This window comes from Staurois parvus, unplaced genomic scaffold (genome assembly GCF_062004578.1).
Source record: "Staurois parvus isolate SC_StPar_1 unplaced genomic scaffold, SC_StPar_1.0 ptg000350l, whole genome shotgun sequence".
In the NCBI taxonomy this organism is placed as follows: Eukaryota; Metazoa; Chordata; class Amphibia; order Anura; family Ranidae; genus Staurois; species Staurois parvus.
Window position 1 is genome coordinate 4,840,775 of NW_028318146.1, and position 72,089 is coordinate 4,912,863.

Consider the following 72,089-nt stretch of genomic DNA (forward strand, 5'->3'; position numbering starts at 1 on the left):
CCATCGCCACACTCTGCCATGTGCCACATTCAGGTCTCTTCACACTGCTGGTGTGTTGAATTTTTTGACATAGGGTGCTGGCAGATTACGGGCCTCCTATAGCTGCTGCCAGGCCCCTAATCTGCCATGGGCCCCTATGTACCGCCTCCTCATGCTGCTGCTAGGTCCAGAGTCTCTCATGGGTCCCTGTACGGCCTCCCATTGCTGCTGTCTCCATCGCCACACTCTGCCATGTGCCACTTTCAGGTCTCCTCACACTGCTGTTGTGTTGAATTTTTTGACATAGGGTGCTGCAAGATAACGGGCCTCCTATAGCTGCTGCCAGGCCCCTAATCTGCCATAGGCCCCTATATACCGCCTCCTCATGCTGCTGCTAGGTCCAGAGTCTCTCATGGGTCCCTGTACGGCCTCCCATTGCTGCTGTCTCCATCGCCACACTCTGCCATGTGCCACATTCAGGTCTCTTCACACTGCTGGTGTGTTGAATTTTTTGACATAGGGTGCTGCCAGATTACGGGCCTCCTATAGCTGCTGCCAGGCCCCTAATCTGCCATGGGCCCCTATATACCGCCTCCTCATGCTGCTGCTAGGTCCAGAGTCTCTCATGGGTCCCTGTACGGCCTCCCATTGCTGCTGTCTCCATCGCCACACTCTGCCATGTGCCACTTTCAGGTCTCCTCACACTGCTGTTGTGTTGAATTTTTTGACATAGGGTGCTGCAAGATAACGGGCCTCCTATAGCTGCTGCCAGGCCCTCAATCTGCCATAGGCCCCTATATACCGCCTCCTCATGCTGCTGCTAGGTCCAGAGTCTCTCATGGGTCCCTGTACGGCCTCCCATTGCTGCTGTCTCCATCGCCACACTCTGCCATGTGCCACATTCAGGTCTCTTCACACTGCTGGTGTGTTGAATTTTTTGACATAGGGTGCTGGCAGATTACGGGCCTCCTATAGCTGCTGCCAGGCCCCTAATCTGCCATGGGCCCCTATATACCGCCTCCTCATGCTGCTGCTAGGTCCAGAGTCTCTCATGGGTCCCTGTACGGCCTCCCATTGCTGCTGTCTCCATCGCCACACTCTGCCATGTGCCACTTTCAGGTCTCCTCACACTGCTGGTGTGTTGAATTTTTTGACATAGGGTGCTGGCAGATTACGGGCCTCCCATTGCTGCTGCCAGGCCCGTAATCTGCCATGGGCCCCTGTACCGCCTCTTCATGCTGCTGCCAGGTCCAGAGTGTCTCATGGGTCCCTGTACGGCCTCCCATTGCTTCCACTCTGCCATGTGCCACTTTGAAATCTCCTCACACTCCTGCGGTTGTCCATTTTGTCATAGGTTGCTGGCAGATTACAGGCCTTCCATTGGTGCCGCCAGGCCCCATATCGGCCATGGGCCCCCGTACCGCCTGGTCACGCTGCTGCTGGTCCCACAGTGTGACCTGGGTCCCTGTACGGCCTCCCATTGCTGCTGCCAGGAGGCAGCAGGGTCGCAGCTGTGTCAGTGGAGGCAAACGGCCACGGAGTAGAGCAGCAGCTCCACTGCAGCCTACCACCACAGCCAGTAGTGGTGCCGATGTGCACGGAGGAAGTAGCAGTCAGCCAGTGAGGAGTAGCGGGTGCAAAGTTTCCTACTCGGCGGTGTGGCAAGTTTTCGTCAAGCCGCCCGAGGAAGTAAACGTAGCCTAATGTCGACTATGTGGCCAGAAAGTCAAGCGTGGTCAGGGGGCCCATGTTGGGACTACAGCGTTGCGTCAGCATATGCAGCGTCGCCATTCGGTGGCCTGGGAAAAACGTGATAAAGATACGGCGGTTCTGCCTGCCCCAGCCCAGGGTTCCATTTTGTCATAGGGTGCTGGCAGATTAGCGGCCTTCCATAGGTGCCGCCAGTCCCCATATCGGCCATGGGCCCCCGTACCTCCTGGTCACGCTGCTGCTGGTCCCACAGTGTGACCTGGGTCCCTGTACGGCCTCCCATTGCTTCCACTCTGCCATGTGCCACTTTGAGGTCTCCTTACACTCCTGCGGTTTTCCATTTTGTCATAGGTTGCTGGCAGATTAGCGGCCTTCCATAGGTGCCGCCAGGCCCCATGTCGGCCATGGGCCCCCGTACCTCCTGGTCACGCTGCTGCTGAGCCCACAGTGTGACCTGGGTCCCTGTACGGCCTCCCATTGCTTCCACTCTGCCATGTGCTACTTTGAGGTCTCCTTACACTCCTGCGGTTTTCCATTTTGTCATAGGTTGCTGGCAGATTAGCGGCCTTCCATAGGTTCCGCCAGGCCCCATATCGGCCATGGGCCCCCGTACTTCCTGGTCACGCTGCTGCTGGGCCCACAGTGTGACCTGGGTCCCTGTACGGCCTCCCATTGCTTCCACTCTGCCATGTGCCACTTTGAGGTCTCCTCACACTGCTGGTGTGTTCAATTTTTTGACATAGGGTGCTGGCAGATTACGGGCCTCCCATTGCTGCTGCCAGGCACGTAATCTGCCATGGGCCCCCGTACCGACTCCTCATGCTGTGACGTTGCAACAAGGTGTAATTCAACCCTACATATGTTAGACCGCCTTTACGAACAGCTAAAGGCCATCACAGATTTCCTGATGTTAAAAGCGGATAAAGGTACTCCCTGTGTAACTTAGATGTCAGCCATTGTCAGCTCATGCGTGACACCTGCGCTTGCTCAGGCCCTTTGAGGAGGCCACGCTATTCGTGAGTCGGCAGGACTATGGGATGAACGAGGTCAAATCGGCCATGGGCCCCCGTACCGCCTGTTCACGCTGATGCTGGTCCCACAGTGTGACCTGGGTCCCTGTACCGCCTCCCATTGCTCCCACTCTGCCATGTGCCACTTTGAGGTCTCCTCACACTCCTGCGGTGTTCCATTTTGTCATAGGTTGCTGGCAGATTACAGGCCTTCCATAGGTGCCACCAGGCCCCAAATCGGCCATGGGCCCCCGTACCGCCTGGTCACGCTGCTGCTGGGCCCACAGTGTGACCTGGGTCCCTGTACCGCCTCCCATTGCTCCCACTCTGCCATGTGCCACTTTCAGGTCTCCTCACACTCCTGCTGGTTTCCATTTTGTCATAGGTTGCTGTATGGCCTCCCATTGCTGCTTGCTCCACCGCCACACTGTGGCTCCAAACACTGGTTTTGGCCCCGTGACTGCCCAAATGAGTGAAGTGTGCGGTGATTCTAAGATCGACGGCACTCATCTGCATGTCATACTGACTGACAGTATTATTTCTCTTCCCCAGCAGACTCCAAGGGCATTTAAATTAAAGGTACAGTGTTCTGCACTAATATTAAGTCTCTCTGAAGCCTAGAAACACCTTTTTTTAAGTTAAATTCACAGCGAATTTATTCGACTCGAATCGAATATTGTCCACGAATTCGCCGAATCAGTCGAATCGAATTTTTCATTTCTTCGCTCATCTCTAATTATTTCATAATAAAGCACTTTCATTGGAAGAAAAAAGATGAAAAGTCAAAGGATCTTTTAAAAACCAACAAATAAGATTCACTGAGACCCTTAACAGGGGACCACCAGCCCCTCGCACAGTCCAAAGCCCCTCATAGGGGTGTATGTAAGGCCATCAGGCAGGGGTTCAGGGCAGTTGTACACTCTACCTGCCCCTGAAATTCACCGAAAAACCCAAGAGAAACACGCAGAGGGGACATCGAATATTTGTCAATTATAATGCAAGGAACTGTAAGGAAACATGTTGTTATGTCACCCAAATATATATCTAGTGGGGTCATTGCTATATACACAACGGGGGTGATTTACTAAAGGTGAATAGACTGTGCACTCTGCAAGTGCAGTTGTTCCAGATCTTTGTAAATGAGGGGAAGATCTGCTGACTGCCACTATCCAATCAAAGTCCCCAAAATGGATGCAACAAGGCTTCAAAAGCAAAAAGTCATGAAAAAAGGGGTTAAAAGACCACTTCAGTTTTGGAAGCATATACACATTGTGGGGTCACTGGATAGAGGAGGAAGATTAAGAGCCCCTGTCAGGTTTTAATGCTTCATGTGTCACTGTAAGTGAGATTCAGCCTCTCAATGTTTACCCTTGACTGCTGTCCCCGGGTTAGAAAGTGATGAGAAAATCCAAAATTTGGAGCTGCTAGTAGAGGGGAATCTTCAAATGGGGGACAGTTCATACCTGAAGGTCACTGCCCGCTCCTTCACCTGACAGCTGGTCTGCAGGAGACATGTATCAGGTGTATGAGCTGCTCTTACTAGGGCCAATTTAGACAGGAGTCAATTCACCTACCAGCATGTCTTTGGAGTGTGGGAGGAAACCGGAGTACCCGGAGAAAACCCATCCAGATTCCCCACTTCTCATCCTGCTCAAACTGTCACAGTCAAATCTGCAGCCCCTGGAGCCCGCAGTACCTCGGGGGCCCCTCAGGAGGTGTTACAGGATTTTGTGAGAATTTTTGTGTGAGCGTCAGCAGGAGTTGTGGGGAGGGGTAAGGTGGTGTGTGGTATCGTTTTTACCTCCCCAAAGACAGCAGTACCAGCTCCTGGAAGGTGCTCTCCTCCTCCTTCCCCCTCGCTCAGCCCGATGATAGCTCGGTGTCCATCCCCGCCTGGTTGTCAGTACTGACACTTCTCCGCCTAGCAAGGCTGGCCTCACCCCATCCTTCCTCCGCTACTCTCTGGCTCAGGACTTCAAAATGGAGGCAGAGCTCGGAGCTTCTGCTTTGCTCTGGATTCCTCTTTGCTCATGATAGTGACAGGGAGACATCACGGGCCCCCCTGAAGCATGAGCGGGGTCATAATTGTGACCCCTGAGAGCCCTGATGGAACACCCATGGGTCCCATCAGCATTTTGAACAATGACTGTGAAAGCAAGGTATATAAATACACAAACTGCTGCCTAACTACTAAAATAGAGCCAAATACAGAATACTGGGATCATTATTATTCAGGATTTAGCAGAATGGTGAAATTGTATTGAGGGGAAACAACATGAAGGCCTCGTGTACAAAGGACATTTTTAAAATACTCCTCCTCCTGGCAGCAGCATTTTGGCAGGAAAAAAACCTCATGCTTGTCAAAGAGGCTAACGCTTTTCAACGCGTTTTGGCACGTTTACAAACGTCAAGCGCTGGGGTGTTAATTCATTTCATTGGCCAGCATAATAATTTATCCTGGCCTTTGAAATAAATGAATGCTCAAGCGCTACACGTGCCTAGCGTTAACAAGCATTTAGATGCATTTACACTCACCAAGCGTTTTTATTGCTAAAAAGCTGCTGCTCCTGGATGCGCTGGTGCTGGGTTTTTTTCCTGCGGGTAAATGTTACTGCTACTAAAAACTTCTAAAAGTCTATGTAAGCATGGAGACATGGGGTAACATGGAGGGCCGTCTGGAAGCAGTACAAAATAAACACCCTAAAAGGGGCTGCAAAAATGCCCTGTGTGCATGAGGCCTAAAGAACAAGCACTACCAAGCAGGAAGCACAGCCTGCATACATAATGAACCAATATGGCGTCCCCTACTTTTATCAGATCAGCGGTCTTTGGCACAAAGATCTCAGTGCAATGAGATATTACATTAGGATAGCTACAAATTCTGCTTCTAACGTGTGTGAAAAATCTCAACATCATATAAATAAGTACTATCACAGTATACAGAAAATAGGCCACAAGTGACTTGATGGTAAATAAATAATTGTCTAGTCAATTATTGTAAAATAATAAAATAATTGTAGTCAATTATAATGCACGGAACTGTAGGGAAATATACTGATTGTCGTTCCCCCCCTAAAACAAAATACATGTGTGTGAAAAATCTCAAAACTGACCCTGGGCAGCAAGGGGTTACATTCTGACAAAGGTGTGTGGCCGAAATATGACATTTGTCAGTTACAGCCAAAACAAGGTCATGTGACCACAGTGAGGAAACTCTAGTAGTAGCTCTATATATACATGGAGAGGTCACTGAATAGAAGAGGGAAGGGTTAGAGCCTCTGTCAGAGTTTAATGCTTTCTGTGTCACCGGTAATGAGATTCAGCCTTTTAATTTGTCCCTGATGACTGCTGCCCCCGGGTTAGAAAGTGATAGAAAAATCCAAAATTTGGAGCTGCCAATAGAGGGAACTTTCAGTGGGGGACAGTTCATACCTGGAGGTCACTGCCCACTCCTTCAGATGACAGTTGGTCTGCAGGAGACATGTATCAGGTGTGCAGGATTGGCTGCCCAGCATCCAGGAGTGAACACAACAGACTGACAGTTGGGTCCCATCACCATTTTGAATTAGCACTCTAAAGGCAACATATATATATATATTTACTGAACAGAACCAAAAACAGAATACTGGGATCATTATTATGACATTAAAGCACAAACACCACTAAGAAGACAGCACAGCCTGCATACACAATGAACCAATATCACGTCCCCACTTTTAGGGAAATATATTATATATATATATATATATATATATATATATCACCCCATAAAAAAATTATATCTATATCCATGTATACACTAATTTCTAAAAACGCTGATATTAACAAGTGTGTGAAAAATGTCAAAATTGTACCTGGGCAGCAAGGGGTTAAATTTTGAAAAAGGGGCGTGGCCAAAAGGTCATGTGACCACCCTGGCGGAAACTCTAGTAGAAGCTCTAGCAGCAGCTGGGGCTCATTCGCTGGGAGTGTTGTGAGTGGAGAGGAAGCGAATTCTGTTGCTCTAAGAGACGATTCTCATTATTTCATAATGAAGCGTTTTCATTGCAAGAGAACATTTAGAAAGTCAAAGGATCTTCTGAATACCAACAAAGAAGATTCAGTTATGCGATCAAAAGTGGAACCCTTAACAGGGGACCGCCAGGCCCTTGACCAGCACAAAGCCCCCCGTAGGGGTGCATGTAAGGCAGTTAGGCGGGGGTTCAGGGCAATTCTACACACCATCTGCCCTTGTTTTAAATCGAAAGTCAGAGAGGACGACGCTGAAAGTAAGTAGTATATTTGTTAACTATAATGCAAGGCACTGAAGGGAGATTTTGTTTGTCACCCAAACATAGATTTATTGGGGTCACTGCTATATACACATGGAGAGGTCACTGAATAGAAGAGTGAAGGGTTAGAGCCCCTGTCAGAGTTTAATGCTTTGTCACTGGTAATGAGATTCGGCCTTTTCATTTGTCCCTGATGACTGCTGTCCCCGGGTTAGAAAGTGTTAGAAAAATCCAAAATTTGGAGCTGCCAATAGAGGGAACTTCCAATGGGGGACAGTTCATACCTGGAGGTCACTGCCCACTCCTTCAGATGACAGTTGGTCTGCAGGAGACATGTATCAGGTGTGCAGGATTGGCTGCCCAGCATCCAGGAGTGAACACAACAGACTGACAGTTGGGTCCCATCACCATTTTGAATTAGGACTCTAAAGGCAACATATATATATATATCTACTGAAACTGAACCAAAAACAGAATACTGGGATCATTATTATAACATTAAAGCACAAACACAACTAAGAAGACAGCACAGCCTGCATACATAATGAACCAATATCACGTCCCCACTTTTACGGAAATATATTGTCACCCAAAAAAAAAAAATTATATCTATATCCATGTATACACTAATTTCTAAAAATGCTGATATTAACAAGTGTGTGAAAAATGTCAAAATTGTACCTGGGCAGCAAGGGGTTAAATTTTGAAAAAGGGGGCGTGGCCAAAAGGTCATGTGACCACCCTGGCGGAAACTCTAGTAGAAGCTCTAGCAGCAGCTGAGGCTCATTCGCTGGGAGTGTTGTGAGTGGAGAGGAAGCGAATTCTGTTGCTCTAAGAGACGATTCTCATTATTTCATAATGAAGCGTTTTCATTGCAAGACAACATTTAAAAAGTCAAAGGATCTTCTGAATACCAACAAAGAAGATTCAGTTATGCGATCAAAAGTGGAACCCTTAACAGGGGACCGCCAGGCCCTTGACCAGCACAAAGCCCCCCGTAGGGGTGCATGTAAAGCAGTTAGGCGGGGGTTCAGGGCAATTCTACACACCATCTGCCCTTGTTTTAAATCGAAAGCCAGAGAGGACGACGCTGAAAGTAAGTAGTATATTTGTTAACTATAATGCAAGGCACTGAAGGGAGATATATTGTTTGTCATCCAAACATAGATTTATTGGGGTCACTGCTATATACACATGGAGAGGTCACTGAATAGAAGAGGGAAGGGTTAGAGCCCCTATCAGAGTTTAATGCTTTGTCATCGGTAATGAGATTTGGCCTTTTAATTTGTCCCTGATGACTGCTGCCCCCGGGTTAGAAAGCGATAGAAAAATCCAAAATTTGGAGCTGCCAATAGAGGGAACTTCCAATGGGGGACAGTTCATACCTGGAGGTCACTGCCCACTCCTTCAGATGACAGTTGGTCTCCAGGAGACATGTATCAGGTGTGCAGGATTGGCTGCCCAGCATCCAGGAGTGTACACAACAGACTGACAGTTGGATCCCATCACCATTTTGAATTAGGACTCTAAAGCCAACATATATATATATATATCTACTGAAACTGAACCAAAAACAGAATACTGGGATCATTATTATGTAGGATTTAGCAGAATGGTGAAATGGCATTGACAGGAAGCAACACTGAAGCACAAGCACTACTAAGCAGACAGCACAGCCTGCATACATATCAAATTAATATGGCGCCCCCCCCCCCCTTCTAGCAGATCAGTGGTCTTTGGCACTAAGCTCTCAGCGTTGTGAGAGATCACATTGTGATGTCTATCTCTTGGTGGCCTCAAAGTTTAAGTCTGGATATTTAGGGGGTGAATAGCTGTTACGGATGTCATGGGGGCTTCATAAGACTAGCATACACGTGTTCTGGCAGAAAAAGCCATGTGCTGAGAATGGACTCCCAGGGTGACAACAACAATATCGTCCATATGTATAGAACGTATATTTTTCAAACGTTCAACACAAATTATTTTCATGACACAGATGACACTCACATACATATGTTAAAGAAAATACATTTAAATGTCCAAAGATTTGTATAACAAAAAGAAAATAACATTTTTTTCCCTCTCCAGGAGAAAACAATACACTATCTCTGAGCGTCAACACCACCCTGGAGGGTGAGAACAATCTACTGGTTCCATTCACCAGAGATGCAACATCATCTATGACTGTGGAGGACCAACAAAGTGCAGTCACCCCATCTACCATTGAGGGTGAGAACACTGCACTGGTTTCATCCACCAGTGTCAGAGATGCAACAACATCATCTGTGACTGTGGAGGACCAACAAAGTGCAGTCACCCCATCTACCATTGAGGGTGAGAACACTGCACTGGTTTCATCCACCAGTAACAGAGATGCAACAACATCATCTATGACTGTGGAGGACCAACAAAGTGCAGTCATCCCATCTACCATTGGGGGTGAGAACACTGCACTGGTTTCATCCACCAGTGACAGAGATGCAACAACATCATCTATGACTGTGGAGGACCAACAAAGTGCAGTCACCCCATCTACCAATGAGGGTGAGAACACTGCACTGGTTTCATCCACCAGTGTCAGAGATGCAACAACATCATCTATGACTGTGGAGGACCAACAAAGTGCAGTCACCCCATCTACCATTGAGGGTGAGAACACTGCACTGGTTTCATCCACCAGTGTAAGAGATGCAACAACATCATCTATGACTGTGGAGGACCAACAAAGTGCAGTCACCCCATCTACCATTGAGGGTGAGAACACTGCACTGGTTTCATCCAGCAGTGACAGAGATGCAACAACATCATCTATGACTGTGGAGGACCAACAAAGTGCAGTCACCCCATCTACCATTGAGGGTGAGAACACTGCACTGGTTTCATCCACCAGTGTAAGAGATGCAACAACATCATCTATGACTGTGGAGGACCAACAAAGTGCAGTCACCCCATCTACCATTGAGGGTGAGAACACTGCACTGGTTTTATCCACCAGTGACAGAGATGCAACAACATCATCCGCGACTGTGGAGGACCAAAAAAGTGCAGTCACCCCATCTACCATTGAGGGTGAGAACACTGCACTGGTTTCATCCACCAGTGACAGAGAAGCATCAACATCATCCGCGACTGTGGAGGAACAAGAAAGTGCAGTCACCCCATCTACCATTGAGGGTGAGAACACTGCACTGGTTTCATCCACCAGTGTCAGAGAGGAATCAACATCATTTGCGACTGCGGAGGAACAAGAAAGTGCAGTCACCTCATCTACCATTGATGGTGAAAGTACTGCACCTGTTCTATCCACCAATGAAACAGAGGCAACAGCACTATCTATGACTGTAGAGGCCCAACAAAGTGCAGTCACCCAATCTACCATTGAGGGTGAGAACACTGCACTGGTTTCATCCACTAATGAAACAGAGGCAACAGCACCATCTATGACTGTAGAGGCCCAACAAAGTGCAGTCACCCAATCTACCATTGAGGGTGAGAACACTGCACTGGTTTCATCCACCAGTGACAGAGATGCAACAGCACTACGTACGAAGGTGGAGGAACAAAGTGCAGTCACCCAATCTAACACTGAGGGTGAGAATACTGCACTGGTTTCATCCACCAGTGACAGAGATGCAACACCACCTAAGACTGTGGAGGAACAACAAAGTGCAGTCATCACCTCCAACACTGAGGGTGAGAATACTGCACTGGTTCAATCCACCAGTGACAGGGAGGCAACAACACCATCTATGACTGAGGAGGACCAGCAAAGTGAAGACAGCCTATCCAGCACTGAGGCTGCAAAAACTGAACTGGTCCCATCCAGCAGTGTCAGCAACAGCCAGTCACACAAACTATCTGTGGAAAGCTTTGCCTTCCATAAGGTTATTGGACAGGGGAGCTATGGAAAAGTGGCGTTGGCCACCCATACCACCACTGGCCAAAAGGTGGCAGTGAAGATCATCAGAAAAAAGAAACTTCTGCTTTCTAATCCCTGCGCTGCTTTTAATGAAAGAAACATTCTAGAAGAATGCAGAGAGAACCCGTATCTTACCCATTTGTATGGGACATTCCAGATAGAGGTAAGTATTTTCATCTACTAATTTCTTCTTCTCTTCCCAGTACTGTGCTCCACTACTGATACAGACCCCCTACAATAGTTATGCAAATAGTGACTTTTTTTTGGGAGTCAAAACTTACACAAGGATAAGCATCCCTTTGCCCCATGAGATGACAGTGTTTGGACCTGTCAGCTAGTCCTCTAGGCACTAAGTGCTAAATTTAAAGAGGCAAAAGGAAACTTCACTTGATTCCCACACCATGCTTTTCTGGGGGCTCTGGCTGTAGATCAGAGGAATGCAGTAAAGGTAAGAGAGGAACTCTAGCGTGCTTCTTACAAGGCTGGAGATTAGTGAAGTAAACTGTACAGAGTAGAGGCTTTCCTTCAAGAAACCATGTACTGAGAGGCTGTCATTACTGACTTTAGACATTGATAGCTGCCTGGCTGTCTCTGACCTCAAAACCTTGAGTCACTCAGCAAGGACAAGTTTGCAGCTAGCAAGACAGAAGTCAGGACTCCTGATCTACATGCATCTTCTAGGATGGTGAACCAAAGTATGGAAGTCACTGGATCACCCTTACAGCAAGACAAAATTAATATTGTGATAAAAGTAGTCCAGTGATGGCGGCTTACATTTCTTCTATGTGCAGTTTTTCAGAATTCCCTCAGGAAGCACTTAGTAAAGATGCCACGCTGCACTGTATGCCGGTGTGCGTGTCTCCATATATTCCTCCACAAAGTGAATGTCTATAATCTAACCTGTTTTCATCTTTTTTACAGACTCATCTTGTCTTTGTTATGGAGTATCTGAGTAAAGGGGATCACTATCAACTGATAAATTCTTCAGCTCCACTACAAGTGAACAGATTAAGGTAAGTTTGATGTCAGGGTCACTTTGGAGTTGGGAGAGGCTGATCACTGAGGACAGGATGTGACCTAGCCAGGCCCCTCCAACTAAGCCCATCCATCAATACCCCTATGAATTCTACGTAAAAGTCACTTCATCTTTAGCTGGTCTGTTAAGATTTTCAGTGCTAATATATGTATTTCTTTCTCTATCAGGAATTTAACAGCGGAAATTCTATGCGGCCTGCAATTCCTGCACGCCAAAGAGATCGTTCACAGAGATCTGAAGCCGGAAAACATCCTCTTAGACAGCGACGGCCATGCCAGAATTGCAGATTTTGGAACAGCAGTGAGAGGAGTCACCGAATCGAAGAGAATCAGTGGTTATGCGGGGACACCAGCCTTCATGGCCCCAGAAGTAAGTATAAGTCTAATATCAGACTTAATTGTAATATTTATCAAGATATACCATTTATCATCATTGGATATAGAGAAGAAATAAATGGATGCTCCACTTTCACTAAATGAAGAATGTCTCCACTGGTGCCCCAGTTGCTTTCAATGGGTTTCCAGGACAGAGCAATAGCCCCAACAAAAGGTGGGGAGTTCTGAGACCTGCAGCAGTGTTGAAGTTTCTTTGTAGGGGACAATGAGGCCCGGTGTGGATGGATAGATCTGTCCAGCCCGATTCACACATACAAATGGGGTAAAACCTTCAGTAATTGCTCTCCTGCTGTTTTCCTTCTTCACTTAAACACAGAGAGCGAGTGTGACTATTGAGCTATTGGAGTCCATATACCTTCATCCAACTACTTTAAAATGGACAGTTATAGCGTACCTCTAGGCAAAACTTTGCTTTTTGTTTGGTAGGAGTAGGGAACGTTTTTAGACTGTTAAACATTTTTTGCTGTCTGCGTCCCCATTGGGTAGATTCACTCCTCTATTTGTACTGGTGACCATTGTCAGTGAGAAAAATCGTAAGAGTGAATTCCAAAATGTTACAGTTCATCCCAGAACAAGAGTAAAGGGGAAATGGGGATACCTGTTCTGGGGATAATATTTTGACTTTACATCCACTTTAAGCCCCTTCCTTACTTCACAAATGTCACTATGTTGTCATCTTTGTCTCATACAATTTTTCCTCCCTTGTGTTTCTACAGGTCTTGCAACACATGGATTACTTCACCATGGTTGACTATTTCTCCCTTGGAGTAATAGTGTACGAGATGGCATCTGGCAAACACCCCTTCAACAAGGGCACAGACACCATCAAAAAAGTGAAAAATAAGATCATCACCATGGATCCAGATTATCCGGAATTTTTTGAATCTGACCTCTGTGACCTCCTAAAGAGAGTAAGTATTATTATTATTATTATTATTATTATACTACAGTAAGTATACACACAGCCTAAGCTTCACTATTGCTCAGAGATTGTTATTTATTATTTATTATTATTATTATTTATTTGCTCCTTCTGTGTCTCATATTTTATTCTTCTTTACAGCTTCTGTGGAAAGACCAAGATGAGCGAAAATACCAAGTCAGTGACATCAGGAGATGTCAGTTCTTCAACACCATCAACTGGGTGGAGTTAGATAGAAGAAAGCTACGCATACCGTCAAAACCAGTAAGTATACAGATAATGGAGTTCAACCACATTAAAGGGATTGGAGATGTTCAGCGGCCGGCTCTTCAGCGCTGAGACATTTGTTTTTACAGAATTTTCAGACTTGTCTATGAATTTGTGATCATTACACAATCATCCAGCCTGGTCTGAATCAATTCTGCTTATTACTGGAGATGATTATTGTGGATAGGTCAGGTGCAAAGCTTAGTCCTGATTTATTTTACATATAAATCTCTCCTGCTGCACACTTCCTGCCCAAGGGTGACAACGTTCACTCACTTACTGTACTGTATCTATGGAGAAGCAGCATTGTCACCCTAGCCTGCTTTTCTGATTAGGACTACAAACACCTGCACCTCTCTTTATCTCCATTGCACACCGGGGTGTTGGTTTGTAGTTCACAGACAATAGCTGAGAAAGCTGATAATATTGTTTGAGATCTTAGTTCAGTGCACAGGAGCTTACGAGGACACTGGATTTGTGTCTGGATTACCAGGTATTGTCCTATACTTGCAGAAAATGTGCTTAACCCGTAAAATGCAATTAAAACGAATGCAGCCACCACAATCAAGGCCTAAGCTTGAAAATACTACATTTGTTCTTTGGGTTAGACAATGTGGGATAATGAAGTGTAATGCTTCTTCTGACCACTAGAGGGAGCTAGGGTGGAAGAAGGCTTTTTACTGTTATCCCCTGCAATGGGGGGGGGGGGTAGTAGTTGGGGTTCACCATGCTTTGTTATCAATTTCTGTATCAATTAGAAATAGTGACTAATACCTCTTTCTCTTTCCAAATTCCCAAGGATTCATCATATAACCAAGTCAAATTAGATAAAATTATCGACCGCAAGGATCGGAATGATGTAATATCACCAAAAGAACAGGAGAATTTCACCAATTTTTCCTACATAAGTGACAGTTTGATGATGCCATCAGTGAACACCTATTCAATGGACAACCATGGACAACTACCAAAATCAAGAAACCGTGGACAACTACCAAAACCAAGTAACCATGGACAACCAAAACCAAGTAAACGTGGACAACAACCGAAACCAAGTAACCATGGACAACAACCGAAACCAACATCGAGCAAGAGTCAGAAGCTGCAGCCTGTGCAGGACTTATCCAAACCATTAAACAGGCAAGAAAACAAAAAACCACAAAACAACACAAAGAAGCAGCAAAAGAACAAAAAACAACAGAAAAAAAAAAATAGGAAATGAATGGCACTGCCTTACGCAGATGCACAAAACACCTGTGCATCCCACACAGTGTCATTCATGTCTGTTGGGAAGCAGCGGCTGCATGGACACATCCGGTGCTCCCAACTCGACATCCGCATTGGCTCCCATGCAAATGTCCAACAAAGAGGCTCATAAAACACCAATAGAGGCAAGGAAGAAACTTTATTTCACTGACTGACAATGAGAGTAAGAGTCAGAAGCTGCAGCCAATGGACAACAATGGAAAACTACTGACACTGAGCAACCATGGACAACAACCAGAGAGGGGGAAGAGGAGGGGGGGAGAGAGGAGAAAGGGGGGAGAGAGAGGGGGGAGAGAGAGAGGGGTGGAAGAGAGAGAAGGGGGAGAAGATAGGGGGGGGAGACTATTTGACAAGTAATGGAGCACTTATCTGGGGTCCATGGTGTCTGCGGCTGCACTGATACTTGACATGCAGTGATGGTCTCCTCTCCTGCACCCCCTCTTCACAGTCAGCTGACCTCTAGGCTCCGCCCTCCAGCCCTATGCAGTGAATGGAATAGAGAGGCCGGGTGGGCGGAGCCTAGCTGCAATGCTCAGTCCGGGTCTCGGCTTCCTGCTAGATCCTATCGATGTCAGTGGGTGCAGCAGGGAATCAGCGCTCCGGGAAGCACAGAGAGGGTAAGACAGCCGACTTGCCATTAACTCAGGATGGCATAAGCCGAGCCCACCTTCCCTGCTCAAGACTTGCTGAGCCCGCCCCCTGCCTAAACCCTGCCTGCCGCCCCAGCCATGCCAAGCTCTCCCGACCTGCCAAGCCCTGGTCCCTTGTCCCTTCTGCCTGGGGGCAGATACGTAGTCCCTGGGTATCACCCCATGCGGCTCGCACCCCCTGCACCCACCTAGGGACGCCACTGACAACAAACCAAGCAACCATGGACAACAACCCAAACCAAGCAACCATGGACAACCAAAACCAAGAAACCATAGATAACAACCCAAACCAAGCAACTATAGACATCTACCGACATCGAGCAGACATGGGCCACTACCGAAACTAAGCAACCAAGGACAACTACCATCATCGAGCAAGAGTCGGATGCTGCAGCCACAGGGATTATCCAAACTATTAAACAGACAAGAAACAAAAAAACCCCAAAACAACACAAGAAAACCCATAAGAAATGAATGCCACTGCCTTACACGGATGCAGGAAATACCTGTGCATCCCACACAGTGTCATTCATGTCTATCGGGACTCAGTGGCTGCAGCCAATGGACAACCATGGAAAACTACTGACACTGAGCAACCATGGACAAATGAAACCAAGTAACCATGGACAACAACCAGAGAGGGGGGGAGAGGAGAGGGGGGGGAGACTCTATTTGACAAGTATTGGAGCACTTATCTGGGGTCTGTGGTGTCTGCAGCTGCACTGATACTTCACATGCAGTGATGGTCTCCTCTCCTGTACCCCTTCTTCACGGTCAACTGACCTCTAGGCTCCGCTCTCCGGCCCTATGCAGTGAATGGAATAGAGGCCGGGTGGGCGGAGCCTAGCTGCGATGGTCAGTCCGGGTCTGGGCTTCCTGCTAGATCCTATCGATGTCAGTGGGTGCAGCAGGGAATCAGCGCTCCGGGAAGCACAGAGAGGGTAAGACAGCCGGCTTGCCATTAATTTAGGATGGCATAAGCCGAGCCCACCTTCCCTGCTCAAGACTTGCTGAGCCCGCCCCCTGCCTAAACCCTGCCTCCCACCTGAGCTATGACAAGCTCTCCCGACCTGCCAAGCCCTGGTCCCTTGTCCCTTCTGCCTGAGGGCAGATACGTAGTCCCTGGGTGTCACCCCGTGCGGCTCGCACCCCCCGCACCCACCTAGGGACGCCATGGACAACAACCCAAACCAAGCAACCATGGACAACAACCCAAACCAAGCAACCATGGACAACCAAAACCAAGCAACCACGGACAACCCAAAGCAAGCAACTACGGACATCTACCGACATCGAGCAGACATGGGCCACTACCGAAATTAAGCAACCAAGGACAACTACCATCATCGAACAAGAGTCGGACGCTGCAGCCACAGGGATTATCCAAACTATTAAACAGACAAGAAACAAAAAAACCCCAAAACAACACAAGAAAACCCATAAGAAATGAATGCCACTGCCTTACACGGATGCAGGAAATACCTGTGCATCCCACACAGTGCCATTCATGTCTATTGGGACTCAGTGGCTGCACAGACACAGCCATTGCTCATAATTTGATATCCGTGTTGGTGCAGGTGCGTTTGGGGTTGGGTTTGATTCCCTTTCCCCTGCATGAATGTCAAAATTGGGAACCGCGGCTGTGTCCATGCAGACGCTGCGTCCCAATAGACATAGTTAAAGTGGTTGTAAACCACTTGTACCTGCTGCTGGGTATCATCATTATGATCCTACTTACAAATCCTTTGGGGCATCAAGAAGCTGAAATATCTCAGTTGGGAGAACGTTAGACTGAAGGTCTAGTGGTCCCTGGTTCGATCCCAGGTTTCAGCAACTGCACATGCCCCTTTGTAGTATTAGATCGGACCCCAGCGGGGGGGTAGGGAGGGGATTTTACTCGTGTTACATCGCAAGATGAGATGAAAGGTCAATTCTAAGATACTATTCCTCCTGGACTGATGGAAGCCATGCAGGGGCAAAGAGAGAAATCACAGGGAACCCCCCTCTCCAAACAGAACAGGAAAATGCCATTGAACACCCCCCTAATTTCTGGCTCGCAGTGTCTCACACGCAGAGACTGCCAGAAAACCAGCCAATCCAGGGGCAGACTTACCATTCGAGCACTCCGGCACTGCCCAAGGGCTCGGGGTCCGTAGGGGGCCCCATTAAATGCCCCTGGTACCTTTTATAGGCTTTTTTGGGTGTGCTTTGAGTGTGGGCAAGGACACAGGGGCCTCATGATCCCCTATTGTCCGGAAGCCCCATGAGTTGTCAGTCCGCCCCTGGGCCCATCTATGGAGAGTGGAAGGGTAAGAGGCCGCCAAACACGGGGCCGAAAAGAAAAAACACGGCCCCCCAACCCAACATTGCCCCCTGGTGTCATCATATATTGCTATCAGTAATGCTTGGACATAGATGAAGGGGGGTGGAGACTGAAAGCGTGCCGATATTTGTGCAGATCATCTTGAGGCTAGGTTCACATCGACGCCGTTTCCAACGCGCTTTCCGTTTTTCAGAAACACACTGCAGTCCATTTACAATGATTCCTTATGGGTCTGGGTCACCTATGTGCATTTTCAAGTAGCTGCGTTGTTTGGAAAGGGTCAGGGACTTTTTTTGCCCCCCGCAGGTTGTGTTTTTGGTTCTATAGACTTCAAAGGAAACGCATCAAAAACGCAAGCAAAAGCAATGTACGTGTGTTTTTGCTGAGTTTCCTGCATGACAGCAGACACCTCCCCCCAGCAACATTAACACATCCCAAAAAAAGCAAACTGCATCATAAATGCATGTGAAAAGCGCAAACCATGGAGGAAAAAAGCAGCAATCGCAACCTGCATAGGTGTCAAGCTACTGTCAGAGCCAAGTTCACACCACATGCTGTCCATTCTTTTCTGCATCAAAAACGCATCGTTCACACCAGTGAGGTCGCTTCCAGGGCACTCCAGTTCCAGAAAGAAAAAGTAGAAAATGCTGCATTTTTCTGCACTGAACTCGACAGTAAAACGCATTGAAAATGCACCAGAACACACCTAAACGCACACGCCCTTATTTAAGTTGAAGAAAAATAGAGAGGGTGCTTGCTTTGTATTTAGCCCACACTGACGCACGTTAAACGCACTTATCTGATGTGCTCTTTTTCTGCAACACAAGGGAAAATATATATATATTTAGCCATGGTTACACTGATGTGGTGAGATTTCTATGCGTTTTCAAGTGCGATTTAAGAAGCAATTCTGCTGCGCTTTCTGTTCTGGCTAATTTTGTGACATTAGAAAGAGGTGTATCTCACAATGAAATCGCATGGCTTTGCACACTTATGTGTTTTCACTGCTTTTTCCATTCAAGTCTATGGGGCTCAAGAACGCACCGCATAGCACCAAACACGCACAGGACCCTTTTAGGCAGGGTTCACACATATGCAGGATGCGGCTGATGCATTTTCCCATTTTTTTTTACACAAGTTTTTGATGTATTTTTGGGAGGTGTATGTTGACAGGCAAGACCAACAAAAAAATCATGAAAAACGCAAGCGTTTTTCATGTGTTTCTATGGAAGTCTGTGGAACCAAAAATGCAACCTGCCGTGGGGAAAAAAGTCCCTGACTCCAAAAAAATGCACAGATATGAACATGACCCCGAGGAAACCATGTTAAATGGACTGCAGTGCGTTTCTGCAAAAACTGAAAATGCACTGAAAAATGCATAGGTGTGAACCAGGCCTTCGAAATTGCATTGCGTTTGGAGCGCGTAGGTGTGAACAACCTCTATAGAAAGCCATGTTATCTCCCTTCACATGCCAATCTATGCGTTCTGGAAGGCATCAGATTACATGAGTGTTACCCAGGGCTTACACTGCAGGGCGCTGTGACACATTGTAGTATGCGGCAGCTGCGTTTAAGGGGTTAGTTCACCTTTAGAGCGGGTTCACATACATGCGGGGCTGGCTTCAGTGCGATTTTTAAAAAAGAGTTTTGTGCAAATTCGTTCCGGGGTTCGGGTGCAAATTTTTAAATTGTGCGATACTGGAAATCGCACCTGAACCGGACTGAAAAATGTACCTGACTCCTAATATTGCACTGCGGCCGGCCGACACAGATGTGAACTGGCTCCATAGAAAACTGGTTTGGTTCACGTTATGCAAATCGGATGCGGTTCAAAACGCATCTAGTTTGTATATATGTGAACCGGGCTTAGAGGAAAACCTGCCTACCGCAGATAAGGGGCGTCTGTAGATAAAAACAAACACTGTGCCTCTGACTAAAGCTGAATAATGCCCTTGCTATAGGTGTAGGCCATTTACATACCTCATGAGGCCTGACTGGAATACTCCCAGGACGTTGCTAAGCGAGGCCTAGTCATTATTTCTCACCTCCTCCATCACAGGAATGAGCTTTTTCTCTTTTCCAAACCCCCTCACATGCGCTCCCTCTCCCTGATGCAGTAGCTCTGAGCTCAGTGCTGGAGACCTCACTCCTGTGATGTAGGAGGTGCACGGTAAGGACTAGGCCTCACCTAGCAACGCCCTGGGAGTATTCCAGTCAGGCCTCATGTGGTATGTAAATGGCCTACACCTATAGCAAGGGCATTATTCAGCTTTAGTCAGAGGCACACAGTTTGTTTTAACCTACGGACGCCCCTTATCTGCATAGGCAGTTTTTTAGTAAAGCTGAGCTAACCCTCTAAATGCAGCCGGTTTCATTGTCAGCCGGTGCACAGCCACCCAAAGTGCGTTAGTGGTGTGAATGGAACCTGCTCAGCTGTGGAGTGTTTAACCACTTCAATACTGGGCACTTTTACTCCCTTCCTGCCCAGGCCATTTTCAGGGCTGTCGCACTTTCAATGACAATTGCACGGTCATGCAACACTGTACCAATATTACTTTTTTATCATTTTTTCACACAAACAGAGCTTTCTTTTGGCGGTATTTAATCAATTCTTTGCTACATAAACAAACAAAAACAAACACGATTTTCCTTGTTTCTGTTATAAAATTTTGCAAATGAATAATCTTTTTTCATAAATTTAGGCCAAAATGTATTCTGCTACATTTCTTATTACATATATTATTTTGTCTTTAGGAACGCTATAAAGTCCACAAACCATGGGATCTATATCTTAATATCGATCAATCCTGATGTACTGACGTCTGATCTCATTTCTTGAGGCCCGAAAACTCCAGGACAGTACAAATATCCCCCAAATGACCGTTCTTGTAAAGTAGATAGTCCAAAGTACTGGGCATGTGAGTTTTTTTAAGCTGTAATTTTTTTTTATTTATATACCTTTGCAGTAAAGCGTCATCATTTGGTGTTGTGGTGATCAGGGACACTGGTAACGGTATGCACAAAAAAAAGTTTTTTTTTTTAAATTTTTTTCTTTTTCATTACTTTTTTTTTTAAGATTTTGCTTAACATACTGTGACCAGAGCAATACATTACATTCACTTTGATTGCTTATACCAGTAAATGTTACTGGTATAAGCAACAATTTTCACTGAATAAAATGGATTAATTCATTATTTACTATTGTTGTTATCTCTGATTGGCCACTGTCTGTACATGTGAAAATCACAGAGAGCAACACAATAGTACACAGAGAATGGCATAAATGAACGCCATCCATTGTGTACAATTGTCATGTGATCTGTTGTGATTGGCCACAGTGATCACATGGTACCACCAATGGCCGCTACACAGATCGGTCCACTGGATACAGCGGATGACAGATCATGGTACAGCATGGCTGGGGGGGGGACGTCCGTCTTTTCTGTCCACCAAAAGCGACAAGTAAAAACCCTACATGTACACTGGGCATCCAGCCCCTGTGCGTCCAATCTTGGTGTTTTCGTGCACCCGGGAAGCACAGGTTGGCGATATATAAATACCTGTAATAAACAAAGACAATTTCTGCATCTGTATGGACAGAGCTTACATTTCCCCCTCTTACTGATAGAATACTACTAACTCCGGGTTTAATAACTATAGAAACACTTTATTATTTACACATTCTAAAAGATCATGCATGTATTACACTCGAAAAAAACAAGCATAGATACAGTAAAATATACAGTATTCAAGAGCTTCATTCTTCTTGTAGTTTTTGCCATAAATAAATCTATAAATAAAATATAGTCAGTATCCATATTTTTAACCACATTTCATATTTAAAGCAGTATTAAATCCAAATCCCAAACTGTAATATATTGCAGCTTGCTACCAATCCTTAGATGTAGTGGCTGCATTAGTTTTCTTGTTTTAGGCTGTTCCCACCTCTGTGTTCACTTGGTAAATTAACCAGTAAGACACCTCCTGTATTAGAGTGCCCCCACTCTGGATGAAGTAGCAACAGAGACATCATTGGACAGCAGCATTGTCAGTCTGGGGGGGAAGGGAGTGTTAGATGTACTAGCAGATTTAGATATTATTATTATTATACAGTATTTATATAGCGCCAGAAAGGTTTGCTCAGCGCTGTACATTATAGTGGGGGACAGTACATGAGACAATACAGTAACAAAACAAAACACGAGGGGTTCAAGGGCCCTGCTCTTTCGAGCTTACAATCAAATTGTAGCCAAACTCCAGCTCACACTTTATAAGCGGTTACAGCAAACATTTTTTTTTCCTGTTGAGATAAAGCACCTTTGGACAGCAGCATTGTCTGTCTGGGGGGTAGGGGAGTGTTAGAAGGACTAGCAGATTTAAATACAAAAAAACTAATTGAAAATTGACCTCCAGCTCACAATTTCTAATCAGTTACAGTAAACAGTTTTTTTTGCTTTTGGGATAAAGGTTTTACGTAAATAAAGTTGATCATTTTAAACACCCCTGTTGGTGTAAAATGGTTTGTCTCGTTCCTGTAACTGAAAGAGAACTTGTTCTTTTGAAAAACAACAGATTTATTGGCCAGATCACCAGATGAAAATAGAAAAAAGAAATCCTAAAAAAGAAAACAAATGCAGCCATCACATCTAAGAATTGATAAGCTGCAATATATTACATGTTTGCTTTTGGGTTTAAATACTGCTTTAGCATGTTCCCTCCCAGGGGCGGACTGACCATTTGGAAACTCGGGCACTGCCAGAGGGCCCGGGGTCAGTAGGGGGCCCCATGAGATACCCCTGGTACCTTTTTGATAGGCTTTTTTGAGTTTGGGCAAGGACACAGGGGCCCCATGATCCCCCTATTGCCTGGGGGCCCCATGAGTTGTCAGTCCGCCCCTGTTCCCTCCCAAATGGAAATTATCTCCAGAAGACAAAAAAAAAAGAAGATATCTTAGGCTTGGACCACACATGCCACTAGCCAGTACGGTTTTGGCAATTTAATCCGGTTATGGATGCTTGATGCTTTTTATTAAGATAGCAAAATTCTTACCTCTCCTAGAGAAAATGCCACTGGATGCCCCCTTTAGGGCTAGTCACATAAGAAAGATCATATGACCTCCACTGGAAGTGAGGATCAAAGGTCAGATTGGCTAGTTCTTTTCTGTAGCCAAACCGATCTCTGATCCTTCCATCAGCAGGAGTCACATGACTGTATTTATGTAAAATACGGACGCTTTTGTTAGGTGACCAGCACCAGAAGGAAACTCATGGTGGCACTTTCTCCAAGAAACGTAAGTATCTTAGTTTTTCTGTTACCCCTTTTTCATGCAAATAATACTGTTAGCACAGCTTTAATGTGACGTGCACATAGGTCTAGTATAGCTCCCTTTTAATATGGCCATATATAGCCAGCTATCCACATTGCCGTATGGACGCGCTGAATATTCTAGCCCCAACCCTGCCTAAGCTCAGGCTTCCTAGTTCATTCTAGCCTGATTCCATAATAAACCATAGTTCAATCCCCGAAGAAAGAAGAATTCTTTTCCCCAAAACATGTTGGTGGTATCTGATGCCTTTAACCAAGAAATATTTTAAAATAATTTCCAAGCAGGATGAATCTTTGTACTGGGCATTCCTAACCACACACCGAGGAATTGACCATCGATTAGGTGATCAGGATGCAGCCTAGGACCAGAACCAGGTCCAAACACACTATACCTCCATCAGGATTTACCTCTTAAGGAGAATTCAATGTATTTCATATTTATTACAAATAATTCCCATTTTCATTGCTCCAGCACTCACATATCTACCAAAAGGAAAATTTAAATTGTCGATCATATATTCAATATTTCAGTCATATTCACAATAACTGCAGATCATAATTCCATCTGTCACTCTGCGGGGTTTTGTTCCCTCAAATAACTAACAGAACAATAAAACAATTAAAGTAACACAAAAAATCTAATTTCCTGAGCAGACGAGGCATTTGTTTTGTGTACATGTTCATGAGTATTACTGATAGCTCTTTAACATTTTTTATTTAGGCTTAGAAGTCATTAAAGCAACCATTCTACAAACCCACCTATGATTGACAGAGTCCCATTAAGGGCTCATCAATCTCCTATTTTCTTCCTAGAAAAGTCAAAGGGAAATTTACCACTCCTGTAGGCCTTGAAATTGAATCGTTTTCTTGGACTGCTCATGTGAATAAAAGGGTTAATAAGGAATTTAAGTGATCCTGTACTGCAAAGTTCTTTAACTAGAAGACCCTCAAATGATGTTCATTGACCCCCTCATTCTTCTCCAGTAGTGTCAAAGGACATGTTTGTGTAGTGGGTCTTGTAGAAGCTCATTTCTGGGCGAATAAAAGGTGGTCGCTTTTCTATGTTCATGAATCTGTCGTATAGCATGTCCTTGTTGGCGTGGCTAATGCGTCGATAGATGCCTGTATTGTTCCATGTGGGTTCTTTAGATGGGAGGATATCTGCCGGTTCGGTCTTACTTGGCCCCATGCAGCAGATAAACTTGTTCCTGAAAGCAGGGAGGAAATTAAAGTGATTGTAAAGTCATTTTTTAAAATAAATAATGCTTGGTATACTTACCTGCTCTGCGCAATACCATTGCATTGATCCTCCTCTTCTCAGGTTTCCTTTGGCTGCTCCTGGCTCAGTGGGCCCCCATAGCTGCTTCCTAATGTGGCACACCTTCAGGCTTGATCCTGAGCCCCGCTGTCTGCATCTATAGTCACAGACAGCAAGACTCAGCCCCGCCTCTGCTCCTCCATCACAGGAATTGACTGAGAACAGTGGGAGCCATATTGAAACATTTTTACCTTAATGCAGGGAATGCATTAGGGTAAAAATTATTTGGGGTTTACAACCAGTTTAAACTAATCATCCTCATTGTCATTGATTCCCTGTGAGGAAAATGTGCAATGGAGGAACAACCGTCAAGCACTGGAATAGCTGCCAAAGTAAGCATGGGTGGAGCTAACCTTCTGCAACTGTGTTGTACAGCATTATAGCAGTGTGGGTGGACTAAACCTACTGCTCGCCTCATTGGTGGAATAGAACCCCAGATAAAAAGAGAAGAAATCTTCCAATTCTTCATTTTCGTTGATTGACTGTGAGGAAAATGTGTACTGGAGGAACAACTCCCGAGGGGTAGAGGCACGACCCTCAAGCACTGGAATAGCTGCCAAGTAAGCATGGGTGGAGCTAACCTTCTGCAACTGTGTTGGGACTTGCAAGGGACTCTTGTACAGAATTGCATGGGTGGACTAACCTAGCTGCTCCCCTCATAGGTGGAGAAAAACCTTCCAATGGAGAAAGTGTTAAACTAACAACTATTAGAAGTGGGATTTTTATTCATTTTGAGGCAATGTCCATCTTGGGCCTTTCTGGGCACAGCAAGTATAGTAATATCTTCCCACTGACACAGACAGCAACAAAAACCTAACAAGCCCACTCTAATCCTTCCCACTGCATCCAAAACTAAAAAGTATTGGCTGAAGTTGAATTTTTTTCCTGCCAATACCCCTGGCTTCACAAACATGAAAACAGAAGTATAGTTTTTTTTCGGCAGAAAACTTCATAGACTTTATTGGTAAAGGAAAGATTATAGAACTTACCCCTTCATGAATACAGCTGCAAACAGCAATACTAAAAAGATCAGGGCCAGCAAGCATCCCATGAGGATTTTCCTCCAGGCTGTAAAAGATACATAGTAGAAAGCTCAGTACAAGTAAAAGAATGTTTAAAGCCCAACTCCGGGCACAAGAAAAAAATTACATTTGCTGTAGGGCCCCCCTATTTATGGGTTAAATGCTCATTACGCCTAGGGGTAGAGGAAAAGGGAGTAATACTTACCCTCCATTCGTGCGGCTGACTCCTCTCTAAGGCGCTCTCGGCCACACACTCACCTCCTCCATATACAACGCAGGTCTAATGGCCCTGCATTGTACAGGATGACACAGAGGGACCATCAACAGCCTGGAGCATCAGGGGGAGCGCTGAAGGGAAGAGTACAGTACAGCCTTTTCCTCTACTCCCTAAGCCACGGGTGCTCAAACTGTGACCCGCTGGCCACATGTGGTCCCTGTAGCCTTTGATGTGGCCCTCGACCTCAAACCAGGGAAGCACAGTTCTATTTTATCCTGCAGGTATAGTGCGCTTTCTGAAAGTGCACCAAATCTACTGAACGCAGTTATTTTGGTGCGCTCTCAGAAAGTGCACCATACCCGCAAGATATAATAGAAGTCTATGTCAAAGCACAGCTAACTCAGCAGGAAAGTGCAGCACACCAGTGTGAAAGCAGCCTTATAGGGGGCTCAGGACGAGGGGCGGGCTGACCATTTGGAAACTCGGGCACCGAGGGCCTGGGGTCAGTAAGGGGCCCCATGAGATGCCCTGGTACCTTTTTCATAGGCTTTTTTGAGTTTGGGCAAGGACACAGGGGCCCCATGATCCCCTATTGCCCAGGGGCCCCATGAGTTGTCAGTCCACCCCTGCTCAGGACAGTAAAAGCTCATTTACATTTGGAGTTTGAGAAGTGTCTACACACACACAGACACACACAACCCCTGGTGCAATGTCAGGGATTACAATAGCTCATGTGGTCTCCCTGTCACATTCTGTTTTATACTTGGACGGGGAGGGGGGGGATTGAAAAGAATGTAGAGATGGGTATCCAGAACTATATTACATTTTATGCTTCTTTCTTTAGATATCCTTAAAATATTACATTTTAGTCTGCAGCTAGCCATGATAATATACAACTGACAAGAAAGCCCCAAATTTCTTTCTATTGTAGCCAATGCAACAGTATTAAGCTCATAGACAGGATTTCTCTATTCCTTATCTCTGCTTCTGTATTTGATACTTTCCAAGATAGCACACAGCTTCTGGTAAAGTTATAGGCAGCCTGTTGTCTGGTCTATGGCATCCCTAATACGCTTCAGCTGGGTATACACTAGTAGGATTTTGGGTGACTCAATCAACTCCAAACCTTTTACCTGCTTAATTGATGAAGAAATAATGAAGGAGCAGCCCACGCCTGGCCACAAATCAGCTTTAGATTCAATTGTCCAATTACTTTTGGTCCTTTGAAAAAGGGGGGATGGCTAATCTTAAAAGCTGTAATTCCTAAACCCTTTCTCCAAAATGGATGTACATACCCTCAAATTAAACCTGAGAGTGTGCACTTTCAGCCCACATCCATTATATAACTATAGCTTGAATATGTTTTGGTAAATACCTGAAAAAAACTAAACTTGTGCCTGTGTTCAAATATATATATGGACCTAACTGTATATGGGTGCTGACTCGCCTTTTTTGTAGGGCTCTACCTAAAAGGGGCCTAACATCTGGTGTCACTACCTGCTGGACAAGACTCTATTCTACCTACCCACCTAGTGACAAAGTAGCTAGCTTCACTTGCCTACACACTTCTAAAATACATAAATTATATTCACATCATTTAGGGTCCATTTATGCAAAAACATGTGTCCAGGTATCCCATATAAAAAAAAACTCACCATAGAAATAAAAACAAAATATTGCATTGGGAGGCCCATAAAATCAACAGTAAGAATGTGCAATAGCATTTGCTACAAATAACCCAACAAATAAAGATTGTATCCCAACATATCTGGAAAATCTGTATGAGTGACAACCAGTTCTTAGAGGACTTTCCACATGCAATGGGACACTGGGTCAGTGTGTTTTTAGGTGGTAGATGGCCCAGAGAGGAGCCTGGGGCCAGTACATGGGGTGTGGAGGCATGAAAGAACAAATGAGATCAGAGTCAGGAGTAAGGACACATATATGTAATGCAAGGTTCGCTTTGAGAGACCTCTGTGCATTGCTTTATTAATTCCAATACGGCTAAGCTTGTGGTGCTGCGAACATTTATACTACCAGTACCACACATCAGATGGTAGATAAACAGTAATAATTAAAAGAAAAATCCTTACTTCGGTCATCCTTGTTAATGATGACATCCGCCACTGCAAAGAAATAGAATAAATACAGTAATCCAGCTATATAATGTTTTTGTATCACAGTATTATATGCTCAACACAGCTGACAAGTAACGGTGAAAAGCTCCACACCCAGTGATGTATTTAGGTTTCGTGCTGCCCTAGGCAACACAAAAATTGGCTCCCCCCCCACGGAGAGACCCTGACACGGACAAATACCCCCACAAAGACAGCCTGACATTGACCAAAACCCCAGCCCCACCCATACCAGAGACAGCCTTCCGCTACCACCTCCCCCCATACACTGGCAACCCCCCCCCCCCCAACCTCTGCGAGAGAGAAGACACTCAACTTCGCAGCTCCGGACATCCTCGGGAACAAAAGTCAAACTCTACATACACCATCAAGTAGCCCGCAGCATCTCTCAGATCCCACCTGGTCCCCATGCTGTGTGTCCCTTCTTCTATCCCTTCTTTGGGGGGAGGCGGTGCTGCCCCCTGAAAGATGCTGCTGCCGCCCTAGGCAAATGCCTTGTTTGCCTTGTAGTAAATACGCCCCTGTCCACACCTCTTCAAGGTGACAGGTTACCACTGTCAGCAGGATGCTAACAATGGCCATACACTAATTGAAATTCCCCACCGGACCAGCTGAATTTAGATCAGTGAGCGGCACCTCCATTCAACAGAAGTCAACTGCTTTATTAACTTTTGCTCTTTTGGCTGTACTTCTCCTGCGGATCACAGTTCGTTCTGCACTCCTGTGACCCGTTTTCAGACGACAGCCCACTGTTGGCTGATGTCACTCAGCCAGACCAGGCAGGGGAAAGATCCTGACTTCAAAGTCGGGATCCACCCTAGAGACTGGAGCAGCATCTGGCTCAGCCTATTCCCCCTCCACAACCCAACACTCCACTGAGTGCAGGGAGGGGGGGGGCAGAGCAGAGAGCGGTGACTGACAGACAGCTCTGAGAACTCAGTGATCATGTGATCACTGAGTACTCACACTTAGAGCCGGTGGAGTATAGATGCAGCATTGAACTGATGCTGCATCCACCTAGGTAAGTATAATTGGGGAAAAAAAGCCCATACTTCTCTATTAGGGCCGGTTCACACCATGCCTGCATATGAATTGTACAGGAAGGCATTCACAGTCAGTTTTGTGCTGTGTTATTTCCTGATTCATTTTGAATGGGCTAAAATTCCACTGCACTGCACCAAAAGTAGTGCTTTTTAAAACGCATTGCAATCAGACAACAACAAAAAAAAGTACCAAGTGATTCGGTGCAGACAAACACACTACATTTACAACCTGCGTTTGGGATGTCATTAACTTTGTACAGACAATCGCTGCAGATCGCAAATAGAGTGCATATTGCATTTGGACTAAATTGGCTATTCATTTGCGGGCATGGTGTGAACCGCCATAAGCGAGTAAAAAATCTTTCCAGTGATTCACAGCAATAAAAGCCTAACAGAGGCTCAAACCACTTCCCAATCTATCCATAACTAACTTGAATTAAACTTTAAAGACACTTTGTCGCCAGACCATTCATTTCAACAAAATATTTTACATAAGATTATTTTTTAATTTAACGTGTTTTAAGCATGTTATTTGCCTGTAATAGCCTCCCTTGTGTAGACATTCAAAAGCCCTGAAACTACTGCTGGGTCCCACCCTCTTGGATTTGATGTCAGCATCCACAGCAGAGTCAGAGCTGTCACTTAAGTGACAATTTATAGTATTGCCCTTCATTCTTCCTCTAGCTGCTACATAAAAGGCTATGCAGGAAGTTGAGGAAGGGGTCCAGAGGAGCTAGGCCAGCACAGACAGTAATTAGATATAGAGTAGAGGGGTATGACATGCAAGGAAGGAGGGGGCTGAGCTCAGGAATGGACTCTTCCTGGAGTAGTGGAATTTTCTAGGACGTTTAGAGGCATATTGCACAATTAGATGAGGTGGAGATCACAAAGGTGCCTCTCCAACTTGTTCAATTAGAGAACACTTTCCAGGTATGGAACATGTGTACTGACTTTGGTCCAAGCTGGACTACTGTTACTATGCAAAAATATACAGACCTTGAGTTTGGCTTGAATATAACCAAATAACACAATAAGTAAGAAAGATACTTTTTTCTGTGCTATTACTTAAATTTGTTTTTAGGTTGGTGACAGGGTCTCTTTAGAGAGTAAGTTTACCTTTCCAGGAAAAATGAAAAATCTGTACTAAGTCCAAATATCCTGTCCAACTTTTCAGACCCCACTGCACATAGCGGCCCCCATGCTGCTCCTGTAGCGGTCCATATATCACAATACACAGCCAAAAGTAAGTATCCATAATAATGGATGAACAATTCTGACCAATAAGAAGTGCAATTGAGGATTCTTCTTCCAGTAAGGTGTCAGAAAAGAAAAAAGTGCTTCTCATTGGTCAGGGCAGTCACATGGTCACACTGACTAACAAATGCTTACCATTTCTAACATTATGATGGATACTCACCCATGGTGTATGGACCACTACTTTGGCAGCTCTGGGCGCTATGTGCAGCAAATCCAGAGGGGTGCCCAAGATGCTTGGAGTTCCTTCACCTTTTCATTTTTCACGAAAAAGTGAACTTTAAGTGTCTTGTTTGTAAAGGTCTTAGACTCTTAAAACATTCAGCAGTAAACGTGTGTCGCCATATTAAAAGTGCCTTGATTTTGGATTTGAATATGTGGATCAGTATGTTTCTGATGAGTAGTACTTACAGGTTGGGTTGTAGCAGAAGGCAGACGCCTGGCTGGATTTATCATAGCACACACTGGGCACAAACACTCCGTTCTGAACTTCTCCAACTCCCCAGTCGTACCAGGCCGGGCTAAAAGAACAAAATCAATGTGCAAAGATTAGTAAAGGGGATGTCCAAAATCTGACTTGTATCTTAGTGCAGACTTCTGGGAATATCCGTGAGCCAATCACACAAGCAGGAAATTATGTTTTTGGGGGACATTCTGTACACCATCTGTGTACAGGACACCTCCAGGTTACCATATTCCAATTTACAGAAAATGACAGAACTGCAGATTGAAAAGGTAAGGTCAATTTTATTATCATTCAATTACAATATGACTTGTGTTGCAATTGTACTGTATACGTTATATTATTTTTGGGGGGTTTTCCCCACAAAAGTGGAGTTACCCTTTAAAATACATATTACAATCTGATTGTACAATTTCCTATAGATCTTCCAACACCTATGTAGTGCAAGGGTCTGCCTGATTGGATAAAAAATGAATGGATAGTGCCCTACCCATGCTGCCGTTCGCTGTCAATCACCGGGTCCCGGCTGATAATCACCCACCGGCGCCTGCTATAGATAGACTGAAATCGAGGGTGGATACTATGGAACAATCAGACTGTGCATCAATTCTTTTTGGCTCCCTTGCTCTGAAAGAATGCATAGTAGGGAATATTTGTTTCCCAGAACCATGACAGGTTTAGTGTATGTGCCAGTGGCAATACAATGTCCTTGAGCAGCCAGAGCAAAGAGAAGAAAGTGTCAATCCCCGTCCCTCTTCCCATGAGCTGTGAACTACTTTAGCAGCATAGGCTGAAGATCCCGCCCGTATTTGCTCCCCCTCCCGCTGAAGTGCCCAAGGTGGATTCCTCTCCTGTCTACCCACTGACACAATGAAGCTGGTTACTCGGTAACATCCATTGCCACAAGTCTTTATTGGCTACATAGCAGGATACAGCAATAACACACTAACGCGTTTCGTCCAAAGCCTTACTTATAGCATGCTTGTACAGACAATGAGTAAGGCTTTGGCAGAAACGCATTAGCGTGTTATTACTGTACCTTGCTATGTAGCCAATAAAGAGCTGTCAAAATTGATGTTACCGAGTAGCTGGCTTCATTGTATCAGAGGATTATTGCTACATTTCAAAGGCATTTGGGTCAGAGCAGCGGTTTCCAGTCTCCCAGATCATTTGTGATAGAGCATGTTTTCTTTGTCGTTCTGTTTACCCATCTGCCCAGCCCTGGTATGTGCCATTTCATCAAACTGACTGACACCAGATTGGCGATGCTCAAAGACAGCAGAGAAGCCAGTAAGATTTGTCAGATATTGACATCACCACCATTCCTGCACATAACACATCCAGCAATATCGAACGCACACAGACAAAAACAAAAACCCATCTTAGGACAGCAAGGTTTAGAATGTCGGGCCATATTTTTGAATGACGTCTGTGCCTTGCCCTGTTAACTGCTACCCATTTTTTTCTTCTGGTGTCACAGGTACAGGACAGAAAAAAGGACATAACTAAAATCTGTTTCCCACTATATTTAATACTAGAGATGAGCGAATTTCTCAAAAATTCGATTCGGCTGATTCGGCGAATTCCAGTGTGAAATTCGATTCGATGCGAATTTCTTCGCTACGAAGATGACTTATAAAAAGGGTTTCTAGGCTTCAGAGAGCCTTTAAATTAGTGCAGAACACTGTACCTTTAATTTAAATGCCCTTGGAGATGAGGAAAGAGAAGGAGAAGGAGAAGGATGAGAAGAAGGAGAAGGATGAGAAGAAGGAGAAGGAGAAGGATGAGAAGAAGGAGAAGGATGAGAAGAAGGAGAAGGATGAGAAGAAGGATAAGGAGAAGGAGAAGAAGGATGAGAAGAAGGAGAAGGAGAAGGATGAGAAGAAGGAGAAGGATGAGAAGAAAGAGAAGGATGAGAAGGAGAAGGATGAGAAGGAGAAGGATGAGAAGAAGGAGAAGGAGAAGGATGAGAAGAAGGAGAAGGAGAAGGATGAGAAGAAGGAGAAGGATGAGAAGAAGGATGAGAAGAAGGAGAAGGATGAGAAGAAGGAGAAGGATGAGAAGAAGGATGAGAAGAAGGATGAGAAGAAGGAGAAGGATGAGAAGAAGGAGAAGGAGAAGGATGAGAAGGAGAAGGATGAGAAGAAGGAGAAGGATGAGAAGAAGGAGAAGGAGAAGGATGAGAAGAAGGAGAAGGAGAAGGATGAGAAGAAGGAGAAGGATGAGAAGAAGGAGAAGGATGAGAAGAAGGATGAGAAGAAGGAGAAGGATGAGAAGAAGGAGAAGGATGAGAAGAAGGAGAAGGATGAGAAGAAGGAGAAGGATGAGAAGAAGGAGAAGGATGAGAAGAAGGAGAAGGATGAGAAGGAGAAGGATGAGAAGACGGAGAAGGAGAAGCAGAAGGAGAAGGATGAGAAGAAGGAAAAGGAGAAGGATGAGAAGATGGAGAAGGAGAAGGATGAGAAGATGGAGAAGGAGAAGGATGAGAAGAAGGAGAAGGAGAAGGATGAGAAGAAGGAGAAGGATGAGAAGAAGGATGAGAAGAAGGAGAAGGAGAAGGATGAGAAGAAGGAGAAGGAGAAGGATGAGGAGAAGGAGAAGGATGAGAAGAAGGAGAAGGATGAGAAGAAGGAGAAGGAGAAGGATGAGAAGAAGGAGAAGGAGAAGGATGAGGAGAAGGAGAAGGATGAGAAGAAGGAGAAGGATGAGAAGAAGGAGAAGGAGAAGGATGAGAAGAAGGAGAAGGATGAGAAGAAGGAGAAGGAGAAGGATGAGAAGATGGAGAAGGATGAGAAGAAGGAGAAGGAGAAGGATGAGAAGAAGGAGAAGGAGAAGGATGAGAAGAAGGAGAAGGATGAGGAGAAGGATGAGAAGAAGGAGAAGGATGAGAAGAAGGAGAAGGATGAGAAGAAGGAGAAGGATGAGAAGAAGGAGAAGGAGAAGGATGAGAAGAAGGAGAAGGATGAGAAGAAGGAGAAGGATGAGAAGAAGGAGAAGGAGAAGGAGAAGCAGGAAAAGGAGAAGGATGAGAAGAAGGAAAAGGAGAAGGATGAGAAGATGGAGAAGGAGAAGGATGAGAAGAAGGAGAAGGAGAAGGATGAGAAGAAGGAGAAGGAGAAGGATGAGAAGATGGAGAAGGAGAAGGATGAGAAGAAGGAGAAGGATGAGAAGGAGAAGGATGAGAAGAAGGAGAAGGAGAAGGATGAGAAGAAGGAGAAGGAGAAGGATGAGAAGAAGGAGAAGGAGAAGGATGAGAAGAAGGAGAAGGAGAAGGATGAGAAGAAGGAGAAGGATGAGAAGAAGGAGAAGGAGAAGGATGAGAAGAAGGAGAAGGATGAGAAGAAGGAGAAGGATGAGAAGAAGAAGGATGAGAAGAAGGATGAGAAGAAGGAGAAGGATGAGAAGAAGGACAGTTCTGTGACAGTTTCTGTCTATTTCTGACAGTTCTGGGACATTCACTCCATACAGCTGTTTCAACCGCTGTATGGAGGGAATGTCATGGAACTGTCAGAAATAGACTATTAATGACAGTTCTGGGACAGTCCTTCCATACAGCGGTTGAAACATTGTATGTATTTGTTTCCATAAATGGATCCATTTATGGAAACAAATACATACAATGTTTCAACCGCTGTATGGAAGGACAGTCCCAGAACTGTCATTAATAGTCTATTTCTGACAGTTCTATGACATTCCCTCCATACAGCGGTTGAAACAGCTGTATGGAGTGAATGTCCCAGAACTGTCAGAAATAGACTATTTATGACAGTTCTGGGACATTCCCTCCATACAGCGGTTTCCGGCAAAAAGTGTATGTGCAGAGTTCCTCTATTCTGCAGATACACTTAGAGGAGCTCTGCAGATACACTTAGAGGAGCTCTGCACATACACTTTTTGCCGGCTTGGAATTATTCTTATTTTCATCCTACTTCTTCTTCTTCTTCTTCTTCTTCTTCTTCATCCTCATCCTCATCCTCTTCTTCTTCTTCTGAGGATGAGGATGAAGAAGAAGAAGAAGAAGAAGAAGTAGGATTAAAATAAGATTAATTCCAAGCCGGCAAAAAGTGTATGTGCAGAGCTCCTCTAAGTGTATCTGCAGAGCTCCTCTAAATGTATCTGCAGAATAGAGGAACTCTGCACATACACATTTTGCCGGCTTGCAATTATTCTTATTTTCATCCTACTTCTTCTTCTTCTTCTTCTTCTTCATCCTCTTCTTCTTCTTCTGAGGATGAGGATAAAGAAGAAGAAGAAGAAGAAGAAGTAGGATGAAAATAAGATTAATTCCAAACAGGCAAAAAGTGTATGTGCAGAGCTCCTCTAAGTGTATCTGCAGAATAGAGGAACTCTGCACATACACTTTTTGCCGGCTTGGAATTATTCTTATTTTCATCCTACTGCTTCTTCTTCTTCTTCATCCTCATCCTCAGAAGAAGAGGATGAGGATGAGGATGAAGAAGAAGAAGAAGAAGAAGAAGAAGAAGTAGGATGAAAAGAAGAATAATTCCAAGCCGGCAAAAAGTGTATGTGCAGAGTTCCTCTATTTCTGACAGTTCTCTCACAGCTTCTTCACATGTACAGCGGTTGAAACATCTGTATCCTAAATGGAAACTAATAGATACAAATTGTATCTATTAGTTTCCATTTAGGATACAGATGTTTCAACCGCTGTACATGTGAAGAAGCTGTGAGAGAACTGTCAGAAATAGAGGAACTCTGCACATACACTTTTTGCCGGCTTGGAATTATTCTTCTTTTCATCCTACTTCTTCTTCTTCTTCTTCATCCTCATCCTCTTCTTCTGAGGATGAAGATGAAGAAGAAGAAGAAGTAGGATGAAAAGAAGAATAATTCCAAGCCGGCAAAAAGTGTATGTGCAGAGTTCCTCTATTTCTGACAGTTCTCTCACAGCTTCTTCACATGAACAGTGGTTGAAACATCTGTATCCTAAATGTAAACTAATAGATACAATGTTTCAACCGCTAAACATGTGTTCCTTCTGTCAGAGAACTGTCAGAAATAGCGGAGCTCACTGCAGGGACACTTTTGCCGGCTGATCGGGAAATGTTCGATTCGCGCACCCGAAGTAGGCAAAATTTCGGTTTCGCCGCGAATCGAATATTTCCTGAAATTCGACTCGAATTCCGGTTCGCCTGGTTCGATTCGCTCATCTCTATTTAATACACAACACTTTTTTAGGCAATTTCAGCCCACTTCAGGTTACATAAATTATAGTTTCCCCTTTATAAACCAAAGTAGACAAGATTAGAGGTGCCAATATCTGTAAGACATACGTGTTGGCTGGTATCTTTGCAATGTTGTCCTCAACTTGCTTCTTTGTAGCTATTGAACCAACGTCCATACAGGTCAAGCTGGCATTTTCATATGATGGGATTTTATTCTTTATAGGAGTGATATTTAATGAACCTGAGAAAAAAAAATGAAAAGGATAAGGTGAGTTCTACGGATATTTTGAAGTAAGGCCCTTAGTTTTTCAGATGGATCTGATTGCAAGTGTCATGTACAGTAGGTCTACACTCCAAGTGCATCCACTTACATCTGACTACCTCCAAGTTCAGGTGCAGAAAGAAAAGCAGAAAAAGGTCGGTGTCCTTATTCATTGTTGTGGACCTGAACATGATGTATTGAAGGTAGTCTGATATGAATGGACGCATGTCTGTTTTCATCTGACCACTCATAGATTGAAAAGGGTCCAGAAAGCTTCAGTGTGTGAAAGCTGAAAAAACATGCATACCTTTCTGCTTCGATTCAGCAGGGGATCATGAAGCAGACTGGATGGCGCCCATTTGAAAGGGGCCTTAGGGCCCATTCACATGGTGCTGCTGCACTACATTCAGCAGGGGGTTGGTGAGCAGATCCTTTGCTGAATCGAAGCTGGACAGGATGGATGTCAGTTTTTTCACATCCATGCACATTCGGTTTCTGTCCAATTTTGCACAGCAGACAGAGATGGACTCATGATGGCTCTATGGGTGTGCAGATGTAAACGAACACAAGTCTGTTTACATCAGGTCGGCTCTGATCTGTCACATTTAGTTCTGGAAAAACGGAAAGTGATGCAGTCATTTTCAGTTTTTTTTCTGGAACTGGAGAAACCTGGAGGTAGGAGGATGCAAACCGACACAAGATCATTTACATTAGCCTGCCCACAGACGCTGAAGGATGGACAGGCAAACCTGATCAGAAAACCCATGTGAAAGGGGCCTTAGGGCCCTTTCACAGAGGAAGTTTGTGTTCCGATCAGCAGGGGATCCACTGACAGATCCCCTGCTGATCTGAGCAGAGCAGGGAGGATGACAGGTCTGTGTCCGCTCAGCTTCAGCAGAGCAGACACGGACAGACCCTGCTCAGCTTTATGGGTGGCCCATTTACACCCTGCTGCCTCCGATCCGTTCTGCTTAAATGAAAGAGGATGCAGTCCTCCTCCATTCGTTTTAGCAGGCCTGATAGGACCAGGACGTAGGCGGTTGCAGATGGACACAAGTATGTTTAAACTCACCAGTCCATAGGGCTGCATGGACCATTCTATCAGGTCCGCCTGAAAACTGATAGGTGGAAGATTGACCTGATTGGATTGCCCATGTGCATGGATCCCTTATTAAAGTAGAACTATACTCCCCTTCACTCCAGTGATGCAGCATCCTGGAGCTCCCCACCTGCCACTGACATCTTTGAGCGTCTGGCTTATGGATATCGATTGCAGGCCATTTTCAGTACTATGATATCACCCCCATGCATGCGCAGGAGCTCAGTCGGCTCCATCATGCCAAATTTCTACAGTGAGCTATGCAGCTCACTGTACAGGGGAGGACAAGCACATAGGTAACTTTAATGTGGAAGAAACAAAGCATGTCTCTCCTGCATTAAAAATCCTACCTGTTCTCCCATTTTTATATTTTTTTCTTTTTACGTAAAGTTCCACTTTAAAGTGCACCTGTGCTTTGTCTATGCAGGTCAAAGGGACAGTTTTACTTTAAAGAGGAACTGAATGCAAAAAATGAAAAAACTGAAAACAGGCAGGCTCTTTTTTGCAGAAGCAACATGCAATGTCTTTTTTGCCATATAATACACATACCTGCCTGTTCGTGACCCTCCCTAGGATGTAAATGCAGCTGTGCATGCGCGGCTGTGTTTACTCCCACACATGTGTATAAGTGATCTCCCACACCAGCCCTGTGAGTGTGCTGCATCTCCAGTCTTGGAGTATTGAACACACATCTTAAAGAGTGCTGTAGTTTTACAGACTGGTCCACACAGGTTTAATCTTGTTAAAGCTAGTCCAAAAAGCATGATGTACAGCAAGCATTTACAAAGATTTCTTTCAAGGTTTAATGATTTTTCATGTCCATAAAACACCCTTCAGCTGTTGCATATACAGTTGCAAGAAAAAGTATGTGAACCCCTTGGGATTACGTGGAGTTTTGCATGAATTGGGCATAAAATGTGCTCTGAACGTCATCTAAGTCACAACAATAGAAGAACACAGTCTGCTGAACATAATACTACACAAACATTAGATGTTGCCATGGTTTAATTGCATTGAACATGTAAACATTCACAGTGCAGGGAGGAAAAAGTATGTGAACCTTTGGACTTAATAACTGGTTGACCCTCCTTTGGCAGCAATAACCTCAACCAAACGTTTCCTGTAGTTGCAGATCAGACCTGCAAAACGATCTGGAGTCATTTTGGACCACTCCTCTTCACAAAAGTGTTTCAGTGTAGCAATATTCTTGGGATGTCTGGTGGGAATCGCTCTCTTAAGGTCATTCCACAGCATTTCAATCGGGTTGAGGTCAGGACTCTGACTGGGCCACTCCAGAGGGCGTATTCTGTGCTTTTGCAGCCATTGTTTTGTTGAATTACTTGTATGCTTTGGGTCATTGTCCTGTTGCATCACCCATCCTCTGCGGAGCTTCAGTTGGTGGACAGATGGTCATACGTTTTCCTGCAAAATGTCTTGATAAACTCTGGAATTCATTTTTCCATCAATTACAACAATCTGTCCAGGCCCTGAGGTAGCAAAGCAGCCCCAAACCATGATGCTCCCTCCGCCATGTTTTACAGTGGGGATGAGGTTTTGATGTTGGTGTGCTGTGCCTTTTTTTCTCCACACATAGTGTTGTGTGTTCTTCCCAAACAACTCAATCTTGGTTTCATCTGTCCGCAGTAGATTTTGCCAGTAGTGCTGTGGAACATCCAGGTGCTCTTTTGCAAACTTCGAACGTGCTGCAATATTCTTTTTGGACAGCAATGGCTTCCTCCGTGGTGTCCTCCCATGTACTCCATTCTTGTTTAATGTTTTCCTTATTGTAGATGTGTCAACAAAAATGTTAGCATGTGCCAGAGATTTCTGTAGGTCTTTAGCTGACACTCTGGGATTCTTCTTTACCTCATGCAGCATTCTGCGCTGTGCTCTTGCAGTCATTTTTACAGGACGACCACGCTTAGGGAGAGTAGAACAGTGCTAAACTTTCTCCATTTGTAGACAGCCTGTCTTACTGTAGACACATGAACATCAAGGCTTTTGGAGATACTTTTGTTACCCTTTCCAGCTTCATGCAAGTCAACAATTCTTGATCGTAGGTCTTCTGAGAGCTCTTTTCTGCGAGGCATGGTTCACATCAGACAGTGCTTCTTGAAACCAGTAAACCCAAAACAGGTGTGTGTTTTTTTAAGGGCAGGACAGCTGTCAGCAACACATCCAATATCATCACACTGATTGGAGTCAAGGTTGGCTCATTCCTGGCTCCAATTAGCTCTGGGAGAAGTCATTAAGCTAGGGCCTCACATACTTTTTCCTCCCTGCACTGTGAATGTTTACATGTTATGTGCAATTAAACCATGGCAACATCTAATGTTTGTGTAGTATTATGTTCAGCAGACTGTGTTCTTCTATTGTGACTTAGATGACGTTCAGAGCACATTTTATGCCCAAAGCATGCAAAACTCCCCGTAATCCCAAGGGGTTCACATACTTTTTCTTGCAACTGTAAATCTTAAATGTCACCTATCATGAACAATCTAACATTTTTAGAAAAAAGTTAACAGTGAGCCCATATTTTTTTCTCATAACAGGCACTGGCTATGCCTTTAAGCAAGCTTTTAGCGGTCTTGTTGAGAGCCTGCTGAAGTCTACTAACAGCTTTTATAGAACAGCAGCCAATCTAAGATCTGTATCCAGCACTCTGGATCTGAAGAGCGCTGGAAGGAATTTAAAGGGTTAGTTCAACCTTTACAAAAACATTTCCCCTGCAGAAAATGGGTGCCTGTAAACAAAAACTGTGTAGCTTTGGTCAAAGCTGAATAAGGTCCTTGCTATAGGCCATTTATGTACCTCCCAAAGCCTGGCTAAAAAAACTCCTAGAGATGGTGTCCCTCAGGCCTGTCTTGTGATGGTGAAGGTGAGCAGTAACTGATGGGAGTGTCTCAGTAATGTCCTAGCAACAAGGTAGGACAGGGGATGCCATCTCTGGGAGTTTTTCCCCAAGGCTTTGGTAAGTACGTAGATGGCCTACACCTATAGCAAGGGCATTATTCAACTTTGGTCAGAGATGCACAGCCTGTTTTTGTCCACAGGTGCCCCTTACCTGCATAGACAAAGGTGAACTAACTTTTTGGAAACTTTGCTTGAGTTTTGCAAATGCTTGCTGTTCATGATGCATATGCTCTTGATATTGGAGGTTACACGCTAAATCTGGTGACATGGGGATCATGGTTGCAGCTTCAGCCAGACCTCTGTGTCAGGAATAGGAGGTATCAGGATGGTTTTAATCACCACACTCCAACTTCAGTATAATACTGTTTATATTATACAGAGGATGTTAGTGGATAGGTGGTGGAATATATAGCCAGAGGAGCTTCTCCATGTGCCCCCTGAAGTTGGTCATGAGATATCATGCCATGGATAGAAGGGACGGCAAGTAGTAATGGGCAGATTTAGTCCAATGTCTGCACAATGTCTAGAACGCATTGGTTGTCAAGGTGTGGGTAGCTATTGGGCTGAGCTCTGCAGATGCTTCTTAAATACCTTGCTAAATGCCAACTGAAATACAAAGTTTTTCACTAGTGTTTGCAAACAAAGTTTAAAAAATGTCCTGGGCACGTGGCCTTCATGTTAGACAATATAAACCAATGGTCCCCAAACTGTGGCCTCTGGGCCATATGTAGCCCTTTCTTTTCCTTAATCTGGCCCTGGGATAGGAGGCACTATTTGTCCCACTGACACCAACAATGAAGCACCATTTCTTCTACTGACATCAATGATGGGGCACTATTATTCCCACTGACACCAACAATGAGGCATCACTCCTTCTACTGACACCAATGATGGGGCACTATTCATAGTTGCATAGCTGGTTAAGTTGAATGAAAACACCAGTCCATCCAGTTCAACCTGTGTGGGTGTGTGAATGTGTTTTTGTCAATAGTAATTCCCTTTTCCCTGTATATTGCATTTGCTAAGATGCCCATCTAAAAGCTTTTTGAAACTACCGACACTCTTCGCTGACAACACCCATTGTGGAAGGGAGTTCCACATTCTCACCGCTATGACAGTAAAGAACCCTCTATGCAGTTTAAGATTAAACCACTTCTCCTTCAATTTCAATGAGTAGCCGCATGTCTTTTTAAGCTCCCTGAAACTGAATATTTTTGTCCCTATGCTATAATCACCATTGAGGTATTTGAATATTGCTATCATATCTCCTCTCAAGAGTCTCCTCTCCAGGGAGAATACGTTTAAGGCTTGTGGTCATTCCTCATAACTGAGGGCCTCCAGTCCCCTTATTAGCTTTATTGCCCTTCTCTGGACTCTCTCCAGTTCCAGTACATTCTTCCTGAGGACTGGTGACCAGAATTGGACGGCATACTCCAGATGTGGCCGAACCAATGATGAGGCATTATTCCTTCTCTTGACACCAATAATGAGGTACTATTCCTTCAACTGATATAAACAATTGGGCATTATTCCTCCCATTGGCACGAATGATGGGGCACTATTCCTCCCATTGGCACCAATGATGGGGCACTATTCCTCCAACCTACTGACCACAGGTGCTATGTATATTTTACACCCACTGACCACCAAGCCTGAGGCATTGTCTACTGCCACTGATGCAAAATGGATCATGCTTTGCTGGGTTTTTTTTGCTTTCCTCTAGATCAACTGTGGGTGTAGGATCTTAACTTTTTTTTCTTCTTTTTTAATGGTTGAACTGGATGGACTTTTGTCTTTTTTCAGCCAGACTAACTATGCAACTGCTGAGGCATTTCATACTCCCACTGGTCACGGTCTGACCCCCTCCTAAAGTCTGAAGAGCGGTAAAGTGGCCCTTTGTTTTGAAGGTTTGGAGACCCCTGACCTTCTCATTACAGCTACAGATATTCCATTTAGTTCTCCACCACGCCAAACATCAAGGCACACCTGCTGGGAGGTTAGTAGTATGTCAGTCCATTCGATGAAACTCACCTGCTGAATTTATGCAGAAAGCTAAATTGATGAGCGGACAGTCTCTTATCAAAATGCCCATGCTGTAGCCAGCGCAGGGTTTGAAGGGAGTCAACCGCAGCATGATCAGCCTCTTCTCCTCTATCCAGCCCCACCTGGGTAAAAGAGAAATCAATTATTTTTATTAGTGTTCCTCCATTCTGTATCATGTGTTTAACTTAACATGACCATTGCCACCCCTTGAAATTAGTAAAGCAGAACTCCAGACAAACAGGTAAATTCACAGGTGTCATACATAAATGTGTGCCATGTCACCTGCCAAAGTATTCGTATTTCTGTTCATCCGCCACAAAGCATCATTCTCTCTGGCAGGGCAGCAGACATGTTTATTTTTTTTTGGGGGGGGGAGGGGGCGGGAGTTTGGTGCTGACAGGTAACACCCACAGGTATTGTCCCTCCCCCAACCTGTGACTGGACAGTGAAAGGAGACGCAGCAGACTCCTGAGCTCATCTATGTGATCTCTACTCCTAGTTCTGTGAGCTGCTTCTCCCTCTCAAGTCTGAGCTCTGCTGTACAAGATGCTGATAGCAAGTCATACTCAGAGGCATACACTGCTTGCAATTACAAAGCAATGCATTTAATATGTTAATACAGACAGCTGCATTAGTTTGTGTCTTTTTTATCTATCGGTTCAAAAGAAACAGCTCAACTTCAATCATGGCGTTCTCTCTGCAGGCTTAAAATTGAACTTTTCCGCTCCTGAATGACCTTTTCTGGCTCCTTTTTCATGGCACCATTAAAAAAAAAAAAATCACGTGCGTAGATGTACCACCAATCACTTCCAGGTATTTGGGAGTTGGCAGAGACCGGCAGTTTATGTGCGCACATGCAGCTGATTTCTGCACATGGCAACAAATACCCCCAGCTTCTAGTACATAGGCACTATAGTGCTCCTCAGCATTTGTGCACGTGTGTGGAAACCCACCGCACACATATTTACCGCAAAGTTGGGGCTTAGTAACATGTGGCCTCCAGGGATAGCTGTGACACAGGAATCCCAGGAGGCAGTGGGGCCCAGCCTAGGCCGGACACCAGAAAGTCCTGCCTTGCAGCACAAAAGGTAAAATAAGCAACACAAAGGTAAAAATGTAGCATTGTGAAAGAAGGAGGGGGAGGGCAGAATGAGAAATTGTTGTTTTATTGCTCGTTTAAACTAGTGGTTAGGGGTGGAAAAACTAAATAGTTGAGTGAAGCAAAGCATCATAGCAGGAATTATACAATTACACCCCCTGTCGCATCCATGAGCACTCTCCGCCAGTAAACGCCACCTATAAACCCGAGCAATGCACGTTGTGTAGTCTGGTTTTTAGAGGATTAAAGTGTTACTAAACCCTGGACCCTGCATTCACTATATCCGGTCTCCCCGGACCCTGCATTCACTATATCCGGTCTCCCAGGACCCTGCATTCACTATATCCGGTCTCCCAGGACCCTGCATTCACTATATCCGGTCTCCTCGGACCCTGCATTCACTATATCCGCTCTCCCCGGACCCTGCATTCACTATATCCGCTCTCCCCGGACCCTGCATTCACTATATCCGGTCTCCCCGGACCCTGCATTCACTATATCCGGTCTCCCCGGACCCTGCATTCACTATATCCAGTCTCCTCGGACCCTGCATTCACTATATCCGGTCTCCTCGGACCCTGCATTCACTATATCCGGTCTCCTCGGACCCTGCATTCACTATATCCGGTCTCCTCGGACCCTGCATTCACTATATCCGCTCTCCCCGAACCCTGCATTCACTATATCCGGTCTCCCCGGACCCTGCATTCACTATATCCGGTCTCCCAGGACCCTGCATTCACTATATCTGGTCTCCTCGGACCCTGCATTCACTATATCCGCTCTCCCCGGACCCTGCATTCACTATATCTGGTCTCCCCGGACCCTGCATTCACTATATCTGGTCTCCCAGGACCCTGCATTCACTATATCTGGTCTCCCCGGACCCTGCATTCACTATATCTGGTCTCACACAGTAGACAGAACATGGAAATGCAATTATTTTAGTAAATATAAACTGCTAAATACCTTTTCTCATCAGCAGTTAGAGCAGTCTTGCGACTTCTATCAGTGTCCAGCCAAGCACATGTTAAAGCTCGTAGGAGTTTTCATTCTGCTCTAGGAGGATGCAGCCCCCCCTGTCTGGACAGTGCTGATTGGCCATGTGCTGATCACATGCACTCTCCCAAGAAAAAAAAAAAAAAGAAAGAAAAAAAACAACCTCTCTAGCAATACACACCACACAATATGTCTTATCAGGAGATAAGAGGGGAGCACTGGAAGAAGGGAAGGATCAGAGAAGTCAGGATCAAACAGCGTTTTTACACAATGCAGAGGATTAACCCCTTAGGTTCCACAGTGAGTATAACAAGCATGCTTTACTGCATATACAGACCGATTTTACTGTTGTGGGTTTAGTAACACTCTAAGGCAGTGGTTCTTAACCTTTTTGGAGGTACTGAACCCCACCAGTTTCATATGCGCATTCACCGAACCCTTCTTAATTGGAAAAATAAAATATGATTTTTAAAATTCAAAACATAGGTATATATTTATACATAGGTGCACAAAATGAACAAAACCATTAAGAACAAAGAACAAAACCATTAAAACATGATTTTCACACAAAAACAAAATAATGAATATTTACCGCAAATCAGTGTGACTTCTGCTGTTGTCTTTCAGAGGCCAGTTCAGAAATGCGCGGCATTACCTTGGCAAGTGCCACTCTCATGTCATTTTCGTAACAAAGTCTGTTCCTTTTCTTCGTCTTTATGTCCAGCATCCTCGAAAAGGATTGCTCGCAAAGATATTTTGTAACAAACGGTATGAAAATTCATCCCCCATAGTAATTCATCCCCCATATAGTAATTCATCCCCCATAGTAATTCATCCCCCATATAGTAATTCATCCCCCATAGTAATTCATCCCCCATATAGTAATTCATCCCCCTATAGTAATTCCTCTCCCCTATAGTAATTCATCCCCCATATAGTAATTCATCCCCCATAGTAATACATCCCCCATATAGTAATTCATCCCCCATATAGTAATTCATCCCCCATATAGTAATTCATCCCCCATATAGTAATACATCCCCCATATAATAATTCATCCCCCATATAGTAATTCATCCCCCCTATAGTAATTCATTCCCCATATTAATTCATCCCCCATATTAAGTCCCCAAGTCCCCCCTGTGTCAATTCACTTACCTTTGCTCCGCGCGTTCCTCTCGCTGTATTCCCGCGCCGTTCCGGTCTTCAGGGCGGACTGTGAGAGGAGCCTAGCTCCTCTCATGTTCGTCACGCTGCCCCGCCTACACACATCCTGACAGCCAATCACTGGCTATCAGGATGTGAGAGGCAGCGAGACTGGCCAATCATTGCATTTGAGTCCCTGCCGCCCGAGAGGAGGGAGGGGAGCGGGCGCCCGGCACACAAGAGCCGCGGCTTGCCGACCACTGGGCTAAGCGATGTTGCGTGACCACCTGCAGCCAATGATGGACAAGCAGGGCATGTCATCACAAATCATATGAGTCGGGTGTGGGTCACCTCCGCCGAACCCCCGAGACTGACTCACCAAACCCCTGGGGTTCGATCGAACCCAGGTTAAAAACCACTGCTCTAAGGGTTCGTTCACACTAGCAGCTGGGGGTTGAGTCACATTTTTACTGCAACCGACAAGCCCCCCCCCCTGCAAACCACTCCCCCTTTAGCAGCAGCAGCCTAGAGTGTACACATGTTGCAGAATTATGCCCCCTGTCGAATGCAACCCATTCAAATGAATCGCAACCATGTTCAACAGGAACCAGCCCAAACTTGCATAGTGACCAGCTTTAGGCAGAAAAAAATCCATAGGACACCACAAACTCCACACCATGGAATGCTTTTCATGAACGAGGCATTAAAAGGACGTTTTCTGTGCAGACTATTACTGCAGAGTATAGCAAAGAGTGAACAGCAATATCTGCTGCCTGGTAAAAATGGGCCCCTAAGAGACCTTAAAGCAGAACTGCGGTCAAACCACTGTAGCACTCACCGTCGCTGATTTGCCCCAGGTTCTTTCCCCAAGTTTGTTTAGCAGTAGCTAGCCACACAGTCACTTTGGCTCAATGAACAGACTGGGGGTTTACCTTTTTTAGATTTATTGCTGCACAAACCTGGATGGGGTGCAGGGAGCTGCAGGATACTCCAGTAACACTGTACAATGATAGGAACACACTCTATTCTGTCAAAAGCATCTTAGCACAGTCCCTCAAGTAGAAGCCAAGGAAATGGACCGCACTAGGACACTCTAAGGATTGTCCCATTCCAAGCAAGCACTGGTGCACTAGGGATAGTAGTAGCAAACAGTCACTAGGATCCTAGACTCAGGTCTGTACTCATAATGTTCCTGAATACTTGGACGCCTCTTTGAAATATCATCCAGACATTCACATGTGATCTTTTCAGACCAGACTCCCAGTGAGACCCCTTGACAAAGCTCCAGATGCTCTCAGAATAGTAGGCCCCTCAGCTCTGCATTAGCTCTGATCTCGATGAGCTCCTGTAAGAACTTCAGCTGAACTGCCCAGAAAGGCAGCATCCCTTCAGGCTGGGAACTTCTCCTCCTGGACAAGAACAGGGCAGCTCCAGACCCCATACTATTTATATACTTCCCAGCCACCTACCGGATGCCTTCCCCCAGGGATGTATTTGAGACAACACCAATATTCAGGTTGCTGATTTGCCTTTCCAGACCATGTCATTCTAGTATCCTCCAGTAGGCAGGGGGAAACAATGAAACCTGCATACAGTGAAGTACAGAACAGCCCAAAGCAATCACACGCTGCTCCACTGACTAGAGAGGAGCCAAAAGAACTAACTTTACCTAACCAACCTTGCGATGATTGTGTGCAATAGAGACATGGACGCTGTATGTGACAGCCATCTTGTTAGGTCTCAGCCATGTTGTCTCTCCTGTCCTCCCTCCTCCCTTTTGAATGGAATTTATAGCCGTAAGTTGAACGGAGGTCAAAAGGGCCTCTTATCCTAAATACAACTAGATAAAGCTCCAGGTCTGTAAACCGCTAATTAGTCTGGTTCAAGGGGTTTGCTTTAAAAACCACTTATCTCTGCCCTATAGTAAAACAATAACTCAGTCAGTCATGACCTGTTAGACCATTAGGGCTAGAGCATGCCATAAAATGTACATTCCACATGAGACATTTTTCATACAATTCATAAAGTTCAGCAGGAACTGGACACATAATATGAGGTATATATTCGGATATATCATTTTAATATGAGTCACACAAGACCTTACATGACTATATTAGCACCTACAAGAGAGAAGAAAGCAGTCTCTTTCCTCCTGGGTGACAAGGGTACGCTGTGTTTGGTATCCCTGAGTTTGAAATATAATTCTGAATATCAATCTGCCAGTTGCTAGGATGCAACCTGTTGGAGGTTATTAACCTTAGTAGGAAATTGTAAGGCGACTTGGTCATAACCTTGGTTACTGCCTAACACCCATCCCCAAACTGGATAATTGATCATGTGTTCTCAGACAACATCCCTTTAATATGATAGAAAAAGACTGACAGGCCTTGAGAAGTCAGCTCTCGTTTAACATCAATCAGGAAACATCTAACGGACTTGAGAGCCAAGGCAATCTTTTTGTTCGGACAATAGGACTCTGCTTAAACCAGGACTTTGCAAATATTCTGACTTCTGAACTCCTTTCTTTTATTTCTCTGTTGTTTTATTGTTCTCTTTATATCTTTGTAACATCTTTTTCTGTAAATATTTTAATTACACCATTTTGACCTTTTTAGTAATAAATCCTATTTTGAAAAGTGTTGAAACGCTCTCTAAAGCTTTTAATGCAAACTAAAGAATCCCTGTCTCTGAAGAGTGCTACTGTATGTAATAATCCTCTGAATGTATCTGTCTGTGATGACAGTGTGCATTACAGACACTTATGCTAATATAGTGTTGTTGCTAGGATTTGTGAGTTTCCTCCTTCTCTGTAAAAAGGTGGTGGCGGCAGTGTGAAGGGTTAATTGCGTAATTAACCTGACCCAGTAACAATCTCTCTCAGGCTGCTGGCACATACAGTCAGGTCCATAAATATTGGGACATCGACACAATTCTAACATTTTTTGCTCTATACACCACCACAATAGATTTAAAATGAAACAAAGAAGATGTGCTTTAACTGCAGACTGTCAGCTTTAATTTGAGGGTATTTACATCCAAATCAGGTGAACGGTGTAGGAATTACAACAGTTTGCATATGTGCCTCCCACTTGTTAAGGGACCAAACGTAATGGGACAGAATAATAATCATAAATCAAACTTTCACTTTTTAATACTTGGTTGCAAATCCTTTGCAGTCAATTACAGCCTGAAGTCTGGAACGCATAGACATCACCAGACGCTGGGTTTCATCCCTGGTGATGCTCTGCCAGGCCTCTACTGCAACTGTCTTCAGTTCCTGCTTGTTCTTGGGGCATTTTCCCTTCAGTTTTGTCTTCAGCAAGTGAAATGCATGCTCAATCGGATTCAGGTCAGGTGATTGACTTGGCCATTGCATAATATTCCACTTCTTTCCCTTAAAAAACTCTTTGGTTGCTTTTGCAGTATGCTTTGGGTCATTGTCCATCTGCACTGTGAAGCGGCGTCCAATGAGTTGTGAAGCATTTGGCTGAATATGAGCAGATAATATTGCCCGAAACACTTCAGAATTCATCCTGCTGCTTCTGTCAGCAGTCACATCATCAATAAATACAAGAGAACCAGTTCCATTGGCAGCCATACATGCCCACGCCATGACACTACCACCACCATGCTTCACTGATGAGGTGGTATGCTTAGGATCATGAGCAGTTCCTTTCCTTCTCCATACTCTTCTCTTCCCATCACTCTGGTACAAGTTGATCTTGGTCTCATCTGTCCATAGGATGTTGTTCCAGAACTGTGAAGGCTTTTTTACATGTCGTTTGGCAAACTCTAATCTGGCCTTCCTGTATTTGAGGCTCACCAATGGTTTACATCTTGTGGTGAACCCTCTGTATTCACTCTGGTGAAGTCTTCTCTTGATTGTTGACTTTGACACACATACACCTACCTCCTGGAGAGTGTTCTTGATCTGGCCAACTGTTGTGAAGGGTGTTTTCTTCACCAGGGAAAGAATTCTTCGGTCATCCACCACAGTTGTTTTCCGTGGTCTTCCGGGTCTTTTGGTGTTGCTGAGCTCACCGGTGTGTTCCTTCTTTTTAAGAATGTTTCAAACAGTTGTTTTGGCCACGCCTAATGTTTTTGCTATCTCTCTGATGGGTTTGTTTTGTTTTTTCAGCCTAATGATGGCTTGCTTCACTGATAGTGACAGCTCTTTGGATCTCATCTTGAGAGTTGACAGCAACAGATTCCAAATGCACATAGCACACTTGATATGAACTCTGGACCTTTTATCTGCTCATTGTATTTGGGATAATGAGGGAATAACACACACCGGGCCATGAAACAGCTGAGAAGCCAATTGTCCCATTACTTTTGGTCCCTTAACAAGTGGGAGGCACATATGCAAACTGTTGTAATTCCTACACCGTTCACCTGATTTGGATGTAAATACCCTCAAATTAAAGCTGACAGTCTGCAGTTAAAGCCCATCATCTTTGTTTCATTTCAAATCCATTGTGGTGGTGTATAGAGACAAAAATGTTAGAATTGTGTCGATGTCCCAATATTTATGGACCTGACTGTAGATTGTAGTCCCGCGAGCTAGAAAATCTTTGTGCAGGGCGCAGCTGAGAGTGGCATTGTTACGCAAGTGACAGCGCGATGCAAGGCTGGTCCTTCGGTCACGAGTTGGTGAGAAGGGCAGCGGTCGGGTGCGGCGTTCTGTCACAAACCTAACAACTTATCTAGGAGGGTGTTACACTACATTGTTAAAATACATTTATGTGAAGAGTTTGACCTGCCAAAATATTTGATTCTTTTCATCCATTTTCTGCAGTTCAGATAGGAGTGGACTCCACTACACAGAGGCTGCAGCTCTACTGTTTCCTGTCTCACCTCACTTCCTCCAACCTGGTCTCTTGTACTAAGTTAGCAGCTCAGAAAACTTTAAAGCCAGAGGATCAGAATGACAGCTGAGGGTTGCCTTCATATTTTGCTTACAGTATGACAGGTATACTTTATGATCTGCGTAGGGTACTGTGTTTTTTTTTTCTCCATACTTACTTGCAATACTCATATCCATTTTTGAAGGCTCTAGTAATCTCCTCCAGAGTCGCTAGTCGGCTGTAGTGCATGGTACAGGCAGTTTTGGCCCCTTCATAGTCCACAGTGATATTGTTTGGCATGAACACTCCAGAAATAACTATAACACAGATATGAAGAAATGATTAAAGCCAACTATATGGTCACAGTCACCTAACAGCCATCAGGGCCCACTCGCTCGTGCCCATCTACATTTTACAGCATTAAAATGCATATTGTATAAAAGTCTCATTCATTATAACGTATCTAATTCTCATCTATGACCTGCAGCTGAGTGCGTTTTTACCAGAATAGGACATGAAGCATTTTTGTATTACACCTTTTCACTGCCAGTGCGGTTTTGTTTTTTTTTTTGCATATATTTAAAAATACGTTTTAGGCCTGAAGATTAGTTAAAACTCTCAAACTTAATGTTTTCTGTAAACAGAGACCTTGGAGAAGAACTTGGTAGTAGTTCCATTTTTTTATGTCACACAATATTTGTGCAACAGTTTATCGCGTGCAAATTTTTGGTAAAAAAACACACTAAGGTTCATTTTAGGGCACAATAATGCAATACATTACCAAGTTTTTTGGTAAAATATAAAACATGAAGTTGCACTGAAAAAATAGATACACAACATGTCAAGCCTTAAAGTATAACTAAAGGCAAAACTTTTTTTTTAGTTTTGCATAGAGAGGAGAGGGATTAGAACCTCTGTCAGTTTTTATTGCACTCTGTGCCATCCTCTTTATTAGTCCTGTTTACCATTATCATTGAAAGTAAAGAAAATCCCACATTTTGGGCTGTCCCCACAAAAGTAATAAGGGGAAATCTTCCAATGGGGGTACCAGTTCTGGTCACCTGGGGGTCCCCAGGGAATTCCCTTAATTTGAAGGGATCTTCTCTCACTTCCTGTTTCACTTTGGCACAGGAAGTGAAGGAAAATCTCTGAAATGGGACATAGATGGTGAAAAGAAAAGTCTAAGGCTAGGTTCACACCTCTGCAGTTTGCGTTTGAGCTGTTTCTGCATTGCGTTTTGGCTACATTTTTATGTGTTTTGCGGGGTTTTTTACATTTGTTTTAATTTTTCTTGTCGCTAGGCAGATTTAAAGCATGAAACGCATCAAAAACGCCCTACATGCTTTTCTGCAGCGTTTCCATTGAAGTCTATAGAACCAAAAACTCAATACGTTCAAAAAAGTCCCTGACCCTTTCCAAAAACCGCACTGGGTGAAAACGTGGACATGTGAACGTGTCCCATAGGAAATCATGTTAAATGGACTGTACTGCATTTCTGCAAAACGCTGCAGAACACACTTAGGTGTGAACCTAGGGTGACAGGGATTATAACCCTCCCCTGCTCCATCCAAAAGGACAAAAACATTTTTTCCTATTGTTCTACTTTAAAATTGTGCATGTCCGCAAGACGATGAACTTTGGTATCCTATATTATCCACAGGCATAGGTTATGAACCCTCTCCATACAACTTGAAAAATAATAAGCAGTCATGAGTAATGAAGGAGCTCTCCATACAACCTGGCCAGCGAGCTAAAGAGGAAATGGATCAAGTTATGATTTACTCCAGCCTTGCTCAACCGGGGTTCCATAGAACTGTAGGGTTCCTCTGGAGGTTGCTAGGGGTTCCTCGAGCAATGAGCATTTTTCCCCTCTCTGATATTACACCTACTGAAAACAATGATCTTTTCAGCTGTCAGAAAAAAAAGGTTCGTATTGACCACTTATGTAAGGAGCATTCTCAACAATAACCATCATGCTGATATATAAATATAGTAATTATCAACAGGGGTTCTTTGACACCAGAAAGTTATTTCAAGAGTTCCTCCACATTAAAAAGGTTGAGAAGGGGTGGTTCAACCTAATGACCAAGTCCTAGCTTTATAAACAAGCTGCCCGTTTGTGATCTGAATATAAGTCGTTTTCTTTGGATTTAGATAAACTAAAGTCAATATACAAAGAAGAGATCCTCAGAAAATATATGTTAGAGAATGAATTTTATTTACCTGGAACGTCATCTGTAGAACATATCCCAATTACGGCAAGAAGAAGAGAGAGGTAGAAAGTTTGCTGGAGCATATTGTCAGCGTCTCTCCAAAACAGAGGTATGTCATAAAACAAGAAAGGAAGCTGTACCTGTGTCTGTAGTGGGAGGGGTGGAGGATGGGCAATGTGTGACACTCACCTGTGGTTACGTGTGAGAGAACGAACATGACGCAGGAACGCAGCTGCACCTCAATGCGTCATCCCCCCTGCCAAAGTCATCACAGTCAACATTATCAAGACCTTTTTTTGCCATAGATAGTACAATTAGTACATTTGACTTTCCTACGAATGGACATCTTCTTACCGTCAATTCACATATTAATGCAAAAATATACAATATACCTTTTAGAGAGAATACAATATATACTTTTTAGAAATAATACAAAATATACCATATATCTTATAGAGAATAAAAAAAATATACAATATACTTTTTTAGAGATAATACAAAATATACAATTTACTTTTTAGAGATAATACAAAATATACCATATACCTTATAGAGCATAAAAAAATACAAAATATACAATTTACTGTTTAGAGATAATAAAAAATATACCATATACCTTATAGAGCATAAAAAATATACAATATACTTTTTTAGAGATAATACAAAATAACCAATATACTTTTTTAGAGAATACAAAATACACAATATACTTTTTTAGAGAATACAAAATACACAATATACTTTTCAGGGATAATACAAAATATACCATATACCTTACAGAGCATAAAAAAATATACAATATACTTTTTTAGAGAATACAAAATATACAATTTACTGTTTAGAGATAATATAAAATATACCATATACCTTATAGAGCATAAAAAAATATACAATATACTTTTTTAGAGATAATACAAAATATACAATATACTTTTTAGAGATAATACAAACTATACAATATACTTTTTAGAGATAATTACAGTTAATCATATATACAGAAGTGAAAACCTTTCCATTTCACATAAGAATGTGTTCTTTCCTAATATAAGTGACATAAAAGGGTGACATTTATTATTAATTGTCAAATTCAATTTTTACTTCTCCAGGGTCATGTCACCACTGTTCAACATACATTGTAATTCATATCCAGGATAATCCTGCTCTTCAAAGTTTAGATCTGGCCAGAAGTAAACTCAGTAAAACTTAATTTACATTATCAGCAGCATTTTAAAGCAGTGATATCACTACTGTCCAAATAAGTTCTATATTATGAGGATGACATTACTAAACTCTAAACATGTTCTATTTTATAAAAGCGACATTGCTACCTTCCAAGAGCAGTTATACTAAATTAAAAACTTTCTTTTTTTTTTTTTTTTTTACAGAAGTGACATCATTAGCACTCAAATAAAATTTATGATTTATAAGGATGACAACACTACCCTCCAAATATGTTCCATCATATACAGGTGATATCACTACCCTCCCAATATAATTGAGATCACAAATATATTATATCACATCACATATACATGACATCAATATTCTCCAAATATGTTATAATTTTATATGGGTGACGTCACTGCCCTCCAAATATATTACATTATATTGCATTATATTAGGGTGACTACAGTAATCACTATCCTCCCAGTTTATATTATTTAGAGGTGACATCAATACCCTCCAAATAGGTTATATTATTTAGAGGCAACATCACTGCTCTCAAGATACATTTTATAGAATATGCTACAAATATGGTATTTTATATAAGGGTGACCTTAATACCCTCTAAATATGTTATACAGAGGTGACATCACTACCTTCCAATATGCTATATTATATCATCAATACCCTCAAATATATTATATAGGGGTCCTAACAGTACTCTCCAAATTTGTTATACTATATAGTTGAGACATCAATATCCTCCAAATATGTATTATAGAGGGGACATCAATATCCTCCAAATACTGTATGTTAGATTATATAGGGGTGACCCGAATAGCCTTCAATATGTTATATTCTATAGAGGTGACATCATTACCCTCTAATATGTTATATTATATAGGGGGGAATTATTGCCCCTCAAATAGGTTATATTTTATACAGATAACAAATACACTTCAAATATATATTATATAGAGGTGACAACACTATCCTCCAGATACGTTATACAATACAGGTGTAAGTATGACATCACTATGGGCAGCACAGTGGCTAAATGGTTAGCACTTCCACCTGGCAGTACTAGGGTCGTTGGTTCGAATCCCAACCACGATACCACCTGCCTGGAGTTTGCATGTTCTCCCTGTGGCTGCGTGGGTTTCTTCTGGGTGCTCTGGTTTCCTCCCACACTCTAAAGACATGCAGGTAGGTTGATTGGCTCCTGTCTAAATTGGCCCTAGTATGTGTATGTATGAATGTACTTTAGATTGTACGCCCCTTGCGGGTTAGGGACCGATGTGAATGTACAACAAATATGTAAAGCGCTGCGTAAATTGATGGCACTATATAAGTACCTGAAATAATAATAAATCATTACGTTGCAAAAATGTTATTTGGTATAGGGGTGACATCAAAGCCTGCCATATATTTGTATATAATAATTTTATATAGGGGTGACATTGTTACCCTTCTGATGTAAAATTTGACAGTAGTAACATCACTATGCATCAATTTTATAATACATTTTACAGAACTACATTACTATCCCCGAGGAACGTGTTAATTCTTTACAGAAGTGACATCACTATCCTCCAAAATTAGAGGTGAGTACCCCCGCGCTACTATCCTCTCAACCCAAATACAGTTTTTCATACTGCGTGTTCTCTTATACAGGTAGCTGCTGAACACTGACATGTGTTCCCACACCAACAGCAATTACAACCGAAGAAAGTGCTGCGCTACACACATTATCATCAAAATAGATTGGGTTGTGTAGCACTTTCTTCAGTTGTAACTATCCTCCAAAATATGTTATATTTCATAAGTGTAAAATCTCTTTCCTTCAAATTTCAATGATACATTTTATATACATGACATTACTATTGCAAATGTTATATTTTACAAGAATGACATGACTGGTCTCCATTGCTAAGAAAGTAGTAAAATATGCACATGTGACATCACTAAGAGGAAAAAAAATATACTTAGGTCATTTACATTTATTTTTGATTACTGAAAGTAAGTCAGTGTGAGGTGTTGTCTTCATCCTAGGTGACCCATGTACGTTTTAAACCACCAGCACTCTTGCTGACATATAGAGTGGTTTAAAATGTTACAACAATAGTCTGACTAGTCACATTCCTTCTCAGCCAGCTCCTACACACCCCAATTTTAACTTCACACACAACGCTTTTGCCCTCAGGCACAGCCTCAGAATTACTTCTATGTCTGCTATACTAGAAGCACTGAGGACACAACGCTAACCATAGGGAATGTGGAAGGACCTGTTTGGGTAATAGTGTTAAACCTGCCTCTGGCTATCATGGAAGATTATGAATGCTGTATAGATGTTACAATCTTCTATTTAGAGGCATATTGATTCTTAAAAAAAAAAATAAAAAAAATATATATACTCATACATATATATACAGTCAGGTCCATAAATAATGGGACATCGACACAATACTAACATTTTTGGCTCTATAGTGTGTGTGTGTGTGTGTGTGTGTGTGTGTGTGTGTGTGTATATATATATATACACACATACATACATACATACATACACACATACATACATACATATACAGTATACACCACCACAATGGATTTGAAATGAAACGAACAAGATGTGCTTCAACTGAAGACAGTCAGCTTTAATTTGAGGGTATTTATATCCAAATCAGGTGAACGGTGTAGGAATTACAACAGTTTGCATATGTGCCTCCCACTTGTTAAGGGACCAAAAGTAATGGGACAGAATAATAAATCAAACTTTCACTTTTTAATACTTGGTTGCAAATCCTTTGCAGTCAATTTCAGCCTGAAGTCTGGAACGCATAGACATCACCAGGCGCTGGGTTTCATCCCTGGTGATGCTCTGCCAGGCCTCTACTGCAACTGACTTCAGTTCCTGCTTGTTCTTGGGGCATTTTCCCTTCAGTTTTGTCTTCAGCAAGTGAAATGCATGCTCAATCTGATTCAGGTCAGGTGATTGACTTGGCCATTGCATAACATTCCACCTCTTTCCCTTAAAATCTCTTTGGTTGCTTTTGCAATACGCTTTGGGTCATTGTCCATCTGCACTATGAAGCGGCATCCAATGAGTTCTGAAGCATTTGGCTAAATATGAGCAGATAATATTGTCTGAAACACTTCAGAATTCATCCTGCTGCTTTTGTCAGCAGTCACATCATCCATAAATACAAGAGAACCAATTCCATTGGCAGCCATACATGCCCACACCATGACACTACCACCACCATGCTTCACTGATGAGGTGGTATGCTTAGGATCATGAGCAGTTCCTTTCCTTCTCCATACTCTTCTCTTCCCATCACTCTGGTACAAGTTGATCTTGGTCTCATCTGTCCATAGGATGTTGTTCCAGAACTGTGAAGGCTTTTTTACATGTCGTTTGGCAAACTCTAATCTGGCCTTCCTGTTTTTGAGGCTCACCAATGGTTTACATCTTGTGGTGAACCCTCTGTATTCACTCTGGTGAAGTCTTCTCTTGATTGTTGACTTTGACACACATACACCTACCTCCTGGAGAGTGTTCTTGATCTGGCCAACTGTTGTGAAGGGTGTTTTCTTCACCAGGGAAAGAATTCTTCGGTCATCCACCACAGTTGTTTTCCGTGGTCTTCCGGGTCTTTTGGTGTTGCTGAGCTCACCGGTGTGTTCCTTCTTTTTAAGAATGTTTCAAACAGTTGTTTTGGCCACGCCTAATGTTTTTGCTATCTCTCTGATGGGTTTGTTTTGTTTTTTCAGCCTAATGATGGCTTGCTTCACTGATAGTGACAGCTCTTTGGATCTCATCTTGAGAGTTGACAGCAACAGATTCCAAATGCACATAGCACACTTGAAATTAACTCTGGACCTTTTATCTGCTCATTGTAATTGGGATAATGAGGGAATAACACACACCTGGCCATGGAACAGCTGAGAATCCAATTGTCCCATTACTTTTGGTCCCTTAACAAGTGGGAGGCACATATGCAAACTGTTGTCATTCCTATACCATTGACCTGATTTGGATGTAAATACCCTCAAATTAAAGCTGACAGTCTGCAGTTAAAGCACATCTTGTTTGTTTCATTTCAAATCCATTGTGGTGGTGTATACTGTATGTATATATATATGTATATATATATATATATATATATATATACATATATATATGCACATATATACACATATATATATACACACACACACACACACACACATACATACATACATACGTACACACACAGTTGTGTTCAAAATAATAGCAGTGTGTTGAAAAAAGTGAATAAAGCTCAAAATCCTTCTAATAGCTTTTATTTCCATACACACAAATGCATTGGGAACACGACACATTCTATTCCAAATCAAAACATGAAGAAAAATATCAAATTTGTATTGTTCCTCTAAAAAAATTGAAGAAAAGTGAATATTAGACTGTTCAAAAAAATAGCAGTGTTTGTATTCTTCCTTACAAACTCAATCATTCACTAAACTGAAAAATGGAGGGGTTAAACTTAGGTTTTCAAAGTGTTACTAAATCCAGGACCCTGCATTCACTATATTTGGTCTCCCATAGTATACAGAACATAGAAGTGCAATTATTTTAGTAAATATAAACTGCTAAATACCTTTTCTCATCAGAAGTTAGATCAGTCTTGAGACTTCTATCAGTGTCCAGCAGAGCACATTAAAGCTTTTAGGCATTTTCAATAAGGGGAGTATCAAACAGCCTTTTTACACAATGCAGAGGATTAACCCCTTAGGTCCCACAGTGAGTATAACAAGCATGTTTTACTGCATATACAGACTGATTTTACTGTTGTGGGTTTAGTAACACTAAGTTAAAGCTGTTTAGAAGAACTAGGGGTTGAGGAGAAGGTTGGTTTTGAAACCTTTTGCTGTGGAAGCAAAACCCTACCTGTGACCTGTTTGATGAATTGCTCAATTGTCTCACCAAACAGAAGTCTTCCTTCGAAGGGCATACATTTGAGGTGCCTTTTGCAGACAGCTGTTCAAGCTTTAAGACTTTTAAGCTCTGTGCATATAAAAAAAAAAAAAAAAATTAGAGCCATTCTGGAGATTTGTCTTGTGCCATGTTCTAGGACATCCAGACAAAAAAACCAGAGCAGAAGGCAACTACTGTAATTGCTCTGTAACAGCACGATCCTGAAATAAAAGGTTCATGTTGGTGGTTCTTTGTCCTAGTCGAGTTAGCTGCAGTTTAACATGCTGAAATTGCGAGAGGTGGTTGAAGGGCAGGGCCTGCCAGGTTGTAGAGAGCGGGGCGTTTGTGAGCCCTGGAAAAAAGATAGCCATATTAAGGCTGTAAGCTGTTCCAACTGTCTGAGGAAATGTAACATAGATGCAGAAAATTCTGTTAGTCAAATAGGCTGCTTTTGCACGTCTAAAATACAGCTAGAATTGGATGCTGAGGCCGGTGTTAAAACTGGGTCCTGCTTCGCTGCGACCCATCATCACTATGAGGTTTCGTGTTGTGCAGGCCTTTGGCAAAGATAATGTTCACCTGCAATTTTGAATTGGCTCCCTTATGTTTGGCCTCCACCATAGCTACAAGCGATGTACACACACAGCAAAGTGAGAGAGATAGGCTAAGAGTGTCCAGTAGGAGTACATGGTAAACCAGGTATAGACTGTCCTGAAATGAATGCTCCTGGCCAAAGGGCAGGAAGAAGCACCCAAGTACCTTAAAAGGGCTATAGGCGGAAGTGGCTTTAAAGTGTACAACCAGTGGTGTGATACAACACCAAGTCATTCACCTGGGACTTTAAGTGGTTAAATTTTAGCTCCAAGTTTGAAATACAGGGTAACCCTGTCTTACCTGTCCACAATGCTGGACTGTATATAAAGTCCAGGCTTCGCCTGTCATGGTGGGCATACCCCTCAAGGGGTTTTCAGGGACTGGGTTTCATAGCATTAGAACACATCCCTGGACCAGTATAGCACCCTGCGGCTTACACATTGCAGCCAGTGCCAAGGTGAGTGCCCATGCAGGATCCACTACCCAAAGCAACATTACTGGCTGTCCCCACAGGGAGGTTTGGGTACAGCGCACAAAGTTATACTGAGGTTGCACTGATCTGGATAAACTGCTTCTGTGTAATCATTAGATAACAGTGAGATGCCAATTGAAGAATTAAAAAGAAAATAATAATAAAACTAGTGAAGATGATATCACTGCAAAAGAAAAGAAGTCCATCACCTTCAGACAGTACCAAAAAAACTGGGAACTCACAGAGTGGGGTAGGGTCATAGACACCCCAGGGAGAGTGTCCTCAAAAGGTTTGCTAGTGTCCTATCACCTACAACCTATGGTGTATGAATAGGTTGCCTGTGTCCTGTACTGTGCAATCGAATATTTACTTGTTCTGTGCTATAGATGTTCAATTTTATAAAGAGTTTCACTGGCCAAAAAATTATTCAACAAGCTTAGCTCTGCAAGAGAACACAGATCAGCAGCAAGGGCCACAGGACAGGTAAGTATTTATTCTTTTCTTAGCAGGGAGGACCTTCTTAAAACCTAACTCCAGCATTTAGGACCAACAAGGCAACCAGAATTTTCAAATGTAGATGTTAACAGCAGCCTCTGTGTTACTCTCCTCAGTTGTTTATTTTGAAACCCATCTCCAGGCAAAATTAAATACCCTGCCGTCCATCCCTCCCACCCATTCACAATCTGAAAAAGAACTATAGACTTCCAGTAGTTCGAAAAATTGCTAGTAGGTAAAATGTTGCAAGAGCTCTGCGGTCAGTAATTTCTGACCCAGAGTAAGCACATAATGAAACTTTTGATCTGCGGGTTTTTTTATGAGCTAGTAACTCAAACACCTTAAGGAATCTGATTTAATTTAAAGAAGAATTCTGGGCATTGTATATTTTTAGTTACATTGGTCCACCTTGGCCTAAATGTAATCATGTATATATACCTGGCCAATGCCCCTGAATGACGGAAATCACTGAAATAGACACCGCCAACTTCAGTAATATCCGCTTGCCTCCAGGTCCTGTGCTGAGCAGCCATTGTAAATATAGGAGGTCAGACACTTAGCACAGGTGCCATTCAGGGAATGCTTTGCATTTTGTGAATGAATGCAAAGCGTTTTCCGATTGGATGAGGTGGAAAGTGTGACGTCACCACCCTGCCTCTCCACCTTGTCCAATCAGAGAACACTTTGCATTCACTTAAGAAATGCAAAGCAGGCACATGGTTTGATATCCAAAATATACGCCCACTTAATCTCCACACCAAGTACAACACCACCAGTCTATACCACTCATTGAGCAACTGATCTTGATATCCAATTAGAGCCTGAAGACTGGTCATATATTTGGAACTCCACTAAATCTTCTACTGTTAACATACTGGCTTTGGAAATCAGTTATAAAGTTTTAACTAGACAGTACCTAGTTCCGGCTAGAATTGCAAAAATATTTCCCACTTACTCCCTGAACAGTTTTAGGGGTTGTACGGACATGGGCATACATATGCACTTATGGTGGACCTCTCCTCTTACTGGGCTGAGGTGTTTGGCATGCTCACGGCTCTAATGGGAACTCACATATCGTCGGACCCTGCTATAGCTTTACTGAACAAATGCAGTCAACTCTCATGACCGCGCAATTCAAATTACTACTTTATGTGACCACAGCCTCTAAACAGACCATTGGCAAGGCTTGGATGAAGCCTACCGTATGCATTTCAGAATCTAAACACAGAATACCCAGTTTATGATACATAGCAAAATTGAGGCTACTCTACTCGACTGTATACTGAAACACCTAAAATCCGGCAGCCATGGGTGGACCATTATTTACCATCCAATTTTGATCGATTATTGTTGCAACCCTAATTTCTCACTGTGGAACAGACAAATCTGTTATTAGAATTGGCAACTAGAACATTGGGCTGTGCTGGACCTGTGGGTGACTTCAACACCCCCCCCCCCCCACCTCCCTTTCTTCCCCTTACCATCTCTTGTTTACTTCTGCTCTTTTTTTTTTTTTATTTAACTTTATCTTAACTCCTATTTTTGGTTACATTTAACCACTTGCCCTCCAGAAGATTTACCCACTTTCCTGACCAGGGCATTTTTTGCAATACGGTACTGTGTTACTTTAACGGACAATGGCGCAGTCATGCAACGATGTACATAAATTAAATTTATGTTTTTTTCCCACAAATAGAGCTTTCTTTCTGTGGTATTTGATCACCTCTGCGGTTTTAATTTTTTGCACTATAAACAAAAAAAAGACCAACAATTTTGAAAAAAAAGAGACAATATTTTTGACTTTTAGCTATAAACCATATCCAGTAAAAAAAAAAAAAAAAAAAAAAAAATTTCTTCATAAATTTAGGCCAAAATGTATTCTGCTATGTCTTTGCTAAAAAAAAAAAAAAAAATCAAATCCCAATACATGTAAATTAATTGGTTTACGTGAAAGTTATAGTGTCTAGAAATAGCGGTATATATACTGGAATTAGTTTTTGTTAAATACTAGAATTGCGGCAATCAGCGACTTATAGCAGGAATGCAGCGGGCATTCTGACACTCGGGGGAACTGAACGGTCACTGACATCCCAATGACACTAATACAGTGATCAGTGCTAATAAAAAGCACTAACACTGTACTAATGACACTGGGCAGGAAGGGGCTAACATCTGGGATGATCAAAGGGTTAACTGTGTGCTGTTTTACATGATGTACTGTGTGCGTTTTACTAGGGAAACATGCGGCTTTGTATTTCTCTGCTGTGCAGAGAAATACACAGAATTCATGTCCTTGCTGGCAGGAGAGAGACCTGTGTTGTTTACAAACAGGTCTCTCCCGACAGCTTTGCCCACTGATCGCTGGGTGCCGACGGGGAATCTCCAGCCGGGACCCGGTGTCTGACATCCCTAGCCGTCAATGGCGGCGCGGGTAGGGCGGTGTGCGCACCCCTAACCGGAAATGCAAATCATGTATATATACACACACGATTTTGTGCAGCCCTGCTGCCCTGTAGCAGTACTTCTACTATAGGGTGAGGGGCAAGTGGTTATTATCTAAGGATTGTTAGCAATCACTGATTGGAGACGTCTGGAGCTGTTAAGTGCATCACTTTCCCTGAAATTAGGGGTAACTCTTTATGGTACCTAAGCTTTAATGAGCTCTATGTAATTATCAAGCTCTATTAATCACCACTTGTACATATAGTGCAAAATGTAAACTTTCCATCTTAATTTCTACGGAGTGTATGACATTGCAGCTTGATTTGAGCACTGTTCATGGTTATACACGGATGTGTTATTCTTAATAAAATTTTTGAACAAGAAAGAAATGCAAAGCATTCTCAGAATGGTGCCCGTGCTCAGTGTCTGACCAAGTAAGTGGAGACCACTTGCTAGCCAACAGGAAAAATGAAGAGCATGAACCTCCAAAGTGGACAAAAGGGTCTAAATATAATTGTGTATAAATACACATACAATTTCACCCTTCATCCAACTGAGCTCCTCACCATTATGCCTGCCTGCAGTACACTCTGGATGCTGCGAGGGTGGGGGGAGGGTACCTTCAAAAGCCCACCTAAATAGCCATGCAAATATCACACACGTTCTCTGTTGGACTGAATTGAAAAAAAAAAAAAAAGACATTAAACCAAGCCATTTTGTTCTTAAATCTTTTTTAATTTGTTTTAAACAAACATTATTTACTGTATTCAATATCATAAAATTAGGTTATATAAATTAAGAAAAATTGCAATTTTTACACACAAGCCTAAATTTGCAGAAAGCTGTGTTATTGAAAGTTTCTGATCGGATATACACAGCAGAGGACATATGCACCTTTACAAGGCCAGAAGCTGAATAGCTTAATAAAAGGATGAGATAGGCCTTGGCAACCAGGATACATGTACCTCTTCCACCAGATTGCAGCAGCAGCGTTGTAGGATGTAAATGTTTAATCGCAGCCATTTTGAAGCATCAGCCAATATTCACAGGATATGGAAAAATCACTGCAAATATCGATTCAGTATATAAAAAAAAAAAAAAAAAAAAAAAAAAAAAAAAAAAAAAAGAAGGCTGCTTTGGCTTTTTTTGGAATACAGAGTTCTGAACATTTGCTTTGTAAACTCCATGTTACTCTGAAGTAAAGCGAACAGGTATGACAAAAAAAACATTGCAACTATATCAAAATACATGTAAAAAAAAAATTGCCACAAATATATGAATTAAGAGTTCAAAAACTTCTGGTTTCAGGAAATGTCCACTTAAAGCATAAACTCCAGGTTAGCAGGACAAGGGCCCCATACCAGAGAAGCCTTAACGAATACTAAACCTTTAGCTATGGTGGCAGCATTAGCCTCCTGATTTTGGTAGGAGCTTGTGATGTGGTCTGATCTGTACAAAGCCAAGCTGGTCCTTATCCGTATGCTTGACCTCATCTGTGTTTGACCTGATGCAGTAGATGGAGCACTAGAGGCAAAACATTAGCTGCCTTTTATGAGTTCAGGTACTTTTTTTAAAGCCCAATTGAGGAATAATTTTCTTTTTCACGTCTCCCTTTGGATGAGGTAATAAGAGTAAGTGTGGCTGCAATACTCACTTTTAATCTGGAGCTGTCCTCCGCAGTACTTTATTTTCACCACTCGATATCCTCAGACATCCAGGTTGAATAACACCCAGAATTTATTATGTAATGATGCAGATAGCAACCACTCTCTATCATATTTGCTGGGCGAAGACCAAAGAGGCCCTAATCCCTGGCCCTCCGATGCTGGTTGTATGGCCCTTGGACCCCAGCACTTAGTAATGGGAGTGGCAGCATTGATTTCTAAAGTGGTAATAGCAGTGATCTATATTAGCCTCAGGTAATAAGACCCCAATCTCTCACTGTCCACTGTAGCATATTTCCAGTCTGACCATCAGAGTTCCTCTAGTATGTCTGCAGACTTTGACTCCATTACATATATAGAACATTATGTGTGGCCCTGTAATAATATCAGGGACCAGAGCTGAGACTCCCTACTAGTTGATGACCACTGACCCAGCCTGGAGAGAAAAAAAAAAAAGACAAGTATAAAAAAAAAAAAAAATAAGAGTATAGAATAATACTGGGAGAACTTTCCAGGGGTTGAAGGGGAACTCTGGGGGGTGGCGCTGCATTAAGATTTGCACTATAAAATGAGTGGTTGTCAACTTATGAGCTCAAGGGGGCCTCAAATGCAGCCCCTGACATCACCAAAAGACCATACGTAATTATTCAATATATGTAACGCTTCAGAGAATTGGCAGACCTAATAAAAAAGGAAAGGAGGGTCAGAGTGCAGAAATTCTACATTTTTAAGTGAGCATGTGCAGCAGAAGACAATATGAAACTGGGAACATGTTACATGAGGCTAGTAGAGATTGATGATATTACCATAATCACTGTTCCCACTACAGACTGCTGAGGTCCGAGGGCTGCCCATCATATACCAAGGGGTCGCAGGTTGGGTACCAGGGCTTTAAACCCTGGCCGTGTAAAACCACGAACAGTCTACTGGAAGTGGACTTTAAACCAGTTTTGCTTCAGTGTTGCACTACAATATGCAAATGCTCAACGTAAATAAAACTAAATTCTTAACAAAGACATTTTTTTTTCTTCTAAAGAGCCTAACACCCATTTCTGAGTCAAACTGAAATTGCACACCAAAAAGATTACTTTAGAAATAATAAAGGTACGAAGGGAAATGAAAAGGGATATCTTGGACATCCATTTGTTTAAACTGAAAAGAACCAAGCATTCATTTACTGATGTAATAAAAAAAAAAAAACAAAAAAAAAAAAAACAAACATTCACAAATTCTAGAAAAATATGGGTTTATAGCTTATGAATGAAATTAACTGCATACCTTAAAAAAGGTAAGCACAAGACTGCTTCACTTACACAGCCTGCTTCCTCCAATATTGTAGTTCTTGCCCCCAGATTCAAGGCCTTGGATGTTCAGGTGCCGCTTGGTAACAAATGAGTTGCCAGGAAGTTCCAGGACCTCCATAAGCTCTTTAACCCCCTTAGCAAGTTATAAAGTTAAAGGGCTTTGTTATAATAACATGGATGGAAAGTGGTTCTTAAAACTGTAGGTTTACAATCACTTTTATTTCTAAAAAATTAACACGTGACACTTCCCTGCTCTGTGCAATAGTTTTGCACAGAGCAGCCCCGTTCCCCCTCTTCTCAGGTCCCCCGCTGGCACTCCTAGCTCCTCCCCCTGCTGAGGGCCCCCACAGCAAGCTGCTCGATATAGGCACTCGTGAGGGCTCGCTCCCAAGCCGCACTCAGTGTCCATCGACACACAGCACAGCTCTGCCCTGCCCACTGGCTGTGACTGACAGCAGCAGGAGTCTATGGCTCCCACTGGTGTCTCTGAGCCTATGAGGAAGGAGAGATTGGAGAGAGCCGCTGCTCTCTTGCACAGCTTCTGGATTGACATCAGGCGCAGATAAGTATAAGGGCGAGCGCAGGGGAGACCTGCACACAGAAGGTTTTCTATCTTAATGCAGAAAATGCTTTAAAAAAAGGTAAAAAAAACCTTCTAGCTTTACAACCACTAACATATTTTAAAGGTTAAGTTTACCATTATGAAAAAATAAATGAATGCACATATTTGCAGGAAAAAATGCATTTATTATTTCTTGTCACGGGAGCCAACAAAGCACTGCACCTGTGATCAGTGGATCTTGGGTGCAATGTCAGGCACCTGCAAACACTTCCTACAGCTCTCTGTCCATACCGCTGGATGGACTGTAAATTGAAGAGCTGGAGGAAGTGTCAATGTAATAATAATAATAACCAATGTAATAATTAGCAGTCCTGTACAGCCGCTCCAGTTATAAATGTGACAAAGTCTGTGGGGGAGAAGAACCCCACGCATTGTCCCAGTGAGGGAGCTCAGGAACATGTTACACCATTATTGCAGGAGTAACATGTAGCATGTTCCTAAAGGTGAACCTCCTAGCGTTTAAACCTAATTGTGGAATTTCATAAAGAGACATGTGCCCACGCAAGGCAAAGTGACAGTGTCTGTCCACAGCTCCAATACTCACTTTGCATGCACTCCCTTGTTAATTTCTTTGTTACAGCCAGCACTGAAATCTGTGCTGTAGCTAGTCTGAGAAGCAGCGACATCATTTGGTCATGTGACAACGATTGGGCCTAGAAATTGTCTACAAGACAGAGCATCGTCACATGGCCAAGTGACATAAGGGCTTCCCTAAACCCAGAAGCACAAGGTGGTGTCACAAACTACAATGAAGAAAGCAGCATGGAGGGAGTGCTTGCATGGTACATACAATTGGGTCGATGAGCCTTTACAGAGACAGTCACTTTGCCCTGCGTAGGGAAGTTTATCATAGCCTCTGAAGAAACCTGCACAGAGAGAAACAACAAGGCCTGCCACTTCAGACCTCTCCTCTTAATACTAGCTGCATGGCCGCCATGCCGATCCACTTCAATGCCTAGTCCCTGACGCAGAACAACAATACAAGCAGTAAAGCCTTATCTGCATAATCTTTACAAATTAGTGACTCAAGCACTGAAGCCACTGGATCTGCAAGACAGTCAACAATGGCAGCCACAGTGCATCTGGGAGTGAAACCACAGCTTCATGTCCCAACTAGCACCAGAACAGATGTGAAACCCTGGTGTACAATAGAGAGGTCTAGATTTCAGCTTCAATACAGTGTTCTTAGTCAACAATCGGGATGTGAACAGCTCTGCTAGCCGATTAGGTGCTTGCATATAATTGCTGAATGGCTTAGATCTTGGCAGAGCTCAGTGTGAATGGATAGTGAGGCTTCTGGGTTATAGCAGATTAGTGCGGCCTTAGCATATTGTGTTTCTTGGATCAGGCGGCTCTCAAAAAAAAAATGATTCATGAAGTAGTATAGGTACTTACAGGAAATACAAAGTGCCTGAAAGTAGTTAAGAGATGTTTTGTAAAAATTCTCATAATAGGACAGGTTGATTACTTAATAGACATAAATGCGAAGAGCAGGGCAGTAGAAGACAGAAGCACCGCCTTCATGTTCCACAGTGGTTATAAAGAACTGTAAGGTAAAGCACATCACATGTTCACCTGGGACCCATCACACGCCTGTACATCTCCTTCACTGATGGGGAAACCTTATCCTTATGTACAGCCTGCCCTATGTAAAGAAAATGCAAAAAAGGACACAAAAAGCAAAAAATTGGCCATGTTGATAATACGCAAGGCATTTGTCCAATATCCCTTCAACAAAGATGAGTGAAATCCTGCATAAGGCGCTCTTTCTGAGCCGCTATTAGCCATTCAGGTGAAGCGTGGGCAGTGGACTGGGGGGTTGGGCATATTGAAGACTCGCCTCCTCTCTTCATCATCAAAGTCATCACTGTCATCAGGGTCGTAGTCTTCTAGGACGCAATCATTGCAGCTCTCTCTTTCATGCTGTAAACCAGAAAAGAGCACTTTAGGTCTTATGCACCCAAAATGACCAAATGCTAGTCTTCAATGACAACTCAATGCAATAATAATCCCAATGCAGAGTTTGGTATGCAGTGTCAACGGGATGTATATGGCAACCTGTATAGTTGTACAAGGAGTCTCTGTAAGCTTACTGGGAAACACATGAACTTGGCACCTGTTACGGACTGAAACTCCTAGTCATTGAGGTTTGCCCAGATAAACACAGAAAAAAAAGCAACCCTACAGAAAGGTTCCTAAATGAATGGAAAGGGTGCCAATATTCAGTCATTATATGCAAGCCATTAGAGCAGGTGGTGTTAACGGTAAGAATATCTATAATTTGTACAATTCCCCCTGGAGGATAGATTGTATAATAGAAAGTTATCACGACATTGAAAGGCTAAGTTGTGCTTAGGTGTAAAATATATAGACACAGCGCCAATATATTATATATAAAGCTGCAAACCTAAACAAAGAAAAGGTAAGTGACAAAAATATATAAAAGGAATACGCTAAATACCAAATCACATGAAAATGCAGATAAATACATAAATAAAAAAAATGTATAAATGTCCGTAATTCATAAGTCCAAACACCAAAATGAGTGATTAAAAAAATCTCTTAAACAAGAAAAAACACTGTGTAGCAAAATCCACCAACGAATGAAATGGGTAAACTCACCAGAGCTATTTGCTGATCAAATTATAAATCAGCAAAAATAGCAATTGCTCTGGGAGAGATGATCTGTTGGAGTATCCAGGAGCAATAGACTGCAATCAGCCAAATCAGCACACATGGAACAGCTTTAACTGCAAGTGGTCATCATGCCTTCGTAACTTTGGAAATGCTCGGGGAATCAAAGAAGAGTATCATGGTGCAGTATATTAAAAGAAGGATAATTTTTATTGTAGCCTAAAATATGCACTCACATGAAAAGGTGTCCAACCGACACCAGCAATAACAGTCTCAAAAAGTTAAAGCAGGGACAAGCCTCGCTCACCGCGATCACAGCCGACAGTCTCGAGGAGCGTCCTGACGTCCCATCCACTAAGCCCCGCCCTATGCGTTTCATCATCCGACGGCTTCAAGGGGCGAATGACGAAACGCGTAGGGAGGGGCTTAGTGCATGGGACGTCAGGACGCTCCTCGAGACTGTCGGCTGCGATCGCAGTGAGCGAGGCTCGTCCCTGCTTTAGCTTTTTGAGACTGATATTGCTGTTATTGCTGGTGTCGGTTGGACACCTTTCTTGTGAGTGCATATTTTAGGCTACAATAAAAATTATCCTTTTAATATACTGCACCATGATACTCTTCTTTGATTCCCCGAGCATTTCCAAAGTTATGAAGGTATGAGGACCACTTGCAGTTAAAGCTGTTCCATGTGTGCTGATTTGGCTGATTGCAGTCTATTGCTCCTGGATACTCCAACAGATCATCGCTCCCAGAGCAAGTGCTATTTTTGCTGATTTATAATTTGATCAACAAATAGCTCTGGTGAGTTTACCCATTTCATTCGGTGGTGGATTTTGCTACACGTTTTTTTTTCTTGTTTAAGAGATTTTTTAATCACTTATTTTGGTGTTTGGACTTATATATGAATTACGGACATTTATAAATATATTTTTTTATATTATTTATGCATTTATCTGCATTTTCATGTGATTTGGTATTTAGCGCATTCCTTTATATATTTTAAGTTGTGCTTAAACTGTTGCAAATGTGTTTTCACATTTCAGATGCTGTAAAAAGAATTTATCTTGTCCAATGCAGCCTGCATAGTTGTGGCACAAGGTCAATCATCAGAAACTCAGGAGGTGGGAGACAGCGAAAATAAGTAATTACTGAACACCAATGTATGATTTAGTTTGCTCCCCAGTGGTCACTAGCAGGGCTGGAGTCAACTTCCCCGCCTGTCCACTGCCGCAAGGCGGCCAACTTCCCCGCCTGTCCACTGCCGCAAGGCGGCCAACTTCCCCGCCTGTCCACTGCCGCAAGGCGGCCAACTTCCCCGCCTGTCCACTGCCGCAAGGCGGCCAACTTCCCCGCCTGTCCACTGCCGCAAGGCGGCCAACTTCCCCGCCTGTCCACTGCCGCAAGGCGGCCAACTTCCCCGCCTGTCCACTGCCGCAAGGCGGCCAACTTCCCCGCCTGTCCACTGCCGCAAGGCGGCCAACTTCCCCGCCTGTCCACTGCCGCAAGGCGGCCAACTTCCCCGCCTGTCCACTGCCGCAAGGCGGCCAACTTCCCCGCCTGTCCACTGCCGCAAGGCGGCCAATTTCCCCGCTTGTCCACTGGCGCAAGGCAGCCAACTTCCCCGCTTGTCCACTGCCGCAAGGTGGCCAATTTTACTATTCTCCACTGCTACTAGGGGGCCAACCTAATAACTGACTACAGCCATAAAAGGGTCAATTTTACCACTGACCACTGCTGTAGGCCCCACTTCCCTTATGTTCCCAAGGTATTCTCCAGACACTCAACAGAGGAAGCCACATTTATAATTTAAAATGTTTTCAACATTTCCAACTACAACTATCTTTTATCTACATTTCGATTAAATCAGAAAAACTCAAAATGTTCAACATACTTTTACTGTAGCAATGTTAGACACTCGAAACGTAGGACATTTCATATGGAAACGAGGAATGGTTACATTGAAGACCTCGCTCTTCTTGTCCAGCCGGTGGAATGTGTAATAACCCTCCATATAGCCAGAGGTTGTTGAGAATGTTGTGCAGCTTGTATACTCGTATGTCTGACCTGATCTCAGAATGGGGTAATCTCCTGCAGGTACAAATCAAAGGCATTAGATTAACTTATTGCATAAATAGAACAAAATCCTGGAAAACTGAACTCCAGGCAAAACGCTAAATACAAATAAATTAATGGTTTTAACTGCCAATATATTTATAACTCTGTCTGGCCACTTTTGTGATTTATACAAATACCACAATGATGAGATTTTCTATGTCAAGAGGTAAGGGATTCAGAGGGGGCACCTCCCCACTTGCGGCCTGCTAATTAGGCAATGAAGGAGCAGCAGCAAACTGATAGATTTTGAACACTGCCATTCTACATGGTCTTCCTATCAAAAACTGCAATGCAGAAAAGGCTGAATGGCTCTAAGTGCTATTCCTCCCTACTGGTCTGAGCATAGCTTTGCAGGAATGAGAAGGGATGATATACATACAGACTGAGGTACATATGCTAGTTGTATGTAACAAGATTTTTGCACTCACTGTAAAATCCTTATTTTCAAGTCCATTAAAGGTTATACTGCTGCCTACAAGTTGACTGACCACTGGAAAAAAAATGAAAAAAGTAGGCCAGCCCAGGACCCGCTCCTACTACAAGCGTGATGTACCAAAAGCTTGACCATAAGGAGTGTGACCTGTGTCCCTCACTGAACTCCAAGAAAGGCACTTTATGGCGAGTACAAAAATTCTATTTTCTTTCATCTATTGAAGGACATGAAAAGTCATTAACCTTTGGGACATCCAAAAGCAGTCAAACTGATGGGTCAGCAAATCAGCAAGTAGACTCCAACAGCACCCTTATGGGGCCCATCCAGGATGTCAAAAAAGGAATCAATCTTCCTGAAAGAATCAGTGGCTGAAAGATCCTCATTGCCAAATCACATCCAGACAATGGAGGGAAATTTCCTTTTGGAGAACTGCAGCCAGACAGAGGGATGGAAGAATGAAGAGGGATGGGAGAGGTGAAAAGCAGAAATCACTTTAGGCAAAAAGGAAGTCCTGGGCTAGTTAACGAAACCAGACGTTCAGCATGACAGTCAAGCAACCGATCTCAGAATGAGAAATTCACAAAGATAGCCTCCATGTTGCGTCCAAGAAATGGTTTCTTTAAACCTAGAAGAAAGATGTGGGGCTGCAGCCCCCAACCACCTCCTCCAGGATAGAAGCATAGACATGCTGCCACTACCCCCTGCCTTTACTGCCCTTGTGTAATATGTACAATAAAGCAGAGCATGCCAAATCAATCAATGCAGTGACAAGTCTTCGCAACAGAAACGGAGATGTGGAAACAGCACAGAACTCAGGGACACTGCCATGCATTCTGTGTTTGGCCATGTGATCTCATGGAACTT

At 43.4% G+C, this 72,089-nt stretch overlaps 2 protein-coding genes across 2 annotated transcripts in view; both read right to left on the reverse strand.

Moving 5' to 3' along the window:
- Positions 1 to 21,394: 21,394 nt before the first annotated feature.
- On the reverse strand, positions 21,395 to 52,577 carry LOC149456725 (uncharacterized). Its single transcript, XM_089684611.1, has 8 exons — positions 52,343 to 52,577; positions 50,298 to 50,436; positions 42,017 to 42,150; positions 35,820 to 35,952; positions 30,474 to 30,583; positions 27,724 to 27,756; positions 25,381 to 25,459; positions 21,395 to 24,281 (listed from the first exon to the last, which is right to left on the reverse strand). The coding sequence occupies exons 1-8, from the start codon at positions 52,413 to 52,415 to the stop codon at positions 24,044 to 24,046; spliced, it is 939 nt and encodes a 312-aa protein (XP_089540737.1). The 5' UTR covers positions 52,416 to 52,577; the 3' UTR covers positions 21,395 to 24,043.
- Positions 52,578 to 63,167: 10,590 nt separating this feature from the next.
- FBXO3 (F-box protein 3) overlaps positions 63,168 to 72,089 on the reverse strand; it is a 40,141-nt gene continuing 31,219 nt past the window's right edge. The window contains exons 10-11 of the mRNA XM_089684613.1: positions 70,569 to 70,765; positions 63,168 to 67,966 (exon numbers count right to left, since the gene is read on the reverse strand). Coding sequence (XP_089540739.1) covers positions 67,832 to 67,966; positions 70,569 to 70,765 — 332 coding nt within the window. The 3' untranslated portion in view covers positions 63,168 to 67,831. The remainder of the gene's footprint in view (positions 67,967 to 70,568; positions 70,766 to 72,089) is intronic.

Bases quoted from the DNA above. Each gene is read 5' to 3' on its own strand.
- LOC149456725 (XM_089684611.1), bottom strand. From the start codon at position 52,415: ATGCTCCAGCAAACTTTCTACCTCTCTCTTCTTCTTGCCGTAATTGGG. The intron at 35,953-42,016 runs GTGAGTTTCATC...TTTTTTTCTCAG, and splicing joins TTTCTGCATAAATTCAGCAG to GTTCATTAAATATCACTCCT. The intron at 25,460-27,723 runs GTAAGGATTTTT...TATCTTTTACAG, and splicing joins CATTAACAAGGATGACCGAA to CCTGGAGGAAAATCCTCATG.